The sequence below is a fragment of the Crocuta crocuta genome, unplaced genomic scaffold (genome assembly GCF_008692635.1).
Source record: "Crocuta crocuta isolate KB4526 unplaced genomic scaffold, BGI_CrCroc_1.0 scaffold25, whole genome shotgun sequence".
Classification (NCBI taxonomy): Eukaryota; Metazoa; Chordata; class Mammalia; order Carnivora; family Hyaenidae; genus Crocuta; species Crocuta crocuta.
This window is the reverse complement of record NW_027532015.1, coordinates 9,916,007-9,988,095: the sequence shown is the minus strand read 5'-3', so window position 1 is coordinate 9,988,095 and position 72,089 is coordinate 9,916,007. Positions and strand designations below refer to the sequence as shown.

Genomic DNA, 72,089 nt, shown 5'->3' with positions numbered 1-72,089 from the left:
TTTGTAAACTTTAGTATCATTAGTATCTTACGTAACTAACTTTCTAGTCTTATATTTCACTCTAACCATATGCATCTGCCATTTCAAATATTTTGCAGTTTCATTATTGTGCCATGCTCTGCATCTGGAACATTCTACCTCAATAAATTCACCTGGCGCTTAACTCATCCATAAAGACTTTGTTCAAGGTTACTCCCTTCATTTTTCTCTAACTAGAAAGAACATATAAGTATTTCTGTGATAGTATAAAATAATATGAGGCCAACTGCTATTTACCATGTATGCCCTCTTCAGACAATGGTTGTATGTGTTATTTATCTGTGTGTCCTCAGGACCCTGCATATAGCAAAGTCTCAGTCTAGATATTAATGACTCTAAGTGATGTGATGAGGTTAAACCTATATATCAGGCAAAAACAAACGCACAGGTAAAGGGGTTTAGTTCATGTGAAGAGCACAGGATAAGATGTTACTTGAGAAAATCTAGGCAAGTCATAGCCACAGCCAGATAGGCTAGCATTAGACTCAGAAAAGTCAAAATATATGCTTGGTGTTTAAGTAAATAAGTAATGCTTGATATTGAATAATACCTGGCATAATGTTTAAGTAAATAAAACAGAGTTTAGGAGGACTATTAGCTCCCAGGAGTGTGGCACATAGTTGCAAAGAAGTCTGTCCCACATACTGGAATTTGGACAGGTATTAGCAGATTTCTGGGAAGACTATAAGACCCTGTTCCCTAGTATACATACACCTTCTTTAAGTTATTCAATCAAATATTAATCTAGGTGGTTCTATGAAATGATTTTGTGAATGTAACTAGATCCCAATTAGTTGACTTTAAGAAAGGTAACTAGGTGAGCATATCCTAATCATGTGAGTCTTTAAAAGAAGATGGGTTCTTTTTGACAAAAGAAATTTGAATTGTGAGAGCGATTTGATACAAAAAAAGAGTCACCATCTCCGGCTTTGAGGATGGAGAGGAAGGAACAAGAGATTCAAGAGACTGAGGGTGGCCTCTGCCAGCTAAAATAAGACTTGAATGACAACCAGCAAGGGAACAGGGGCCATAGTCCTACAACTGTGAAGGAGCAGAGTTCTCTAAAACTTGAATGAGTTCAGAATAGGACGCTGAGCTCCAGATGTATACACATCCTGCTGACCCCTGGTCTTGTGAGACCCTGAGTGGAAAGCCAGTTACTCCAGATCCATACTTCAGACCTACAGAACTGTGAGCTAATAAACATTTACTGTCTGCAGCTGGCAAGTTTGTAGTACTACACTGCCGCAATAGAAGAGAAATTCAACAGGTAGCTAATCTTATATTCCAATCCCTTCCAAATGTGCTTAGGGTTGTGTTGAGAGCCGAGATGGGACTCAGGCTTCCAGTTTACAGATCTTTGACATTTACATCTAGACAAGGATTAGAAAGGCAGGATTAACTTTAGCAAGGCTTCTAGAGACTGAGCCTTGCCATTGAGACCTTTCCATGACTGAAATCCAACCTGTCACAGTAGGAAGAGATATCTGCTACCTCTGGTGGCCTGCAACCCATTTCCTACTGAGTTTTGAAGCTTCACAGATTTTTTTTCAAAACTCATTGTATCTTTTAGTTGCTAAATGATCTTGGGCAAGATATTTAACCTAAGGCCATATTTCCTCATCTGTAAAATAGGGATTGGAATAACTATTTCATAAGGTTATTATAAGGATTAAAGGAAATAATACCTTAAAGCTTTAAGTGCATTTCCTAGAATATAGTAAACACCCATAAGCATTAACTAATATTAATTCTCTCTCCTGGACAAATATCTTTCCTTCTCTAATGTTCTTTCTTGGCTTAAAAACACAAATATGTGTTTAACAGCCAGAATAAATACCCATGTGTTCAGGATATAATAAACAAAAATTTTAAATAATGTCTGTCTATAAATGTTAGCATATAAATGCAAATAAACACTTATCTGGCTTCAACAGCAGGTGGCTTTAGGTAAGCAGAACACTGTTAAATGACTGGGATTGTGTCCATTTTATCAATACATTTTGTAATATGCTGTCTATATTTTAATTGCAACACCTGCTTTCTTTCTGAAAAGAAAAATTTTGTTTATTTATGTTTTAGGTTAGGTGGATAAACATTTTCATGTTGCTACTCATCACATATTCTACAGTTATTTATTATTTCTAGAAAAAATATTTTCACTATAAAAAAGTTCAATAGTAAAATGTAACTCAAAAATTCTCTCAAACATCCTACTATTTGCAAGATCAGTCCATGTGTCTATACTAAGATAAGTCATTGCCCTGCCCTAAACTCAGAAGATATTGGGGAATAGAGACAGGCTTTTGCAATAATTACTAGAAGAAGCAGTAAGGGAAGATGGAAGGAAGAATGGGCTGAAAGAGAAAAGGCGATACTGATGATGTGTTGCTAAATCAAACACTTGGAAACTGGCTGGATGTGGAGACTAAGGAAGAACGAGGAATGAGGATGCCTTCCTTCTTTTCTTTATCCGTGGTCAATGAGTTGGCAAGTCCTGACAAGCCCATCGTCACAACTCTGAAATCAGAGGTAAAAAAAAACAATCTTTTTAAATTAGACAGACCTGAGTTTGAGGCTCAGTTCTAACATTTGTGATGAAAAATGACTATGGGCAAACTCAATTTAAGATTTGATTTGATTGATGGTAAAATCGAGATGATATCTGTCTTTGATTATCTCTGTCACTCAACTTGCTCAGAGTTCAAAGTTCAAGCAAGTTGCAAAAGACCCCTTCAAGTTTTTAGGAAGATGGTAATGTCATGGACTGCAGTGGTTATCAGAGATAAGAAAGCAGATTCCTGGCAAGCTTTGAGAAAGGTAGGGCATTCAGATCATGGCATGTTATGTTTAAGAAAGTAGAGGATGTGCAAGTGTGAATATTAAAAAAAAATTGGAGATAGCGCTGAAACTCAGGATATATACGTGGCTACACACACACACACACACACACACACACAAAATACAAAACCAACCAGAAAAGATTTAGAAATCATCTGGAGCCGAAACTATGAGATTATATGAGATGGCAAAAGAAGCTTAAAGAATTTGTCATAGATTTAAAAAGGAGAATAATATAATGACTAGCTCCTTACATTCATTCTTTCATTAATTTATTAATTTAAAAATATTGAACATCTATTATATGTTAAATATAGAGTTAAGTCAGCCTACACAAATATGATTAGGATGCATTCTTTGCCCTCAAAAGCTCTGTTTTAAAGGTAGAATCACACTTGAGCACAAACTTTTTAATTTAAATTTTAGTTAACATACAGTGAAATATTGTTTTCAGGAGTAGAATTCTTTTTTTAATTTATGTTTATTTATTATTGAGACAGAGAAACATAGCATGAGCATGGGAGGGGCAGAGAGAGAGGGAGACACAGAATCAGAAGCAGACTCCAGGCTCTGAGCTGTCAGCACAGAGCCCGATGCGGGGCTCAAACCCACAAACCCCAAGATCATGACCTGAGCCAAAGTCAGACGCTTAACTGACTGAGCCACCCAGGCACCCCAGGAGTAGAATTCTTTAGTTCATCACTTAAGTACTATACCCAGTGCTCATCACAGCATGCACCCTCCTTTAATACCCATCTCCTCCCCCCAACCTCCCTCCATCAACCCTGTTCTCTATCATAAGAGTTTCTTGTGATTTGTTTCCCTCTCTTCTCTTCCCCCCCCAACTTACTGTATATTCAAAACTAAAAGTAGAACTACCCTATGATCTAGCAATTGCACTATTAGGTATTTTACCCAAAGGATACAAAAATAAAGATTCAAAGGGGGAATATGCACCCCAATGTTTAGTTTACAGCAGAACTATCAACAATAGCCAAACTATGAAGAAAGCCCAAAAGTCTATTGACTGATGAATGGATAAAGACGTGGTATATATACGTGTGTGTGTGTGAGGGTGTGTGTGTGTGCGCGTGTGTGTGTACAATGTAATATTACTCAGCCATCAAAAAGAATGAAATCTTGCCATTTCCATGATGTGGATGGAGCTAGAAGATATTATGCTAAACAAACTAAGTCAATCAGAAAAAAACAAATACCATATGATTTCACTCATATGTGGAATTGAAAACACAAAACAGATGAGCACAAATCATCTTAATTCAGTGACTGGTAATATGACATAGAGGTTCTTCTGAAACTTTCTTGGGGACAGAGTAGATCATTAAGGAAGATTCACAAAGTTAAACAGATGCTTGAGGAATTAAAAAAAAATTAAGCAAATAAGACAGCAAAAGGCATTCATAGAAGATGGATTAGTACCTGTACATAAACATTCATCTGCCCACACAGACCAAAAAAGCTCATGAGGTGTCCGTGAAATAGCAATTGTATAACATGGTCGGAGTCCAGGGGTAATGAAGAAGGAAATATGGCGGGGGGTGGGGGAAGAGGGGAGTCATGTATGGCAGATTCTTAAGGAATTTAGTTGCTTTTATTTTTTATATGATGAACAGTCATTAAAGAACAGAAGGCATCTAGAGAATGGTGAAAGCAATTAAATTAAATTCTATATTTTAAAACAAACACTTACTTCACTGGAAATCACCATGCCAACAAATATCCCATGTCACAAAAAAAGAGAAAAACAATAGCTTTATTTTGACAACTGCTGTTCTATATATTTTGTGTAAAAAAAGTTCTACCTTTCTCAGGTAGATGGCAAAAATGGCAACACCCTGGCTACCATCAAAAATAGGTGAAAGAGATTAAAAGGTAATAACTACCAGTTAAAATAAGTGAGTCACAGGAATTAAATATAGGGAATAAAATCCATCAAATTTGTATGGTAATAGATGGTAACCACACTTATCATGGTAAGCATTTGTTAACATACGTAAATGTTGAATCAGTGTTGTACACCTGAAATTAAAACACTATGGTATGTCAACTGTACTTCATTTTAAAAAATCCATGCTAAGAAACTTTCTATTTCAAAAGATAAATCTGCTTGTAATCTTTACAGTGCAGCTTTGAGGATCTTGACCAAACCAGAAGCAGTACCACTTTGTTACTATATTTGTATCATACATCCAATGGTAAAAGCAAACAATAAGTAAATAAAGCCAAGAGGTCATAGACTGAAAAAAGAAAGTGAATGAGGCACCTGGGTGACTCAGTCAGTTAAGTGCCCAGACTCATGATATTGGCTCAGGTCATGACCTCTCAGTTTGTGAGTTTGAGCCCCACACCGGGCTCTGTATTGACAGCACAGAGACTGCTTTGGACTGTCTCTCTCCCTCTTTCTCTGCACCTCCTCCTCTCAAGCTCTTTGTGTTCTTTCTCTCTCTCTATCAAAATAAATAAATAAACTTAAAAAGAGAGAGTGTGAAATCTATTCTGTATCCCTTGAATGTGGAATGACTTTGTTGTTACTTTTGCATTGGCCATTTGAACATGGAGGAAACGATTGCATGTGAATGCCGAGCCTGTACCTTTTGCACATTTCCCACAGTCTCTTAGAATCCTGATGCTACCATGTGAGTAAGCCCAAGCTGGCCTGTTTGGAGGGTAAGAATGAGCTGAAGCTAGCCTAGACCAACCAGCCTCCAGCCCCGCTGGTCAGTGACACAGTCATGAGGGAGCACAGCCAAGAACGCCAGCCCAGCTAACCCGAGCCAAAACTGCTGATCCACAGAATCAGGAGCAAAATAAAGGATGTTATTTGAAGCCACTCGATTTTGGAGTAGTTTGTTACATGGCAAAGAAAACTGAGATACAGTCTACAAATTACATGTTAGCAAATGCAACGTTTTCAGATACGAAATTCCCCATTTATTGGTCTTTCTATAATAAACTTAAACCACACCATTTGGTAATCAATCATTCATGTTCAGTTAGTTATTCACATATACAATGTAGTAAAAGTAAGTTAGATCCCAGTCATTTGAAACGGTATCATTCAAACATGGACTGGGGCTGTTTGACTTAGTCCAAGGAAAAGTTTTTGCTACCACCAATGAATAATATAAATAGGGTTCGAAAGGGAAAATTTATCCTACCTACTAAAATAAACTGTTTTTGAGTACTTAGAACTTTCATTAACATACAAATAACAGAAAAACTAATGGACTAAGTCAATTCATCCTTATATTCACACCAGTTCATTAGCTTAGAATGTTACAATTTGTAAGATAAAGCATTGGAATTGCAGTTGAAAAAGTATTATGTTTCTTTGTTGATTCAAATGGATTTTCCTGTCATCTGGTATTAAATTAGTGAAATGTTCTGATATTTGCAGATCAATAATTCTACTGACGGGCAGTCATGTACGTATTTCACATTTAGTGTGACCTATCTCTCTCTCTCTTCAAAAATCTAAGTCTGTCTCCTGATTTATGTCTTAGCCCCTTGAATTCTTTTTTTAAAATTAAGTACTCTCATGATTGTCTTTCAACATCAAGCTCATCTAAGTTCACCATTCTGTGACCATATCCTTTCATCTAACCTAGAAAGTATTGTGGTGATAATTATGGACTCTGAAATCTAGACAAAGAGAAAAATAAATATGGGAGAAAGATTTTTGAATACTTGACCTTATAATGTGACATCTTATAATATAGAATGGAATTTATTGTTTTTAAATCAGTCATACTTCTATAGTACACATTCCAAGTCTAAGAATTCCTATTCTGCTGTACCTTCTATTATGTCAGAAATTATCATTGTTAAAAATGTTGTCAATTTCTCAAGCAGAATGTGGTACTTTATTGTTTCTTTAAGTTTTATTTATTTTATTATCAGTGAGATTGAATATAGTTTCATAAGTTTATTTGAATTTTTTCTTATCAATTTCCTAGTCAGATCCTTTGATAGTATCTTAAATAATTAAATATTATTTTGCCTCCAATTCTGCCATCTCTTCTCTCTTTTCCTTTCTCCTTTATCTTCTTATTTCTCACTTATATTAGCCTTTAAACATTGGGTTTATATTATTAAATAAAAAGCAGACTAAATAAATAAAAGTGCAGAGTTGGTAGTAGTCAGAAAACTCTACACTAGAAACAAAGAAATTTGAAAATTTTCTTCCCCCATGCTTTCCTTTCAGAAGACACCAATAGTTTTGCCAAACTCCAAGAATGGATCACTCACTTCTCTTTTTAAAATTTTATTTGTTATCTGAATAGAGGAAGAGAAGCCAAGGGAGAGAGAGAATCTTAACCAGCTCTCATGCTCTACACAGAGCCCAACGCAGGACTCGATTCCACAACCCCACGATCATGATCTGAGCCAAAATCAAGAGTCAGTTGCTCAACTGACTGAACTGCCCAGGTGCCCTGGGATCACTCACTCCTCTTAAGGAAGACTTCAAAAATCATGATTCTGGGAGACTTCAGAGAATGAGAAACAACTATAATTCTATACAGGCTGATGATTTACTTAAACTGTTGGATTGTTCTTACTTTCTGAATTCTTATATATAAAAACCTGAGTACTTCAGAATCCCAAACAGCAATATATATAAATATAAATTATATACATATATATAGTTATAAAGATATGTAAATAAATAGAAGTATAAATATCTAAAACTTTGCCAGGAATCAAGATTCTAAATGAAATGGTAGAAGGGAGGCCAGGCAGAAAGGAAGGAAGCATTTATTCAATTTTCCGATTAAAATTCACAGGAAGAGTCATGCAAAGCAATGATTCTCAAAGCATGGGTACCTGAACCAGGAGCAGCAGCACCAGAAAACTTAGAAATGCAAATCCTCTGGCCTCTCCACAGGGCTGCTCAATCAGAAGCTCTGGAGTAGGACCTAAAATCAGTGTCAACAAGGCCTCCAGGTGATTCTGAAGCGCACTTAAGTTTAAAGGCCACTTGTCTTGCTGGCCATGTGCTTACCTGCATAAATAGATAGACAACATCTTATTTCCAGGTTGTTGCAGTTTGTCGTGTCCCGCCTGCTATGTGGTTCCTTGATGTTCACAGCAGTTAACTTCAGGCTTCCCAGAGTGGGAGTAATCTAAAATTACCTTTTAGGACAGACACATTTACACTCCTGCTTGGAAACTCAATTAACTTTTAGGATTCTCATTGGACTTCCTGAGTCAGCCCAGAGATCAGAACTTTAAAAGAAAGAGGGGAGATATGTATTTTATTCTTTTGTTTTCAGATCATTACCTGGGATCCTGCTTAGAATGATTCTCAAAGACTATTCCTTCCTTCCTTCCTTCTTCCCTCCCTTCTTTTCTTCCTCCCTCCCTTCCTTCTTTCCTTCCTTCCTTCCGCCCTCCCTCCCTTCCTTCCTTCCTTCCTTCCTTCCTTCCTTGGTTCATTCATGCTTGTACTGCATACCAGGACACTGGGTTAGGTACAAAAGTTAGCCAACAGATATGTACCATACTCGCACAATAACTACAGACAGAAAAGGTGATAGATGTATATTATAAAATTACAATTTTCTAAACTATAGTAAGTATCATGGTGAGGTAGTACAGGACACTGTGTAAGAGAGGGGATATAATCTCTAAATTCAGGAAAACTCTCTCCAAGTGAGTAGCAAGCATAAGATAATACCAAGACTGTCCTCTAGATGTTTGTCCCTCTCCTCAAAGAATAAAAAGACATGCTTCTGGGAAACCTGAAGGGAGATAAGAAAAAAATATTGGCCTTCTCTTCCTTTGGATAAAGTAAACATACAAGGGGAGGAAAAATGTTGCCTTACTGTGCTACTTTTTATTTCTGTCTATCCTGATCATCTTCAGGATTAGTATTATGTAAAAGATGCCAACCCATCCCTTTAGAATGAAAAAGTATTTTATATCAACCTCCATTTATTATAAAACTGAGTTTTCAACTGAGTGGAGGTGGGGCATTTTTTATCTGCAGATATGATCTGATAAGAAATAGGTCTACCTATCAAAGCTAAGTTCAAATAACTGAGTATATTCCAGTATCAGAGTGGTCAAGATAACACTTTGTCATTAAATCTAAGGAACCAGGAAAAAAAAAGAAAGAAACTTCAGTTAACAGCCATTATAGTCAGTAAAAGTGGTCAGCACTGATAAACTCTAACAAAGTAGGTTGAAAAGAAAAGGAACCCCAAATTATTTCATAACAAGTCAATAGAACAAAATTACATTTTGATATTCAGTTCCTGTAGTCAGGTTAGGTAGAAGAACAAGTCATGGTTAGAGTGGTTAGAAGTAACAAAATATCTACAGGTCAACTTGAGGATGAGACAATGTCTTCTATTTTTCCGGTAAATAAGTTGTGTAGAATTGTTGAATCACTAGATTGCACACCTGAAACCAATATCACACTGTACGTTAACTACACTGGAATCCCTCTAAAAATCAACACACATGCATGTGCGCGCACACACACACACACACACACACACAGAAAATGTATTCTACTAACCAATATATACTAACCAAGATAACAGCATTATGGTTTCGACAAAGGAGAGGTTCTTTGGTGACCAGAGGGGGAAAAGAGCGCCATCACTCTCCCTGGAAAATGTAAGATGTAAAGTTAGGCTAATCTTATGAGTAGGCAAAACAGTGTGTAGCCTCTGCAATGAAATATATTTATCTGTTTTATGGCTACTGTTTTATTACATTTTCTTACATCTTTGTTTTCATTTAATTTTAAGTAGCTACTGCATTTAACATGGTTCCAAAACAAATGTAAAGAAATATATGACTGAGAAAAATCTCTCTCCCTCCACAGTTCTCTGTTTGCCCAGCTCTTCTTCCTCCATTCCCACCACATACCAACATTATCACTTTGTTGTGTATCTTTCTAAAATCCCTTCGAGCACATACATATTTTTCTAAATTTATCTGCTGTTTTTATACCAGGCTAGTATGCTACACACATTGTTCTGCTCCTTGTACTTTTCATTTGACAATGTGTAATCTGACCGTGATATTACAGATAACTACTTATTTTACACTTGCACATCACTGCCTTATACTGAATACATCGCATTATATACTTATGATGAGTGAAGAATCTTCTCTTATGTTAAAGAACCATTTTGCATTACTTTTATAAGGTGCTTATAATATTTGTCCTTTCCTCTGTCAGGTTATTGGAAAGTTTGATGTTCGAAAATTGTAACAATCACTTTGGCACCATCACCAGCCAATAGCAAAGGACGCCATTGTAAACACCTGGAATGCCCGTGGAATCATATTCCAGTGGAAAGTTACCCCTGATTGTTGGTCTTTTTCTAGGTGCTTTCAGCATACAAAGTGTATTGAAAGTAACTTTCTCCAAACGTGTCATTTATCTTCTGAATTTACTTATGTTTTTTTTTTTTTTGGAAGGCAACCCAAACTTTTGAAATTTTAGATCATTAAGTTTTCAGACCCTTTTATGCCATCCACACTTTCAACTCGAAAGAGTTTTCCACTCCAAGAATTCTTTTTTTTTTGAGTACATATATTTCAAAGTTTTCACACTTAAACTTCAAAAGACTGGGATGTTATCCTAGTACACATTTGAGACACAAATATGTCTATCTTTATTTTCCCCAGACAGTATAGTTATCTGACTATACTTATTGATTAACCCATCTATTTCCCCACTAACTTGACAGAAACCTTATCCGTATATTAAATCCCCATATGAATGTGTGTTTATTTCTATCCTTTCTATTTTGTTTCATTAATCTGTATAAATCCTCAGGTACTAGTGCCACAGTGATTTAATTTAGTAAATATTTATATTTTAAAACTTTAAATCTTCTCTACTCTCATCCCTTTTCTTTTTCAAAGTTTTCCAACTTATCCTTATTTTCCCATATTAGGGTTAGGGTCAGTTTGTAAAGTTACCCTCTTCAAAAAAGATGTTGATGCCACTCATATACACTACTGGTGGGAACAAAAAATACGAGAGGGAAGTTGGTCTTATCTAGCAAAGTGCATGTTCATTTGACCTTTGAACAAGCAATCCTAATTCTAACAGTTAGTTAGAGATTCATTAGCAAAAATGTAAAAATACATATGTACAAGAAAACTCACTGAAACATTTTGTTGTAGCAAAAGCACTGAGACATCCTAAAGCATTATCAACAGGTAGCTAGTTGAATAAAATATGTTTATCTACACAACGGAGTAAAGTGAAGCTGTAAAGAAAATTAAGAACCATCTCCATATACTACCATGGAGTGATTTGAGTAAAGTGATATCTAATACGTTTTTTAAAACTTCCTTTGTTTCTCTTTTTATCTCTTTTGATTTCTTTAGGGTGTAATTTCTTTTTCTCCAATAAATTAGATAATGATTTATCTAATTTTTTTCCTCAAAGAACCAGCTGTGGTATTGATTAATTTTATACTTATTTGGTTTCTAACAGATTTTATTGTTCATTTTATAACCTCTAGATTCAGATGCTTGTTTTCTTTTCTCTTTTATTTGTATAAATATTTCAGCCTGTAAATTTTCTTCTATGTTTTCCTGCAGAGAATCTCATCAATTATTATGTATAATGTTCTCCTAATTATTACTATACAGAAATTCTGCAATTCCTGTGTGCATCCTACATTGAGTCTAGAGATGTTTGAAGTGATTACTTTGTTAGGTTGTTTTAATTTCCAAATAGTAATCTCTTTTCTTTTCTGGTTTAATTTTTCTTATATTTTCTATACTATTTCCAGTTTTTGAAATGTTTGAGATTGCTTTGTGACCCCTTATATGATCAAATTCATGAGTATAACAAGGACACTTGAAAAGAATGGACATTCTCTCTATTTTGGGGGTTCAAAGTTTGATATACCAATCAGACACACTTTTTTTTTTTAATGTTTTTTATTTATTTCTAGGAGAGAGAGAGAGAGAGACAGCGTGAGCAGGGGTGGGTCAGAGAGAGAGGGAGTCACAGACTGAAACAGGCTCCAGGCTCTGAGCTGGCAGTCAGCACAGAGCCCGACTCGGGGCTCGAACCCACGAACCGCGAGATCATGACCTAAGCGAAAGTCGGACGCTTAACCGACTAAGCCACCCAGGCGCCCCAGACACACTTTTTAAATTATGTCACTTAGGTCACCTACAATCATACATTTTGTGCAGTTTGATCTATCATAGATTGAGAAAGGCAAAATAAATTTGTCTACCACTAATAAGTAGTACATTTTTCCATTTAATTTCCTGTATGTTCAGCTTCCTATAGTTACTTGTATTTGAGGCATAACTACTCATAATGTTTATCTCTATTATAAATTCCTCACATTAGTATTACAAAGGAAACTTCTCTTTCTCCTTGAATAATTATTGGCCTAACCTGTGTTTTGTTTAAAGTCTTACACGTCAAGAGCCCCACATTATTTTTTGTTTGCACTGCATGAGAATGCATTTGCCTCTTTTTGTCCCAAATTCTCTGAATTATTTTACTCATTGACTTTGACTTCAATGTAAAGTTAGGTTTTCTTTATGCTCCAATCTGAAAACCCTTGTCTTTTAATAGGTATATTATTTATTTACGAGCAGATGTCAACAAATACATCTATCACCTTGCCAGAAATATCATCTGTTGTAATACTTGATGAGCGTGCTTAGAGAATTTTCTTTTTAGGTTTGAGATATTACCTTCCATCCCTCTTTCCTGGGCACCTCTGCCCTGCTTTCTACATGGTTCTCCCTCAAAGATAACAGCATATTCAGTAATCAGCTGTACAGGAATACCTTAAAAGTCTGTGTAAGATGTGCATCAATCAGGTAATTAAATGGACTTTTATATGACTTACAAAGTCATAGTCAGTGCCACCTGTGACCTTTACCTCTCCGATCCTGATCCCAAAGCTACAATCTAAGATTTCTACTTTCCTTGGAAGTAAATTGAACATCCCTGCCTTCTAACCATAGCCAATATAAAAATTCAAAAAATCTCTGCCAAATCACAGTTCTCCAATATGAGCCCCGCATTATCCCCCCAAAAGAATGCAGCAAATTGACAGACCCCTCCCCCTTCACTTACCTCCCTCCCCATGGCAGGCAGCGGACTCTTCCTTTAAGATCTACCTTCAGTTTAAAACTTTCTCTTGCCCTCCAGTCAAGTATGCTCTTGTCCTCTCCAGAACAAAATTCCTCTCGGATATATCACCAAATTTTGTACTTACAAAATTCCTCCCTGGATAGATGATATTGTAAAAAAAAAACACATGAACTTAATTTTTCCCACCTCTAAGTTGAAATTATCTCAGAATAGAATTTTCTTAAAATCTTATAGACACAGAGTTGTCAGCACTAGTCAAAGAGAGAAGATCTCATTAAGAGTTTGCCTATAGTTATTAGTCCCTTAATGTAAATTGCCTTCTCAGTTAACTGGTTTTAGTGCAGGGAGGAAATGAAAACACGTAAGAGTTGGAGAAAGAGTGATTTTGAAAGAAACTTTAACGGGGAGATTTAATGATGAGCAGAAAGCGCATAATCACCTGGAAGCAGACAGGATGCAGCAAGAGAAAGAGGAGTAGACGAAGAATGGGAGGAAAGGGAAAACAATGTACTATGTTTAATTCGCATTTTTACTGGAGCAATCCCCTTCTCCAAGGTCAAAACTGTGAACTATAGCACGCCAGATAAATCTGTGCACTTAAGATTTTTTTCTATCATATATTTTGAAAGTTTTCAAATATACAGCAAGGTTGAAAGAATTTTAATATATAAAAACTGGTATATCCACTAACTAGATTCCACCATTAATATTTCACTTAATTTTTTAACCACATATCTATTCATCTACCCATCCACCAATCTCTCTGATTTTTTGATGCATTTTAAAGGCAATTGTAGAATTTGCATATTATAAACCAGAGTTTCTTTTCTAAATAGATTTTTAAAAATCTTTTGTAACGTTTATTTATTTTGAGAGAAAGAGAGAGAGACAGAGCATGAGCAATGGAGGGACAGAGCAAGAGAGAGACACAGAATCTGAAGCAGGCTCCAGGCTCTGAGCTGTCAGCACAGAGCTTGATGCAGGGCTCAAATCCGTGAGTGAGATCATGACCTGAGCCGAAGTCCGATGCTCACCCGACTGAGCCACCCAGGCGTCCCAATAGTTTCTTTCCTATAAAGGTAAAATTTACAATGTAAAGTACTATTCTCTGTCAGCTAAACTGAGACAGCTCTGTGCTTATCTCTAGAGATGGCTGGAAGTCTGATACCAAGATAAGAACAAGCGGCCTAATTAAAAATTCATAATGTGCTGTTTAGTTTCAAACTTTAAACTTTACACCCGGGGCGGGACCAACTTGTCTATTGTTCACTTATCCCTGGTGTAACTGGTCAAACACCCCGGCTTGCCTATGTGAGGTGTGGGGCATAAAAGACTGGGAGATTTTTCCTCATGGTCTCCTGAGACTGGGATTCTTCACTCACTCCTCAATCAGTGGCTCATCATCCACTGACAGAACATTCTCTGAGACCCACAGAATGAGACCCGATGAACGGAGCCTGGGAGTTTCTTTGGCCTCATGATTACCTACACTTTTGTATGTCATTCTCCTTGCCTTGACTAAAGCCTTAATTAAGTGTGCTGTGTGAAGTATTGTAACACTTTTCCTTTATCTAATCCTATGAGTTTGCTGCATTTATATACAACAAAATACATAAAGTTTAATGATGTTTACTAAGTTTTGAAAAACTCGTATCAAGACAGAATGTTCCCTCGTCTTCCTTCCTAGTCAGACCCATAGCCCACTTCCAGGCATACCTGATGTTGTTTGTCCACCTTCCCCCTCCCCCCCCACCAGTACAGATTAGAGAAGCCTATTGCAGAGCTTCATATATATGGAGCCATATAGTATGTATAGAGTTTTGTGTTTGGCTTCTTCCCTAGCATGTTTTTTTTTAATTTTTTAATGTTTATTTATATTTGAGAGAGAAAGAGCACTAGCAGGGGAGGGGCAGAGAGGGAGGGAGACACAGAATCTTCAAAGCAGGCTCCAGGCTCTGAGCTGTCTGCACAGAGCCTGAACAGGGGGGCTTGAACTCATGAACAGTGAGATCATGACCTGAGCTGAGGTCGGACAACTAACCGACTGAGCCACCCAGGTGCCCCTTCTTAGCATGCTCTTTTGAGACTTGTTCTTGTTTTGTATCAGTGTGTTATATCTTTTTATTGCTGAATTAATATTCCTTTATGTGAATACACCACAGATTGTCACTCCGTTTTCTTATTGATGTACACGAAGGATTTTTTCCCAGTTTGAAGCAATTTGGCACGGAGTAATATGAGTATAATTGTAAAAAACAACCTTTCTATTTTTCTTAATTTTGAATAAATATCAGAGGTAGAAACTTCTGGGTCACAGGTTAAGTGTACATTTTATTTTATGAGAAATTGTCAACATTTTCCCAAAGTGGCTGCTACATTTTACCTCCCCATCAGTAACGTGAAAGTTTTAGATATGCCACATCCTGTTTGACATTTGATGTTAGGAGTCATTTTAATTTTAGCCACTCAAGTGGATGTAGGTTGGTATCTTCTAGTTTTAATTTGTGTTTCCCTGATGACTAATGTTCTTAAGCAATTTTATATATGTTTAAGGGACATTTGCATACATTCTTTTGTGAGGTGTCTATCAAAAATGTCTGTCCATTTTTTAATTGGATTGTTTGTCTTTTCATTATTGAGTTATGGGAGTTCTTTGTATCTTGGGTGTCAGTTTCTTTGCAGCTGTATGTTTTGTAAATATGATCACTGAGACTTTGGCTTGCCTATTTATTTCTCTTATTAATGATGTCTTTTGAGGAACAGAAGTATTCAATTTTAAAGAAGTCTAGCTTTATCATTCCAGCCTGCAGAAAGTTAATAAATCATTGAAAGGCAAAATTTCATTTTATTTTTTAAATGTTTATTTATTTTAAAGGAGAGAGAGAGTGTGAGTGGGGAAGGGGCAGAGAGGGAGGGAGACACAGAATTAGAAGCAGGTTCCAGGCTCTGAGCTGTCAACACAGAACCCAATGCAGGGCTTAAACTTATGAGGTATGAGGTCATCACCTGAGCTGAGGTCAGGCACTTAACCAACAGAGCCACTCAGGTGCCCTTGAAAAATCATTTTAAAATTTAGGGGGTCATTTGATATTCACTAATAGTAACAATACTAGCCTCTGTCCCCAGGCTAAAAGTTAATAATAAAAAAAAAAGATGGTTCAATATGAAGAGCCCTGAACTGTGACACATGCACACCTAAGAAGTACTGGACATGTATGAAATGGAATATTTTTATCATGAATAAATATGAATTATGACCTTCTGTTATAGTCCCCCACCCATGCATGAATAGTAAAGAATTCAAATCCTTCATGCATCATGCAAAAACTGACACAGAAATTCTTAAAACCTCACAAGAATGGAGCTCCACTTTGTAATCCTGATTAGTACTTTTTTAAGTGCTAGCTCTTGATAATTTGTTTGACATAGCCAACAACATCTCTTCAAAGTGAAAAATAGTTGACTAAAATTATATGAACCACAAAAAATTCAGACTAGAGTTCTATAATTATGGTTGTCTCAGTTATAATGTAAAACAATAAATTAAAAAGATTGTAAGAGTGCTTTTTCTCATTCACACCAGGGGATAATACTTAATGATATGATAGGCCCTTACTGAAGGTATTAACTAATGTCAATGAGGATGGTGATTTCTCCCCCCAAGAACACAATTACAAACTATAAAGCTGTGTTTGACTCACTTATATTTTAATACAAAGAGATTAACATAATAAAAAAACATTTTCTAGAGAAATTATTTTGTTTTTCAAAGCCTCATGCCTTTTAGAAAAGAAATTAAAAAAATCTTAAGAACAGAATGGCATTAAAAAAAAAAAAAGAACAGAATGGCATTCTGAATTTCAGGGATTTTTTTTTCAGTAGGAAAAAGTTAAGTAGTTTTCTCTCTTACAATCAGAATCATGAAAATATATAGTCTAATCACAAAATGATTAGATTATGATGAAGATAAGTTTCCAAATAATATTATTTTATTCAGGCTAGACTGGGTCCTTTAAGACTTGATTTTTATCCTGAAATGGTAGGCAAGAATTCATATGCATTCATTCATTCCACATATATTTAGTAGACACCAACTGTATTGCAAGCATTCTGAAAGCTCCAAAAATACAGCATTTAGCAAACTAAAAATTCCCGATTCTCAAAGAGGTCATTTTATAATAACAGGAAATAATGAATAAGTAGATGGCATGTCTAGAGATAATAGGAATCAAGAGTGAAATAAATGATGAAGGAATACTTAAGGAATGTGAAAAAGCAAGTCCCTTAGCTTGCTTAAGGAAAAGCAGACTAAGAAAAGGAAAAAAAAACAAAAAGGCAAAAGCATTGGTCTTCCATGAATCCAGTGAGGTTGGTAGAGTGACATTATAGAAACATAGCTGGGGCTAAGTCAGATGGTGTCTTTCAGGCTTGCATTTTCCCTGACAGACAAAGGCAGCCATTAGATGATTTTGAGCAGAGGATTCACATGAGGTAACTGTTTTATAATTCATTCTATCTGCTTCATGGAAAAGAACTTCAAGGGTGAGAATGGAGTGACACCAATTAGGAGACTACACAATCCGGGTGAGAGATGATTTTGCCTTAGACCAGGAAGGGTAACAGTGGGAATGACCAATAGGTGGTTTGATAAGAAAGTCATGAATTCAAGGGAGAAGACTGGGTTAGAGATATAAATTTGAAGAACCACAAAATGTAAGTGATATTTAAAGCCTCAAAAGTAGACGAAATCACTTCTTTAGTAGGTGTGAATAGAGAATAAAAAGTTGAAGAAGACAACTAGTTAAAAAACTAGTAAGTAAAGCCAGAGAGATTATAGGTAAACTGACCAAATGTGGTGACCCACCAGGTAGGTGAAGAAAGGAGAGAGAGATCAACTGTGTCAAATGCTGCCGATATGTGAAGTAAGGTGAGTGCTGAGAATGGCCATTGGTTTGTCAAGATGAAGTCACTGGTGACAGCAATATGATGGGGCAAACAGAGAATAGGACCAGAGTCAGCAAATACAGGTGACCCTCGTATAATGCAGAGGTTAGGGGTGCCAACCCCCTTGCCGTCAAAAATCTACATGCAACTTTTGACTCTTTTGAGAAAAAGAAAGAAAGAAAGAAAGAAAGAAAGAAAGAAAGAAAGAAAGAAAGAAAGAAAGAAAGAAAGAGAGAAAGAAAGAAAGAGAGGAAGGAAGTAAGAAAGAAGGAAGGAAGGAGGAAGGAAGGAAGGAAGGAAGGAAGGAAGGAAAAAGGAAAGGGAAGGGAAGCCCTAAAACAGGCAAAAAAGTTATCTGAGTGCAAAAGGAATACATCTACACTATGAAAAAGAGATACTTGAGAAATATAGAGGAATAAAAAAGAAAAATTACTCAGATTTTTACTCTTCAACATTTCGGACTCATTTCTCTATTACTATTGCAAACTGCTTAGCAAACAAGATATCACACGTATTTGCAGTTAAAATAATGCAGCCACCATTTTCTAATGATATACAATGTTAAACCTGTTTGTATTATTTCATGGTATAATACACCATAGTAGAGTTTGGAACATTCAGAAGTTTGCTAATTTTTTGTCATTAGAAAATAGGCGTTTTTAATTCTTATTCTTTAAATCTTCACTTGTCCTTAGAAATTTTCCTCAAGGTATGTATTCAGAAGTAGAATTTCTGGGTTAAAGCACAGGAACATAGGTAGGCTCTGGGTCATCATAACAATTTCCAAAAACTTGTTTTCCAAGTTATATCTTCACTAGCACTAAGTAGGCGTGGAATTGTTAATGTTTTGCATAATTCACCATTTGCTGAAAACGGTTTATCATAGCTATGATTCACCTACTCATTATCAGCAAAGGCAATCTCTTTCCAGTGTTAATGAACCATGGGCCTTTATATTTTTGTAGTTCATGCGCCTGGTCCAACAACCTGTGGCTTACTCTAAGGCATTTTTCCCTGTGTGAAGTGGTTTAATGTCTTTGTAAATTAAGAATACTATCTGTCACATTTTATTTCAAATACATTTCCATATTTTTCTCATTTAATTCAGGTTTTGTTTTGCTTTACTTTATTGACTTGAAAGAGTTTACACCTTGAGGTACATTGGTCATTTGTACCTGTTTGGTTTTATTCAGCTTCATAATGCTGTCTCCGTTTACAAATTAAAATGATATTTTCGGGTTTTGTTTTCTTAGTTTCAATCTCTATGTTTAGCCCTTTCATCTTTTTAAAATGCATTTGGATAAAATGGAGTGAAGTATAATCAAAATGGATTTTTTAACTAGCTCCTCAGTACTCCCAGAGATACATTTTGAATGATCCATCTCATTCACCTGATTCATCAGGTCTCATTTATCATGAATTACACGAAAGGATCTGGTTTCATGATAGCTATTCTATTCCATTGATCTGCCAGTCTCTTTTTCACCCAGTAATTACTACAGTTTAATCATTTAAATTACACATTTAATTATCCTAGTCTAAGAAAAAGTTTTATCTTATAGGACTAGTCCCCACATATTATTCTTCCTTTCTTAAAGTTTTGCAATGAGTTTTCACATCTTCTTCTTTAAGATAGGATTGAAGTGGGGCGCCTGGGTGGCTTAGTTGGTTAAGCGTCCGACTTTCGCTTAGGTCATGATCTCACGGTTCGTGGGTTCGAGCCCCGCGTCGGGCTCTGTGCTGACTGCCAGCTCAGAGCCTGGAGCCTGTTTCAGTCTGTGCCTCCCTCTCTCTCTGACCCTCCCCTGCTCACGCTCTCTCTCTCTCTCTCTCCTGGCAATAAATAAAACATAAAAAAAAAAAGATAGGATTGAAGTCCCCATTTTTGTTGTCATTTTGTACAGTGATTAAGAACATTGATTCTAAATCAGTCTGCATAGATTCAAAACCCCAGCTCTATCACATACTAATTCTATAAACTTGGGCAAATTATATGAACTCTACGCATCATTTTCACATCATTTTCACATTCTATGGGTATAATAATAAAACGCACAAAGCTGTTATAATGATAGAGTGAATGATTAAATATGTGCATTTTAGCATTTAGCATTTAAAATAGTACCTGGCAACATAACAGAGAACATTACATAGAAGTGTGTCCTATTATAATTTAGTGGCATCCACTTTGCCAAACTTTATATGCATCCGTAATTCAATCCTTGCTTGGGCCCACTTCTCGGGACTCTCTCCTTCTGACGTAATGATCTTGTGAAAGCAACCAACTTAAAATAATCCCATGTTTGGTCATAAGAATAGTCTCATAGGAGAAAAAAATCCAAGACTTATTTTCCTATTTCCACTGAAATTATTTCATAGGTATTGCCTCACCTGAAGTTACTGATTCTCTTGACTTTCAGCCCATAGGACAGGAAGAAAAAACACAAAGGCTCACAAAAGTGTGAGTATGTATGTTTAAAGTCATTCCCAATTCATTTTTGTTGAAACACTGCATTATCATCTGTCTTCCATTATGATTTAATGCAATCTATAAAACAAGATTTTAAGAATAACTCTTTGCAGCTGATAGTTTGCCCCAAGTATACACTCTTATATATATGGTGTTATCTGACCTGTCCCATTATGATGCACTCCCAATAGTTTGGGTTCTCAAATGCTAAGGGGGAGAGAGAGAGAGAGAGAGAGAGATAAGGAGGCTTACCAGGAGAAGAGAACAGGTTAAAAATGGAGATTCCAGAGATTTTGATTAAATAGGTTTGCACATTCACTAAGCTCTTACCTTGCCTCCCAAGGAACAGAATAGAATAACGATGGGCTCAAGGAACATATTTTGAGAAATACTGCCTAAAGGAGGGGCCTAAAGCGAAGCATCTGGCAATGCGGCATTCACTATCATAGCGATCGCTTCCTTAAGAAAAGAGAAAGACCAATTTCTCAGATTAAGGAATGCTATCAGACTACAATGTGGAACACAGTCAGGGATGGGAAGAAGATAGACACACCTAGATATGCTGCTGGTGTTACAAGAACAGATACTTAAAATCAACAGCTGCCATGTCCAGCTTAGTCTGCAGATGATTTTTCTTTCTCCAAGACGTGGCATCCCCACTGCAGGGACCTTCCCTCCACAGGGCCACCTCTTCTGAACTCCACTTCCTCAACAAAAACAAAACCAACCAAGCACACACACACACACAAAAAAAACACCATAAAAGTGGCCTGTGAGGGAAAGTACAACCTCTACCTTTCAGATAGTGTCTAAGCATGTTCCCCATTTGACTTTTGCAACTGTGGAAGGACCCCAAAGTCCGGGTGTAACAGATGTGTTTTCACCATCCGTGGCTGACACCTTATGGAAGTATGGCCAGTTCAAGAGGAGGATGGGGATATCATTAGGTGTCTCTATACCTAAACATAAAGAGGAGGACATTCTCTTTCAAAATGCTTCCAATGCATATCCAGAATTCTATGTTCAGTGATGTCTACAGAAATTGAAATTTTAGCTCCGTATCATCACCAATATGTCATGTAACATGAGCCAAACTGTCTACTTTTCCAGGCGGCCAGCTTAGATGTCTTCTCTTGCATACATTACCTCCCTCGCTTTGCTCACTTCTCCTACCAACAGCACTTAATTGTAACGAATTCCACATGTCAGTGAGATCCACGGTATTGAGAACTAGTCTAAGGATTAATGTTTCAGCAAGTTCAGAAAAAGTAGAATAAGAATTATGAAAGAAATGGGTTCCTGGAGAAGTATTAATCATGTTTAACTTGCAACAAGTTAATATTCTCGTGCTCTAACATGCTTCAAGTAAATGATAAACTTTTATAGACAGAAAATTATGCCAGTTTTTCCCCCAAAATTGGTTATCACTCACTGAGTTCCTCTCGATGGTCTAACATTTGCTTAGAGTTTTACAGACCATTCATTGGGTTCTGTTAGAAATATTCATCTTTAAAAGATACTTAAGGATGGTAGCTTTTAATACAGTCAGTATCTGGGCAATGATAAAATAGTCATAGGTAATACCATCCATCATCTTCAACTCACTGAAGGCAGGCTACTTTAGTGAAAGAGTTGTACATTTCACTGACCAATTTGCTTCACTTAGGGAACAATCTTAGTTGTAACATAAAGCCTGTGGAACAATACTTCAAAGAAATACAGACTAGGCAAGAAGAATGACATAAAGGACAATGGCCCAATATCTAAGACAAAAAAAAAAAAACCCACAGGATTTAGTGAACATAAAAGTCTGAAGTGTGGAAAATAATTAGCTTCTAATAAGAATGAAACATTCTTTTTTTTTCTTAGGCCATTTTTAAGACACTTTTATGATATTAACTATATCTGAGAAGAATTTCTACCATAGCAAGGAATCAATTAGGAACCAACAACGGACAACATTTTAAAGTTACTGGAGTAACATTTAGGAAGCATAATATGACCTTTTAATATCCTGAAAACTCGGGGCGCCTGGGTGGCTCAGTCAGTTAAGTGTCTGACTTCAGCTCAGGTGACGATCTCACAGTTTGTGGGTTCAAGCCCTGCATCAGGCTCTGTGCTGACAGCTTGCTCAGAGCCTGGAGCCTATTTCAGATTCTTTATCTCCCTCTCTCTCTCTGACCCTCCCCTGCTCACTCTCTCTCTCTCTCAGAAATAAATAAAACATTAATTTTTTTTTTAAATCCTGAAAACTCTTTTTATGAGTAGGAATCTTCCCTCTGAAACTTCCCATAGTCTAGTCAATCATGCGTGCAACAATCTCCTATTCTTGGTGACTATGGCTTTCTCACCCTCATCCTCACCCCACAGACTTGTTTTGATCCAATAGATGCCACAAGACTGTATGATCACTCTCCTAAAATGCCACGGGAATGTTAGAGCTGAAACAGGAAGTAATTAGCCCAGGAGTACCACATCCTGACAAGGTCAACTTTAGCTGGCTAAGATACAGAGAGAATAACCCCAGACCTGGGATCAGAAATCCTGGGTTCAAATTCATGTTCTTCTGTGTTCTATCTATGCCATCTTGAGCAAATCACACCACCCTCCAAGCCTCAGGTTCCTCCCTGACAGCAGTGATGGCAACATCTAAATGTGAAACAGTCTTGTCCAGCACTTGATATATAGCAACTACTCAGAATTGTGGCTGAACCTAAGTCTAAAAGTTGAGAAGATTCCAGAATCCCTCGCTTAATTTCTATTCCCACCCAAGAGTTTATGTTCACATTAACATAAGGGACACTTCTTCTCCAGGGTACACACAGTTTCAGTAATTGTCCTTAGTTATGCATAGGGGTGTGCAGATCCCAGCCACATATTTCATGAGCTGTCCATTTACTGGCAGGAGAAGTATTTAACAAATATTACAGACGTGAATACAAATAAGAGCAAACACTATGTGCCAAGCACTATTCTAAGTGCATTACCTGTATTAATTTATTTAACCCACACAATAAGCTAATAAAAAAAATAGTTAATTTATTTGTGTGTGCTTAAAACACAGGCAACAAAGAGAATAGAATCCCTTGTGTCTTAGAAATGCTTCTAAATAATGAGGAGCCTGATTTTATGTAGCTGTTCTTCTCTGCATCCCCGAAGCTCATTTGTTTTGAGAGTGCGGGGAATCGCTCCAAATCCAGGATGCAGGATTCCATAGAAATGGTCCAGGTGGCTGGTTGTTGAAGAGAGAGGTATATAACAGCTATAGCTATAAGCATTTGCAGCTAAGAAAGAGGAAAGGTCAACCTAATTCTACCACAATACCATTAATCAAAACAACTTTTCCATAAATCACTGAGGATTATTAAGGATAAAGGGAAATTTTCTTCGCTTCACATTTTAGCCTTCCTTGATTTTGTGTATGCTCTAAATCAAGAACTCCTTTTTTTTCTTTTAACTTTGATGGCTGGTATAGCCTTTTCTCAGATCCATCAGATGGTTGGGAGTATTAAAAAGATCTCATTTTAAGTTGTCAAAGAAAGAGACAGAATAAAGATAGGCTCATGTTGAGAGCATTCAATGGCATTTGGTGACACTTTCACCTGTGAAATAGCTGTGCTTCTTATTGTTCTTTTTATTCCATTAAACTTGCAGCTGTTATATAAAGGTTTCCCAGGATGTAAAATCTTTGCTTTAAAGTATAAAATTTTTAAAAAATTATTGAACCATCCACCTAGCATTTATTATTCAAAACAGACGTAAAACACTTAGAGACATTACCAGATTATACAATGCTTTTTCAAAATCAACAAATTTTGACAGCCTTATTTATATTAAAATTTCCAATATAAGAAGACAACGCTTCTTTTGGTGTTATAATAATTCTTGTTTCTTCGTAAAAAATTCTTTTTTTATTTAAGTTTATTTATTTTGAGAGAGAGAGAGCGAGCATGCGCATGAGCAAAGCAGGATCAGGGAAAGGGTCCCAAGCAGGCTCTGAGCTGTCAGCACAGGGCTTCATGTGGGGCTCAAACTCACAAACCCATGAAAAACTAAGAGGTGGACAGGTAACCCACTGAGCAATCCAGGTGTCCCCCCCACCCTTTTTTTCCATACATTATTTCATTATTTAACTATAGTTACTGTGTTATAAGTTACTTCTCTGGACTTATTTACCTTGGAACTGAAAGCTTGTACCTTCTGACCACCTTCAAATACTTCTCACCATACACCAAATTCTTCAGCCTATGATAACTCTATTTTCAAAAGTACAGAGCTCAATTTTTTTTCGTTAATGTTTTCTTTTTCAGTAAAATGCCTTAATATAAATCCAGGAACTATGTTATTATGTTGCCAATGTCTACATTTCCACGTAAATTGGATTCTCTTTCATTATATAATTAATTTTTTAAAAGGTAAATTGCATTCCTGTGTCTCTAAGTTTATTATTGATAAAGATATTAGACAGCCATATAGCTTTAAATAAATTTTTACTGAAATATTATTTAAACATTAGGAATAAAGTGATTTTCAATTGTTTAAGTTGTTTTGTGTCAATATCATGTGATGGGGTTCTTGAGCAAATGGCTAAGAATTCTTGAGACATCTTTGGTGCAAAGGGATAATTATATTAAAGTTAGGGGGACAATAAAGAGCTGCACTGGGGTTGTTAGGAGTGACTGATTCTATACTTTTAAGTTAGTGGGGGTTAGGGAGAGCATAAGTCTCTAAGGAATTTGGAAACAAGGCTTTCAGGACCTTGAGGGACTAGCCACTGTTAAGATAAGGCTACTTTAGTTTTTTGTTTTTTGGGTTTTTTTAAATGTTTTTATTTATTTCTGAGAGAGAGAGAGAGCATGAGCAGGGGAGGGGCAGAGAGAAAGGGAGACACAGAATATGAAGCAGGCTCCAGGCTCTGAGCTAGCTGTCAGCACAGAGCCCGACATGTGACTCCAACCCATAAACCGTGAGATGACCTGAGCCGAAGTTGGACACTTAACTGACTGAATCACCCAGGCGCCCCAAGGCTACTTTAGTTTTTAATAAAACAAATACATCAAGGAAGTAAGACAGCCATGAGTTGCTAGAGGAAGGGTCACTCTCTCTGTGTGCCTCAGGTGACTATCAGTGGGCTGCAAGCTGTAAGGAGATTTAATTTAAGCTACATTTCTCTTGCCTTTGTTTCCCTCATCATTTCCTCCTTGAACAACTTGACCCTTAAACCATTAAGGTTGTTGAAGGTGGAAGGTCTCATCTTCTGTAGCTTCTTCCTGCTGAATAGGGGCACAGAGATGTCCCTACCCATGGGTCAGATTGTTCAGTTGAGAATTTAATAGGAGTTAAGAAAAGCTGAGGGAGCTGTATCTTGAGCTGATAACATTTGAGAGTTTTCTTAAGTAGAAAGGATCATCTGTTAGTTTGAAGTTGTGGCATTGAAGGAGTCTTGGCACCAGATGGAGAGACATGGAAGAGAACAGCAAAACATGGTTAAAATAACAAAAGAAAGAGAAGCCCAAATAAGAATCCTTTGATATCGACAAATATCTTTCTTTAGTCCAGGCATTTAACCCATTACTAAAGGAAACAGAAGGATCATGTAAAGCGCCATTTGAGTGTTTATCAGTTAGAAACTCAGAAATATTTTTGTGGTAATCTGGAATATATACACAGCATTTTGTTTTCATGAGAGCACAAGCTCCACCTTCTGCAGCAGTTAAAACATTGAATGTCATTGTACGTTGTAGAACTATTCAATGCATTTGAGTTATTTTAGTGTTTAATAATATAATGTTATTTTTGAGAGTCATTTAAGGCCTTGATTGTGTAGTAGGTAGTGTTAACCATCATACAGACTTTGTTTTGCTTAGCAAGCAGTCAGGTAATTAATAAGGGGCACTGTAATAGAAACAAGAAAAATATAGGTAGAGCAAAATTATAAATCTAGTGTCTTCCAGTGCTGCCAGTGAGATTTCTCCATGTCAGGCTTGGAGCATCCTCAGAGGGAGTGGGAATAGGCAGCAGGAATCAGATGGGGTTTTTTGTTTGATTGTTTTTGGTTTGCAGTTCGAATGTCTGTGGTGATCCTTTTGAATGGTCCACAGAGCAACAGGCACAAAGATTGTCTATATATGAGTTTTGGGCTCTTTCTCTGAAGTTTACCTCAAGTTGTCTAGTGTAGGGAAGCACTAAACATTTAAAGACAATCACAACTAGAATTTAACATCCATGAAGATGCATTATTGAAATAATTTTTCTCTCTAATAACTCTCATTTCTAGAGAGAGCCAAATCAAGACTAATTCATTTGTAGAACAAGTGTAGTGTCAACACACTTGGCCTGATTATTTACATGAGCTCAGCAAGAGCAGTGATTGGCTAGATAGAGTTTTTAAAAATCTGCTTTGCTGGAACTTTTTATAAAGAATCTAGATTGAACTTTTAGTAGTCTCTCCAGGCCATAAGCCAAACCAAGTACTTGCCATCAGACATAATTGCAAAACCTGTTGATTTGGGCAAATTTCTCTTCATGACATTCCTTAAGTGTCCTGAGTTTCCTGCACCTGCCAGGAAGTGACAGTCTTTACTTGCCTGGTAAGGCAGCTGAGAACTCTGTAAGCAAGGTATCCAGCCAGCATTTCCGAGGGGCAACCTTAATTCCTTAAAACTGCTTGGTCATATCCAAGTCGATCCATGTTGCTCTCAAATATGATATTCCAGTCAAAGCCTTGGTAAAATAACCAGTATTTCCCATAGTGGCCTGTTATAAGGAGAACAGATTCTTATTGAACTTATGCAAATAACTGTAATTGCCATGAAAGAAAGAATACTTACTGAGAGTTTTTGAATTTCAAAAGGTTCAAATAGAGAGAAAAATTAAATGACTCAGCTGGTTTATAAATGAATACCTTATCACAATTTTGTATGTCATAGATGCCTTAAGAGAAAGTTTCCTTAATCTGGTAGAGCGAACATTAAAGAACCAGCAATATTACCAACAAGAGTCAAAGGCTACTAATTCTTGTTCAGTTTGAATGCAGCTTTTTAATTCTGAAAATTTTTATGCATTTGTTTTCTGCTCTTAAAGATGTCCTAAGACATGTATTGGACTTGTATTTGTCCTAAAAGTCCTTTTATAAATCTCCTTGATGATGAAACATGTTTTTTAAGAGCATCAGAACAATAACTATAAATGACAAACACTAAAAAATGGACATGGTTAACAATCTCATATGAGAGTTCATTATGAGGCAATTCACAAGGAAATTCAGTTATTTCTGTGATGATAACACTTTGATAATCAGAATATCAACTGATGCCCTCATCCCAAAACATAATAAAACTTTAGGAATTTTATATATATATTTGAGCAGTTAGAGCATTTACTCAAGCAATGTAACCTAAGGTTATTTTTTGTTTGACAGGGCTTTCCAGGTAACATACCAAATAAAAAGACCCAGTTGGTCAAAAAGATTTTATTTACAATTTAAGTCCTGGGAAGTTTGTTAAAACCTTAGAACGTTATAAAGCTCATCCTAAATAGGATTACAGATCATTATAACTCTTAATTATTTATTTAACCAGCATGGCAATAAGAGATTCTCAAGGCGAATAAATATATAGGTTTATATAGTTGTTAGCAAAACCTGGCTCCTTTAACATTGAGAGTTTTAACTAAGTAATCAAAGACCTGATAAAGCTTTGGTTTTCCTGGTAGACAAAAGAGAAAAGACCTTTGTTTACTTTTTTTAAATCAAGAGCAGAGCAGATTCACAGTCCAAGAAAACTTTGCATTTTGAACAGAGAGAAAAGCAGCATTTTAATCTTATATTGGTGTATTGTTAAAATCTACCCATTTCAACCTTTGTCTGTCTTAACCACACATAAAATTCCTTTCCGAACTTTCCCTTCATAAAACTTTTACAATTTTCCTTTGCATTCAGATTTTTACCTTAACCATTTTTCTCCAAACAACTGGTCTTATTTAGGACAAAATTATTTTCTTTTACCTTCAACAAAATTTACTTCCATTCCTTACATCTTTCTTACATATCCCCTGCTTTTTGATATACAGAGTTGTTTTCCTCATTTCCGTCAGTCTTAATTACATTTAGCAGAGTTGTAACTTTTAGAAACTTTAGTCTCCAGTGAAAACTAGATAGTAACCAATTGTGAACTGTGACACCAGAATTTTAAATGGCAAACTCATGAATTAATTAAGCACAAAGCAGGTTTTCCAACAGATCCCAATAGCCTCAGTTTCACTGAAAAAAGTCAAAAGCACAAACTTATGTTTAATAATCAATGCTTCAGCATCTATCAAAGACCCTGAAATCTATCTTAACAATTGCCCATGAAATCTTTGAGACAGACAAAATTAGCACCATTTTAAGTTGTCTTTTTGTTAACAAATTACAACAAAGGTAACATGAGCTTATTTGATCTTCAGTAAACCCAGGTAGAAAATGTTTCATATATTTAAGGCTGATAACTCTAAAGATATGTCTATCTTAATTAAGCCAACAAACTTAAATTACTTTAAATACCAAATACATTCCACTTGGGTCTACTTAAAAGTCAAGCAATTTGCTCAGCATTGTCAATTTTTGCCTGGGACATTGGTGGGGAGACCTGAAGTGGATGGTGTAAATCCAAAGGGGTGCTCTTCACTCCTTGACAGCAAGGAAAGGAGGAGGAGCTGATGATGCCAGAGGCATGGGAGATGCTGGCTGCACTCAAGATGGTGCAGAAATAGGAGGAGGGGAAGGGGAAGGCAGAAGAGGTGAGGTGCCACGAGGAAGGCTGGAGGTGTATAAAAACCCAGAGGACACAGAAAGAGGTCTACTGGTCTTGAAGCCCATCTGCTAGGACAGATGAGCAGATGCAGATTTTTTTTTACACCAAAAAGTGGAAATGGGCAGTGCATGTTAGGCCAGAGAAGACAGGGAACTTCCCCCAAACAAAGGGAGTTTCTACAGCTGCTTAGGAATATTTCTTAAAGCCACCTTCTGGAGGTAATCTAACCAGAGACAATTGGCTCCAATTAACATAGTCATTAACTCAGGAAATGAATGAAAGAGAGGCCCCCACATACAGCTAGAGTAACCTGAGTCTATTAGGAAGGAGGAACAGTGAGAGAGTGTCAGAGTCCCCTTCATTAGGGACAGACTGTGTTTCCTCCAGAAATTTGGGTTTATTCAGAGGAGGCTTGTTTAGAGAATCATCCAATATATCAGGAGGGAGTTTATCAGCCTGGTCAGTGGCCAAACACACTCTGCAAGAGGGCTTCAGTTCTCTATCCTGATTTAGGATCATGAAAGCCTGGATATAGGATACCTTAGTCCATTTGCCCTGCTTCTTGCAGAAGAAATCTGATAGATTGTATTAAGGCCATGTAGTGTTACAGAAGATCAGTCCTTTCCTAAATTTTGCAATCCAAATTAATTCCAGTATGTTAAAAGGCATTCCAAGGGGGAGTCCTTAGGCACTGAAGAAGAAGATCCCATGTTTTTAGAAAAGTAGATGTCTATTACCAAAACTTCTCCCCACTCCTGGGTGGTATCCCATGCAGGATATGTCAGAATGTTCTTGGTATCAAAGTGACAGGAGGTGTCCCTCAAACACAAATCACTATGATCACCAACCAGCGGCTAACAGTCCCTGGAGAAGGAATGCTAGCATCCCTCCATTTCCCTGTTGCATCCCAGGCTACAAATGGCTGCCTGGCATATGGACCAAAATATTGTGCCATGCCATGCCTTGAAAGCTGTGAGATAAAAGGCCGTGCCTTAGTTTACCTCGTCTTGAGGAGCATACCATAAAGGTCATGCCTTAGTTTCCTTGAAGATTGTGCCGTTTTTAACCCATGGAAAACACTAGAAAAGTTTTCCAACGGGGAATTACCCAATTCTGTAATTTAAGTAGTAGGTGGAGGACATTGACAGAAAACAATAAAGATGGCAATTCATCATGACCTAAGCAACATTCCAACACATACAGTCTTTACAGCCAACTTCCCTAGAAATGGCCCCAGTTGGGTTTTAATTCAATTGCGTACTGGTTTCCACAGGCTCCCAGTGGAGGTCTCACGGCCAGAAGCCACTAAATGGAGGATTTGGAGGGGAGCCAGGGATGTGGAGGGGATCACATTAGACCAATAATGAGGAAACTTCACATGGGAGTCTTAAGATTGACAGCTGTGCTAGTCACTTAGGTGGCTTCCCATGCCCAATACACACAATTTTGTATAAGGACGGGAATAAAGAGAGGGCATCAAGTTCCTGAGTTTTATTATCATTCCGGCCAGGGTACTAACTTCCAGCCAAAAGGCAGGCTTTCTTCTCCCTACAGAGTAGCCACAGGCTAGAGGATTGCAGCCTGAGCAATTGACATGAAAATGTTCTAGTAAGACCATACTCCCTGAAAAATCCCTGAAATTAGCGTAAAGGAAGAAAAGAGAAAATATTCACCAAGTTTGCACCAAGGCTCAGGGTCCAGATGAAAGGACTCAAAGCTTCACGTAAGGGCACCAAAATGGTGGGGTTCTTGAGCAAATGGCAAAGAAAGAATTCTTGAAATGTCTTTGGTGCAAAAGGGTGATTTTATTAAAGCACAGGGACAGGAACCAGGTCCAGAAAGAGCTGCACTGGGGTTATGAGGAATGACTGATTTTACACTTTTAAGTTAGTGGGAGTTAGGAAGAGCATAAGTCTCTAGGAATTTGGAAGCAAGGCTTTTAGGACCTTCAGGGGCTAGCTACTGTTAAGACAAGGTTACTTTAGTTTTTAATAAAACAAAAACATCAAAGAAGTAAGGCAGCCATGATTTTTGCCTTTGTTTCCCTCATCATGATGTATAAGGCTATAGTTAAAATTTGTTTGAAATATGCAATTAAGAATTTGAGGACTAAACTAAATAAGATAAACTGGGTCATATTCTACATTGCTCTATTTGGACATGCAATTGTCATTAAAATCCTGAATTATTAGAATGGTGAAGCATTGCTCTGATGAATAAATGGGGAACATTGAAGATCAAAAGAAAAATACCAAGGCAAGAGAAGATAAAGAGCGAAAGAAACCTAATCATTGGCATATGCAAATGGCCAGTTACCAAAGAGGACTTGGTGAAAGAGAAAAAAACCAAATAAAGGAGCTGAATGCGTTTTTATATTGCAGAAGCAAAGAATTCAAGTTAGCAAGAAAAGGAAGCTTAGAGGAGAGGTAAACCAGAGCAATTTTTAGAGACCCTATAACCATTAAAGGAATTTGAAGTTCATCCTAAATCAGTGGTTCTCAGACTGAAGAGAGGGCTTGTTAATCACATGGAGGGTTTGTTACAACAGATCCCACCTGGCCTCCACCCCAGAGTTTCTCATACAATAGGCCTGGGTGTGGGGAGCTAGGAATTTGCATTGTTTGCAAATTTCTGGGAATTGATGATTCTGTTAATCCACAGATGATCTTTGAGAGCCTCTTCCTTAAGGGAAACCTCTGAAGGACTTCAAGGGAAGTGGGGAAGAGACTTGCTCTTTAGAAAATTCCCCTTTACTCTAGTAGAACATAGATTCAAAAGGTAGAAATGTGGAGGGTATCATGAAGTTGTTGCTGTAGTACAAGCAAAGCATCTGTACGTACCAAAATATCACTAGTCAAGAGCTAAGAGCTTTTTACAGGTAAATGTCAAAGATTGTTTCGTGCTTCTGGCTTGAACACCTAGCTGAATGGTTCCAACTTTTTCTGTAATTACACTGGGTAAGGAAACACTGTTAAGGAGAGGACAGTGCTGGACAATTAAAGGTTGAAGGATAGTGGTATTCTGGTAATTGTTTAATACCCATTGTCCAGAGTGGGAGGTGGAGGAGGAAAGCATGGTTTGTAGGGCTTGCAAATTTACATGGGGTAAAATTCTCATGGTGGCTGATTTCAAGCTATCAACGTGATGTCACAGAATAGGGAAGAGGTGTGCAGCAACATCCATTGTGTAGTAGCATTTGTACCATATACATAAAAAACCGAATTCCAGAACAAGAGTGCTACTTGGGAGTTGTGGGCACAATTTAGGAGCATATTAAGCTGCAAATACAGCTGTAAGTTTCTATCAAACAAAGAAAACACAGGCAAGGATGTATTCATGGTGCCAGATCACAGTCTAGGTGAGTCCCTGGGTGCCAAGGCATTAGGGGCATGGTCTCAAGAGATGTGGGAAGAGAGGTGTGGAAGGGGTCCTGAAAGAATAGACAGAGTCTCAGTGGGTGTAAGCCGGAGTCAACCATCAGATGGCAGGCCCTTAAACAGTGACCTAGATGTGGTTTGAGGCCAGGGTTCTTGTCTCCCCAGGACAGTAGGTAGAATGAATCAGTGACTTAGTGTTAAGGAATAGGGATCTTAGCTCACCTAAACAAGGGTTATGGTGCGAGGCAAGAGTCCAGGTAGGTTTTAAGGAAAGTGAAACCCCAGTTATCCAGGTTGGTATCCAAGGCATGGGGAAAAAGTGCTAAACTCTACAAATCTGGGATAAATGCAAGCCTTGGATCCTGCTAGACCATAGAACCTAAGAGATTCAGCAGAGAGTTATACATCCCAGGTGAGGCTAAAGGAGGGTTTTAGAGGCTGGGAATCAAGCAGGGTGTAATAGTGATTCAGCTTGTTTGCACTAGCCGCTCTTAATTATCCTGCAGAGTACCTCTTCCTCGTGACCACCTCTGCCCATGGCCATGTGATTGTTTACTCCCAGCAGAAAGAAGAAAGGTGCTTTCTAAAAATGTGGTTTTTATGTGTATTGCTTAGCTCACTAGTTAGCAGACTGTATGTAAAATTAGAATGTAATAAAACATGGGCTTCATCAAGTCCTAAATACAAAGAAAGACATTGAGTGCCCTAATGTTAAATGTGCTATTGGAGTAGTCAAAAATGATCATAGTACATTGTAGGTCACATAATAAATTCAACAAAAGCAATTGCAAATTATCTGAATTAACAACAGTTTGAAAAGGAGGCAGAAACAGAACAATTTTGTTCTCAAAATCTAGCAGTGTTTTGGACTATTTCTGCATTGAATTCTTTATACCAAATTAAAAAGCATGAAAGTATCCTGGTCTATTTCTTGTACTGAAACAAATCATTTCAGATTCCTATTTGTATATTTATTGTACTTAAAACAATATAAATTAATTTGTTTTAAAGCAGTAGATAATTTTGAGGTCAACTTGAATATATTTCTGTTTATTAAAAAAAGAAAGAAAAGAAAAGAAACTATCCAAAAGAATTTTAAGGACCTAAGGATTTCACATTGCTGCCATGAGAGGGAAAAAAAATTAAGTGTTTTATTTTCCCTAGAATTTTTCTCATAGTTCTCTGTTTTTACTTGGTTTCTGAGACGGTTTCTTTAAAAAAAAAAAAAGTTAAGTCATTCCATTTGGTTGCTATAGTAACAAAAACTAATTTCTGGCTTCCTTCATGAGCTATGATCATGTTGAAACCAAAGAGGACTCATGGGTCTTGCAAAATTCATAAAGTTCTGAACAAATAGGACTGCCATCTTCTGGTATTCATCTGAAATGACAGATAATTGTATCAACTCTGCATCCTAACCTTAAGATTTTCCCCTTCATATTTCCTTCTGTTATTTCTAACACAGCATAATGACGTGGCACAGTTCAGACAGTTCTTGGGTGACCTCATTAAGTTGCAAATAAGCCTTTTGTCCCAAAGGAAACATGAAGAAGTGAGGATGTCTTAATGCAGATATTTGTACGAGAAAGTTGGAAGACAAATACACTAGGAACTGGAAGAATCAGAATCTTTCCATTTCTTTCAAGAGGTTATTTAATTGTTTTAGATTAAAAACAATTCACAGCATAAGCCATGAGGTTCAGAGGGAAATTGTACCCGTGGTTACTCTGACAGAGCTTTTCTCTCTCAGGAAGGAATGGAAAGAGGACTAATGGAAGAGGGCATATAGGACCAAGGGACGTCCCCCACCCTTTGCAGCTGACAGCCGTGAGTTATGAGGTGTTCCTGAGTGAAACAGAGTTACCGTAAGAGCTGTCCAAATAACTTATGGCACTGAATCACAACACCATCTTCGGGAGATAATTCATGTCACCAGTGAATGTTCAGTAATATGGATTTTCTCCAAAACACCATATTTAACAGGCAGCACCATTAATGGCAGAGTGAATTATTTAATAGAATTGAACTATACTCCGACATGCAACAAGAGCTGATTAAAATGTATGCATAGTTGATAAAGCCATTTAAACTAAATACTGGTGGTGGGTAGCAAATAATAATAGGTCCAAAACGGTAAAAGATGCCAGCCAAATCAAAGATTAAAGAGGGTAAAGAGTAATCTAATTAGAACTTGTCTATATTTCAACACTGGCCTTTTATTATTACAGACATAATGGTAAGTTAAACTTTAAATGCATAAGGCAGATCCTATTCTATCAGAATACTTCATAGATACAAAATCTGTTCTTTCTGATATTAAACACAATAAATAATTACTTAAATAAATGATTCATTTATTCTAATATTGGTAAAATATTACTATTCCTAAAAGAAAATACTCCTCCATGATTAAGTCCAGTGCAGTTGGGAGGTTCAGACTCACAAAGTAAAAATGGTTCTATGAAATCTTTAATTTACGAATTAAAGATTATGTGTAGTCTGACCCAAATGAGCTAGAGGCTTCTCATCAATAATAGATTAATTGAGATAACTATGGAACATTCTAATATGCAATAATAGCAGTAAAATATTATTGATTCTATTTGAACAATATTACTACCATTTGCCTCAAGCAAAGCTGGCTCAAAACGACCAAAATGGGACTTTAAAGTACTTGCCCCTAGATGATGCCTCTATAAAAATAGTCAAAGTATCATAATTAGCCATTGTTTTTGGCTCCATGATCAAAGTGACATTCTGTCCCAGTCTGACTCCCCACCTCCGACCCATTTTTAATTGCATCTGATCAATTTGCTTTGTATGACTATGAACACTTCTCAATATAAACATGGAGTTTCTTTCTCTGAAATTTGAGTCTCAGAGCACCTTGCTCTCTTTCCAGAACAAGTGATTTTCCATTTCGTAATTTCCCTAGAACTAATTGTACTATTTGAGAGTCTTGTATGCAGGCAATTACTAAAGTAAAGAGTAAATGCCTAGTAGAACTCCGTTCACCCCATTACATAGCCTGTGTACTGGGTTTATCTTCAAATTATCTTTTGCATTCACCATCTTCTTTCTAGCCCCACTTCCAGTACTCTAGTTCAGGTCTCCACAGAAGTTCTTCTTCACTATTCCAGGCAATAATCTCTGGTTTGTTCCCTAACAATCTCTCCTCTCTACAAACCAGCCTCCATGCTACTTTCCTATCAGTCACATGAAGGAACAAGTCTGATTGCCTTTACCTAGCAACACAGAATCCAATCATGGTATGCTTCTCAAACCATGCACAGTCTGACACCAGCCTACCTTCCTAACTCTTGCTTCTACAATTCCATCTGGGGAGTTTATACTAGAGCCAAAATACACCCCTTACCATTTCCAAGACTTGTCTATGATGCATTATTCTTTCCACCTGACATTGCCTCATTCCAGGTCTTACTTACTACATTGCAAGTCTTCAAGACCCTGCTTAAATGCTCTCAAAATATTATAATTATTAGTGCTTATTGTTAGCTCCACTCAAGAGAATATGAATCTCTCCAGTCAGCTACAAAATCAATTCTCATTCATTCTTTTTATTCATAGTCAATAAACACTTGTGGAGGATCTACTGAACACCAATGCCCCTGACAGGCACTAGGGATAGAGTCATGTATGTGCCAAAAAGATACCTGCCTCATGGAACTCAGTCTAGTGGGCAGGCAGACTGTACATATGGTAATAACTAAATAAAAAGCCTAGATATTGGTACAAATTCTATAAAGGAAATAAATATGGTGCTGTAAATATGAGAGGTAATTTTACCTAGGGTAACAGAAAAGACTGCCCTGAAAGAAAGACAGTTAAGCTGAGACTTGAAGAGTAAGAAAAAACTGGCTTATGAATTGTTCAGAATGGTCATCTCTGCTGAAGAAACTACAAGAACAAAGTCCTAGATATTAATGTTTTGGTACATTTTTAAAAGTCCAGGTGGACTGTTTAATAGGGAATGAGGTCAACTTGGAGTATCTGTTCTATCATGCCAAACTGTGCAGTTCATGGGTTTTGTTTTAGGAGAAATGGGAAAACAGTGAAGTTTATTTATAATAATATCCTTTCATTCAGTCAACAAAATGTATTAAGCACCCACTTTATATAAGGAATAATGCTAGCTAGTTAGTAAGAACTTACAGTTGAATAAGTGAATATTCCCTCTAAGAGACAGACAGACATTCAAAAAATTGTGCAATCCATATACAATTCAGTCATAGCTGGTTGCTAAAGAACACAGAAGCAGCAGCAATTTCACTAAATACCATCCTGAAATTGTTCACCCCATTTTCAGGTTGCAAAAAAATACCTTGCCCGAAGCTTCAACCTGCCTAATGGCCATGAAATAGACATAAGCAAAGATGCTTTCTTTTTTCGAGACTATGGCCAATCTGAGGCTGGTACAATTCTCAAGAAAAATCTGGAGAAAACTGTGAATGATTAAAATTAGAGAAAGCCTCAGGGAGTCTGATGGTATTGTGTTATCAGATTGATCTAAAGTGAAGCACCATGGCTTCCTCATTCATCAAAGAATTGGGACAGGCTTTATGTCACAGTGGAGCCAGTTAGTGTATATAGAACATGAGGAGTGACACAGTATCTCGTACGGGATCAAGTGCATCACCATGATAGTAATGAGAGGGTGATTACTTGTCTCTAGGCTCCTCATTATTGCTGGCTTTTGTATTACTCTCCAAAGTGAAAGGATGAGGAGAGAAAGAATTCCAGACAAGGCTGCATGAAATTTACTGGTTGCTATTTGGTCTTTCCTCTTAGACTTAAGTAAAGTTTTTGTTGTTGATGTTATTGTTGCTTGTTTTGTATTTATCAATGATAAAAATACTGATGCCGATGCTCTCTAGCTGAAGACTACCAGGAATAAAGCTATAGTTGAATGAGTTGAGTTTCCTCTTGTTGCTATGAGGATAAATACATACTATCAGGACCCATGCAGTATCTCAGTAGAAGGTATTCAGGAGGACTTATTACAGGATTTGGGTTTGTATTAGGTGACTTGGGGAAATGATCTAAGAAAGTGGGACTGGGCTCTGGATTAGATGCTATTGGAAAGCAAGGGTAATTCTATGATTTACCCAGGCTAACACTGTAAATGGCAAAGAAGCAGTAGTCACTCATAGTTAGTCAGGATAGCTTTCGGGCAATTTGTGTGGCTTGGACAACCCACATATTTTATTTGTGTTCAGCCATGACTACATGGTGGTATTATTTTTTCTTTGATCCATCATGGTCACAGCATAGCCTTATCAGATGTTAATGTTATACAAAATTGCTTATATTCAACAGGAGAACATTAAGGATCTTGCTTGAGTCTGGGCCAGCTTTTGCGTGTCAGTCTGTTTTTGTCTTTCCACAGGTTGTTCTATATAGTTGCAGTGGATTGTCATGGCTTCGTTTGTTTGTTTTGGTATCCAGAGTATGTTTTTCCCTCACACCTCCACGGGGTGATAACTCTGGACCCCTAAGAAGTAAGCATATGCATCAGACCTTAGACATGAATCTTGGTCACTGCTGCTGCTCAGGACACCCAAGAAGGGCTTATCAGAATCCTTCTCAGATATTCTTGTTTCTCTTCAGATCAAATAAATCTTTGTCTTTTACTAAGAGAGAGAGCGATAATTCTTCTCAGAGACTCAAAACACAGATTGTGGATGAGGAAATTTCTCTGATTCCTCTGATTTTTAACCTACTTCTGCCTGAGATCATGTGCCCTAAATCTTAAAGAAAGGAGAGTAACATATTTTTTGATTATTAAATTTAAAAAAATATTCTATTCTATTTTAGATTTTAGAGAGAGAGTGTGTGTAAGGTGGGGGAGAAGGGTAGGGGGAGATACTGAGAGAATCTTAAGCAGGCTCCATGCTCAGTGCAGAGCCCAATGCAGGGCTCCATCCCAGGATCCTTGGATCACGACCTGAACCAAAATCAAGAGTCGAACACTCAAACAACTGAGCCACCCAAGCATCCTGAGAGTAACCTATTTTTTAAATACAGAAACAGCAGTGCTTGGGTGACTCAGTCAGGTAAGCAATGGGCTCTTGATTCCTACTCAGGTCATAATCTCACGGTTTGTGGGTTTGAGCCCCACATTGGACTCTTTGCTGACAGTGTGGAGTCTACTTGGGATTCACTGTCTCCCTCTTTCTGCCCCTCCCCTGCTTGCTCTCTCTCTCTCTCTCTCTCTCCGTCTCTGTCTCTGTCTCTCTCTCTCTCTCAAAAATAAATAAATAAAATTAAAAATTTTTTAAATAAAATACAGAAACAGAGATAAGAGGTTGATGACAACATTCAAAAATAATCTATGGGCTTGGGCACAGTTTTGCCTAAAGCCTTAATCCACCCTTCGATTTGTCCCAATCAGACCAGCCAATAAATTCTTTTTTTTTTTCCTTAATCTAATTTTAATTAGATTTGGGTCATTTTTCAGTCAAAAGAGCCAGGAATAATGCAGGTATATTGTGCACATAAGTGAAAGTTCCCCATTCAAGAACTAAAGGGCACCCTACTAAAATTAGTATATAATTCATCAATAATTCCATGCATGCATATTCTCATATATCTTGAATTTGACCACTTCTCCCCAATATACTTTGCCACCATGTTGACGCAGGACATCAGTGACAACATCTTTCACTGACATGTGACACATGGCTCATCTCCCAACTGCTTTCTATTCTGTCTTCCACACAGCAGACAAAGTCATCTTTAATAAATAGAAATCATGGATATATACTAGTTTGGTTAAAACACTTTAAAATTTCCATTTCCCCTCTAATAGATTCAAAAGTCTGGAGTCAGGACCACTGCCTAACTCCCAAACCTCATCTCAGTTTATCCTCTCCCTCCCCCTGTCAGCCTCAGCCACATTGGTCGCCTTTAGGCCCATCAAAGAAATCCTGGTTTTCTTTCTGCCATGACAACTTTATAAGCACTATTTCCTCTACTTGGAACCCTTTCCTAATCACCACTGCCCACCTAACCCACCCAAGCCCCTAGGTATCAGCCATGTCTCCTTCAGGTATAATGATGCAATAAAACAATATTAATAATAAATATTTTTTAAACCAAGCATTTTGGGAGTCTTCTTTTCATCCTTCTTCTCAGCTTAAACAGAGTTTTTTTTTTCTTATTCTCTCACAAACATTGTTATTCTCTATCTCAGTCCTCTATTTCTTTAAGGGCACCAGCATCACATTATAATTACATGTTGATGGTTTTGTTTTCTTGGTTATTGTATTTATCCTGCACTTTTCTATAAGGTTCATGAGAACTGACACTTTAGCCATTTGACTATTCAGTATAAATGATTTGTTCTTGCCTGGTTTTACACTTTCCATTAATTTGGAGGAATTCTTAATACTCTACCCCAAGATTTCCCTTCTGCTTAAGTAAACCACATTGAGTAAACATTGTTCCTGATAATTAAGATTATTCTGATCTGTTTTATTTACACTGTAAAACCAGGACCTAATAGAGCACCTGTACATACTTGTTGCTACATAAATATTTGCTGAAATGAAATTCTTATGCTATTTCAAATAGAACACAAATCTAAGAACAGTTGCCATAATCATCCCCCCCCACACACACACACACAAAGTAATCAAATCAATATGGTTGAAGGTTTTCTCTACACAAGTTCAGGCAGAGACCTTGATCTCAGGCACAGAGAGATTTCAAAAACCTGGAGACCAATGATTTTCCATCTGGTAAGGGCTTGAATCACCTGGGGACTGTGAGGTTAAAATCAACATCATCAAATATTATTAGTCATAGTGGACCACTGTGTAGAGTAATAATTGGTTTACAGGAGTTTCATAGGTTTATATTCTATGGATTGTACATGACTTTCTTACTCTTTGGGTCTGTTGAGTAGTTATCATAAGATGTTGTCTTGACGGGGGGCTTAACCTTGAGGTTACCAAAAAAGTTTTTACATCTCTAGTTGAATCATAAAAAAAAAAGAAAGGGAAGGGTAAACTATTAAGAGAAATATTCTGACATTGAAGCTATACACTGTTAGACATTACTAAGAGAGATGTACCATTCTTTCTTATGCAGACATTAAAGATAAGATACCACAATTCTCTTACCAGTGGTTTAACTGTCATCTTACACCCAGATAAAGCTTTGCCACAGATTATGATTCTAGTGATTTATGGTTGTTTAGAAGCTAATACAATGAATCAATAAAAATAAAAACCACCATACTCAAACTTGGTCATCAAATCTACAGTTTAAATGTCATTTTACTATGCAAAATTTAGAGATATTAATGGGATCAGAATATACATTAGATCAGCAAAGGACAGCACCTTGTCATCCTGATGTGCTAGACTTCACATTTATCCCAAGGCTGATTATTTCTCCACTTACTAATGTTTTACCAATGTCTATTCTGGACAACTTTATTTTTGTTGTTATTACTAAACATAAGAAGATAAAAAAGAAGAAAAACCAACCATGTTTGTCTATATTTTCTTTAAGTCAATGAAATAGTCTCTCTCAATCAACAAAACATCTGGCACCCAGCTAGAGAAAGACAACAACAACAACAAAACAAGAATTATAATTCTAGACTTTCTCAGTGCTGCTACTCAATTATCCCCAACCTTTTTAGGCAACATGCATCCCAATGGATAAAAGAACTGAATGTGGATGGCTAAAAGATTGGTAAGTCATACACAATATGGAATTTATAGCATTCAGAAGTTCAAAATTTTCAATTCAAGAACTTAATTAGAGAAGCAGACATTCAAAGAGTGAATTCACATAGTTGACCCAAAGTCTCTTTCCTTTATATTCTGACCAGTTGACTATATCCAACTGTAAGCATTTAAACTGGAAAATATTTGACAGGCATTTCATAGATTTTATACATTATCTTTAAAAAATTAATGTATCTGCACCATGGATAGTATTAAGAATACAATCTAAAATTATATTACACAGTGACTCTTTTTACAATTTTTCTCACTTAGCTGAACCATCAAACAAAATAGAATGCAGCCAGGTTTCAGTTTTAAGTCCCTAAAAAGGGAAGAAAATTTTCAGGAAGATATAACGTCAGTAGATTTCTATTCAGCTATAGTAGAGTTATGGTCCCACATCACAAAGTGGCTGCTTTTACCTGCAAGAAGTGTTCTTGAGTTACACAAAGAGTTGTTTCCTGATGAGCAGCTGTGAGCTTTCTTCTCACTTCAAACCACAGAGCATTTAAGAGTATGGCAAATTTTGGGGCACCTAGGTGGCCCAGTCGGTTAAGTGTCTGACTTCGGCTCAGGTCATGATCCCAGGACTTGTGGGTTCAAGCCCCACATCGGGCTCTGGGCTGACAGCTCAGAGCCTGGAGCATGCTTCAGATTCTGTGTCTCCCTCTCTCTCTGACTCTCCCCTGCTCATGTTTTGTTTCTCTCTGTCTCAATAATAAATAAAACATAAAAAAAAATTAAGGCAAATTTTAAAGGCGTCAGAATCCCATGTGGTTTCAGGAAAAACATTCCAGTTTTGCTTTACGCCCTTGGCATTTTTCCTAAAAGATATAATCCAAATGATTGATACTTTATTTAAAAAACTCCAGCTTTGAAAGGCCAAAATACAAAATACAAAAAATTCTATCAGTGCCTGTCATGGGGAAATCCATGTTTATTGTTGTATAGTGGTGCTGAAGATTATAGGCAGAGCAAAAGGTAATGATGAACCCAATACTTCATAGACTTGGGTCAAATATCTTCTAAATCTTATTTCAAATGAAGTATTTCCATTTAGTTTAGTAAGATGAAAGGGGTAGAGGATGATCCCTTAAGACTTCACAAAATACTTCCATTCCTTATTTCCAAGTACCCTCTTTATCTTGCAGCCTAGCACCATTCAACTTTTCCTTTATTCAATCTTGAGTTGGTGAGTACCAACTACATTAAACTACATTCCAAGAACTGTTTTTAAACCTTGGAGATATAGTATACATTAACACAGATAAGTGGCTGCTCTTATCAGACTTGTATTTGAGACCGTACAAGTTCATAAAGAAAAGAAGACACATGCTATAGGAGAAGAAATAAAGACAAGAAAATGTGATAGAATGGTTTGAATTGGCTACTATAAATTTTTGATCAAAGACAACCTCCCTGACAAGAGTTGGCCAGAAAATAGAGTTCTAGACACGAAGCAGAAATGTGAAGGCATTGAAAAGAGAAGCTGTCTGTGTGCTGGAGGAACAAAAATCAAGGCCAACAAGACTGCAATTCAGTGAGCTAACTAGGAAATGAATTTTAAAAGATAGTCAGGAGCCAGATTATGTAGCCGAAGAAAGTAGTTTTTTTAGAAAATTAAGGTGTAACATAATCTAAGTGCATCACGCTTTCTGTTTGTAATGCAGAGAATGGATTTAATTGGAAACTAAAGTAAACAGGGAGATCCATTAAGAACTTAATGCATTAATCTAGGGGAAAAAAAGTGGAGTATGTGGTAACAGTTGAAGGGAAGAGAGAGTGAAAGACTCAAGATACATCAGCAGAACTTGCTGATGGATTGAACATGGAGAAGAAGAGAGAGAAGAATTAAGAATGACACCTCTGGGGGCACCTGGGTGGTTCAGAAAGAAGGACCAAGTTAAAAAAAAAGAAGGATGCAGTTTGGGAATAATGGGTTAGCTTCAAATACACCAACTTTAGAGTGATGTTGAAATATCCAGAGCAGGGGGCACCTGGGTGGCTCAGTGGATTAAGCATCCAACTTCAGCTCAGTTCATGATCACATGTTTGGTGGGTTCAAGCCCTGCACTGGGCTCTGTGCTGAAGGCTCAGAGGCTGCAGCCTGCTTAGGATTCTGTGTCTCCCTCTCTCTCTGCCCCTCCTCTACTTACACTTTGTCTCTGTCTCTCTCTCTAAAATAAATAAACATTAAAACAAAAAAAAAGTAAATGAAATATCCAGAGCAGATGTCCAGCTAGACTGAAATTTACAGATCTGGCCCATAACTGTTGCCCTCTTCAACCCACCCAGCACCCAACCCATGTTCCTTGCTTTTGAGAAAATCAGCCTTCAGTGACTCAACAATCCTTCCCCTTTTCTTCTCTTTAATTTCCTCATCCTCAATGGAAATCTTCCTTTCCTTACTCCAAAAAAGTTAAACTGTTCAGCCTAGGATCCTATAATATATTTCAACATGCTTTGCAAGTTTAAATGACTGTATTTGATCCTAAACATACCTACTCTACCAAAAAGAGCTTCTTCTTACTTCTGTTATCTTAGTAATGACAGCTGATGAATCCCCTTCCCTCAACCTAACCTTAATGCACCAACTTGAGAGGCCACTTCCAAATCACACCCATACCCACCCTTTCTCCAGTTTAATTGGCTGCTTCTACTTAAATCCTAGGATCCTCTTCAACGTCTTCACCACAAGTTAAAACAGTAAACAATGTCCTCTTGAATTTTCTCACAGATGTGGTCATTTTATGAAATATTTATTGACTACAACTATAAAAGGCAGTTTTTAAAGTTTTCTGGAACCTTCATAAAGAATGCATTAAAGATGCTTGAGAGTCCATCCTAATACAAGAGAATGCTCTTTGAAATATATAAAAGTAATCATAAAACATTTTGACTATGTTTCCCTGATAAAGAAAAATATCTAGTAGAGTAAGCACCATTAATTATATTTCTGATTTTGGCATTACTCTATATTTTCAGCTAAAACAAAAACAAGAACAAACAAAAAATTCTATTTTCTGATTTATTGCACAAGAAGTTAAATATAAGAAGGCAATATCTTTGTTAAACTTGTCATTGTTATTGTCCTACCTTCTATATCTAATAAGCAGAATAACAAAGGCTTTCGCTGAATATTACTCACAATGGCTATTATTATTATACCTAAGAGATCAGGACAGAATTCTCAGTTATATAGTTAGATAAATTATATATATATATATGTATATGTATAATATATATATATTATTTTTCTTTCACCATGAATGAAAAGTAGGCATAAATGTTAAAAATATCAATTTCATATACACTAAGGTAACTGACTCAATCTAAGAAAAGCATTAAGAAATGTAAACTAGTCAAATAATTGATTGGTAGTTAACTTAGTCACTGGGATCTAATATGAGACTTTAAGCTGTATCAACACTAAAATACTGAGATAAGATGGAAATAATCATACAGGTATTTCATGGGTGTTTTATTTTCAATCCAGATGTTTCACACTGTCAAAATACTATTGGTTTGTAAGTTTCAAGTGAAAAAAATGCTATGTAACCATAAAGTATGTGTTAAAAAGGGAATGAAAAATAGCCTTTAGAGACTGATTGAGTACAATAACTTTTGCTTCAAGATTCCAGACCCATTCTCTCATTTGATGATGAATTACATCATGAAAATTTGAGTGAAGACATTTTTTCATTTGTCACTTTTCTAGTCTTTCTAATAGGAGAGATTGAGATACAAATACACTTCAAATCTTACAATAAAGTTACGAAGAATATGTGTCAATATACTTTCCCTAAGGGTAGTTTTAATCATTACAGAAGACAGTCACAACAACAATGAAACATGCAGGTAATTCACATATTTACCAAGCATCATGATGCATCAGGCAATTAAACTGTTAAGCACGAGAGACTTCTCACATAATGAACTTTGAAGTAAAAACTCAAGTATACTGAGAGGGCAAGAGTGTCTGTTTTCTTAGAATATGTAGTTGAAATCAAATCCAAGTTTTCTTTAATGAAAATATTTGTGTCTAGAAAGAAAAACCAGGTTCCTGGGTGGCTCAGTCAGTTAAGCATCTGACTTCGGCTCAGGTCATGAGTCCTGCGTCGGGCTCTGTGCTGACAGCTCAGAGCCTGGAGCCTGCTTCAGATTCTGGGTCTCCCTCTCTCTCTCTGCCCCTTCCTTATTCACACTGCTTTGTCTGTCTCTCAAAAATAAATGATCATTAAATATTAAAAAAAAAAAGAAAAACCAACTTTAGTTTATTTCTCTGTAATCCTTACAGATTTCAAGTTTCTGACATATGGCTTTCTCCTTTTTGAGAGGAAGTATAAATTTTATACATTCTTTTTATGTGTTTCATCTTAGATAATACTCCTTAAATTTGAGTTCCATGAGCTGTTATCACAAGAAAAAAAAATTAATTCATGATTTACTAACACTGATTTTACTTATTAAATCAAGATATAAAGAAAAGTAATCACACATACTTTAAAAGGGCCGAATGACTATATTCAGTCAATGGCCTCTGACTCATCTATTAGTGACCATTCTGCTACTTTTTAAAGGATGTTTTCAAACATTTATTTATGTCTTGAGAGACAGAGAGAAAGATGTGAGCAGGGGAAGGGTAGAAGGGAGACACAGAATCTGAAGCAGGCACCAGACTCCCAGCTGTCACCACAGAGCCTGACGGCAGGGCTCGATCCCACAAACTGTGAGATTATGACCTGAGCCAAAGTCAGATGCGTAACCAACGGAGCCACCCAAGTGCCCCTATTCGGTTACTTTTAACTAAAATATTATATAACTACCTCAACAGGAAATAATGTTTACAGTCATATTTAAATTTTGAATGGTTGCAGGACATGTTAGTAAAGGAAAAGTTATGATTATTAGAAAATTTAAATAGAAAGGTCCCCAGTTGACACCAAAATAGTTTTTCAAGGAAATTGTAGAACTTGACCCTAGAACATTGTCATTTTGTCTTAATATGTGTCACTTTCCACCCTAAATTTTATTAAGTACTATTTTATTAATTAAAAAGAAGCCAATATGGGATTCTAAAACTGAGAACAATATAAAGAACTAAAAAGTATTAACAGCATTCTAACATTTATTTTTTCTATTTCTTGATTTCATTCACTAATAAGTTCTCCTAAAAAATGCATCTTCCCAAGTAGAAGTGAAACAACAGAATAAGAGAGGGAAAAAAGGAAGGAAAGAAAAAAAAGAGAGAAAGAGAGAGGAAGGAAGGAAGGAAGGAAGGAAGGAAGGAAGGAAGGAAGGAAGGAAGGAAGAAGGAAGAAGGAAGAAAATGTATCCCCCTGTCCTGTGCAGTGATATGCCAAATCATTTTACTTAAAAAATGATGCCTTCATTGATATGTTTCTTGGCAAACCACCTGGAGAAGGAAATAAATTCTAACTTATAAATACTCTAGACAGCTTATTATAGCTGAAATACAAAACTAACGCAGATCAAGCGCACCTCACATCCACCATACACAGTTACATGGTCCTTGTTAATGCCAAGAGATTTATTTGGTTAAGCATTTTAAGCAGAAATAACACTGCTTTTGGTAATCTGCTATTTGGATAAATTTATGTTTTTAAAGTAAGTTAAAGGGGCACACTAAATGTAATTTCTTACTGAATTTTATTAAGTATCTTCCAGATACCACATAGTTGTTTAACTAAACTTTTCTTGCTGTTCCATGGAGAAAATTTACCCATTGAAAACCATGAACTTAAGTGAATTGAGTGAGTCTAATGGAGCCAACAGAGTCATATTAAAATTATTAATTTTAATTAACAGAGTCATATTAAAACTTTGGGGGGCGCCTGGGTGTCTCAGTTGGTTAAGTGTCTGACTTCAGGTCAGGTCATGATCTCACCTGTTTACAAGTTTGGGCCCCACAACGGGCTATGTGTGGACAGCTCAGAGCCTATAACCTGCCTCGGATTCTGTGTCTCCCTCTCCCTCTGTTCTTCCCCCACTCACTTCTCTCTCAAAAATAAACATAAAAATTTTTTAATGATTTTTTGGGTTTTTCCTCCTATTTTTTATGTTCTCGTAGGACCATGTTTACTTATTCTCTTTTATACAGGCACATAAATAAATGTGCAAAATGATAAAAGATGGGTCCTACTGCTGAAGACTGAACACTTTTTGGTTTGAAGAAAGTAGCAAAATACAACACACTCAAATTAAATAGGTACATTTCTAACATTCAGCAGAAATTTTAAAGTTTTAAGCATACTCATATTTCCAATTAAATTTTGCAGTGTATGAAAACAACAGTTTGAACCTTCCAGTACTCGATTTTCAGATTTGATTATGTACAATTGCCAAAATACCTCAAGTGATTACAGGTTTCCCATTTCAAATAGTTCTAAGTACCATTAAATATTTTGTAAAATACTTTTTAGGCTCCTAAGTGGATTCAACTTATATTATTCTTCTACTCTGAGAAATAATGAGTAACTATTATCTGTTTATTGCTCAAGAGGAGAATTAGTTCCCAGAAATATGATCCTGGTTAAATTTTGCTGTACACTACTTCAAACACAAATTACCCACCACAGATTAAGACTTGGCTCTGAATATAAGAAAATTTCCTGTTTGAAATTTTGGTAAGGCCCAACATATGGAAAAAAAATAGAGCTCTTGGAATAGCTTGGTAAAATAATTTAGAAAATGAAATGGTGTAAAATGCTATAACCACAGCATGTAAGTAATGTTTCCTCCAATAATCATTAAAGACCCACTTATAACCTGACTTTCTTTAGCACTCTTGTTATTCTTTTATAACTTTACAAAAAAAAAAGTTTTTTGCACTAAAGCTGACCATATTTTCTTACACCTTGCCCCTGGCTTTGAAAATGTCTAAGGAAAATTTGCACAAACATTAATTTATTTAAAGTTGAAATACTCATGCTTATTCTATTTTAAGAGAAGCTTAATGGTTGGAACATTTCATTTCTCAGAAACTTAGTGGAAATATTTCCTGTGTGTGCAATGAAGCCAGTAATAAAATATTAGTAAGTGGAAAAATTATACTTGTTCAAAATCCATTAACTGTTTTACAGCTCTACACAATCATATAAACATTTAAGACATGTTCTAACAAGCAAATAGTCAAATAAAATATGTGTTTTGGTATAAATAAAGTTCCATTAATTTTTATATATCTCTTCTTTCTTTTTTTATAGGGCATGCACAAAATGTAGAAAGAAATTTGGGGCAGAAATTATGAACCCACACTTTTTGGATGAAATTATTTTATAAAGTATTCATATGGATGACCCAGAATGTAAGCTATTATTCTTAGCCTAGAATGATAAAGGTAAACTCACATATCCATTTGTTTCTGTCCTCCATCATTGGGTAACCTCCACATTCCAGGGAAGAAAACGATGTCATGCTTATTTCTATCATCCAACGAATTAATTGAATTCCAGATTCTTAGCAGTATTGATTATAGATAGAACATATGAATTTAAAGTCTGATAGACAAGAGTTCAATAAGCTCTTCTATTTTGTCTTTCTGCTTATTAACTCCCAGCTTCCTCATGCACAGAATGGGAATTAGAATAATGTTTGCCTTGTAAACTGATATGAGGAATTCTTGTAAAATAGAGGATCTGGCACATAGTAAATTTTTAGTAAATTTTGTTACTTTACCACATGAGGAAAGAAAACTTTTAAATACAATAAGAGATATTATTATTATTGAACACATTATTATGCAAGGAATCATGTGAGTACTTTACAGGCATTACCCAATTCAACCCTTATAATATTGTTAACCCATTTTATAGACAAGTAAAGGGCAGCATCCTCTGGTCCCAAGCATTGCAAAGATCCTATCATTTTGTAGTTCTATTGAACCACACCTTGTTTAAAGAAGCTATTAACATAAAAGGGCATTTATCTACAATAAAATTAATAATTTGGTGGAATTTTCCTCCAATAAGGCAGGTATTTCCACACTAGACATAACTTTTTTCCTAATATTGCCTTGAATTAAAATCTTACTAGATAGAATTATATAAATCAGAAAACTTAATTACCTTTTATAAGGTCTGTTTCACTCTGTTTATTTTAACAGATTTAGGGCTTTGCATTTTTGTTCTATTTTTGACTAATAATGCATAATTTGTTTGATTTTCCTCTGTAGTTTGATTTCATAGAGGAACGTGGGGATTACTGTTTTAAATTTCACTCTCTGGAAATAAAAACAGTCTTGAAACGCCCAGAAATAAATATAAATGCCTTAAAAATAAATATGTGAAGCACATATAAATAAACTAAACATATAAAATCCAACCACTGCCAAAGTTTGAGGTCTATTTTAAAATGAACTCAATCTCATATTTGTGTGAGTGTATGTTTGTTTGCATAGGCATGAAGTTTGGTTTGACTTGAAAAGTGCATGATAAAAGTAAATATTAAATATTTGCCCTCATCACACTGTATATAAAATATCTTAATTCGCAGGCATCTATTCCAAAGAAAAGAAATAGTTGATAAAATGGTGCAATTCACAGGACTTCCTGAAAATGAGAAATCATTACAGTTAGTGAGTAAATTAGGATTATAAACCAACAGTAGAGTACAACAGCCAGATTCAAATTAAAGTTTGCCCTGGAGCACCTGGGTGGCTCATTTGGTTGTCTGACTTTGGCTCAGGTCATATCTCACTGTTCACGAGTTCGGGCCCTGAGTATGGCTCTGTGCTGACAGCTCAGAGCCTGAAGCCTGCTTCAAATTTTGTGTCCCCCTCTCTCTGCGCCTCCCCTGCTCTTGCATTATCTCTCTTTCTCAAAAGTAAATAAACATTAAAAAAAAAAGTTTGCACAGATAATCCTCAACCTGCTTAATTTATGAGCAGAGTTCTGAGTTTTGATAGATTCTCCAAACTTCAGGGCTCAACATTCATTAAGAGAAAGTCTGACTTTCAGTATTAATAGCAACCAGAAAGAAAAATTTTAAATGCAGCCAATAAAATAAAAACTCAATAAATAAAATAAAGTAAAATAAAATAAAATGCACTTAAGAGTTTGATAATATTGATTATATTATATATATAATCAGGCATGTAGCTATTGTTAACTTTCTTTAAAAGAGGAAAACTGAAATTTAATGCTATTATTACTTCTTTAGTGTCATCACAGAACATTTTTAACACATTATATATAAATAAGAAAAGTTCTAAAATACCTCATGAAAAAATGTTCTTCATTCTTGAACAACAAATCAGATAACAGATTATATTAAAAGATTATTCTCTTAAACTTTAAATTCTTAGGACTTTATAATTAAGATGTATATATCCCTTTATCTTCATACACATATATATAGTCTCATACATATATATAGCATATGTATCTTGTAATATATATGTATATATGTGAAACTAGAAGGATCTTACAAGATATATTTGCATATACCTTGCAATTGTCCCTCTATAAACTTCTACTATCATCTTAATACTAGTAAGGAGAAAGATTCTGCATGGACCAAATTACCCTTGGTTCTTTAGATTTTAATGGATAAGCCTTAAAAGATTTAAAGAGACTCAGCGTTCATGTAAAATTTGTGTGTAATATTTTGCACCTTTCTGATGAGTGGATTGACAACCTTTGCAAAGGTTAAGGACAAGTCATTGAGACAGAAGGGAGTTAGGACTGAGTTGTGAAGGAATAGTGGGTGCGCACACCATGATAAGGCATCTGGGTTTAGATCTCACCTTCCCCCACAAGGCTGTGTAACTCCTCTTTAACTCTCTTAATATTTCTGAGCCTCAATTTTCTAATCTATTAAAGATAATGACAACACATATTTCAGAGATGAATTTACCATGAAGTGAATAAAGTCTAAGTTTTGGGGCCCTGGCAATGTGTTTATGTGATCGGGTATAATCTGTAAAATTTGCAAAATAGTGTATTTTTTAATAGACATATTCCTCAAATGTGTAACTTCATACCCTACCAAAATTGACCTTTCTCTGTTCACCTCAGGGTTTATACTGAGTATTGAATTAGATATATAAAATAGATAAAGCTTTAGGATTATGCCTAGAACAGGGAAAACACTTGATTAATGTTCATTATCATTCTTATTATTATCAACCATCATAGGTAATTTGCTTGTGCTTATTTTTCCCATTGCTGCATACAATTATTTCATATCCTAAAAAGTATTGTTCAGGGGTGTTTAAGAAAGAGCTCAGCTAATTTGTAAGGAGAAAAAGTATATTAATAATTTATATTAGTATATGTACTAATAATATACTTTATAATAATTAATAATTATAAAGTATATATAGTAATTCAAATGTCAGATTTACTGATACAAATCTAAGAAATGGTAGCTTTTAGAATTTAATCAAGACCATGCTTTCATTTTGGAGAAAAATCTAAAACAGTAAGTCAGAGAAAACTGTGGTACTATGCCGGGTAAATGCGCCTAAATGAGATTTCATACACTTGTTAGGTAGCTGTTGCAAGAAAGGATAAATAAATGGCTGAACTCACCAGAATTACACTAATCTTATCATATGTATAACAGAAACATTGAAATACTCAGGGACTTAGTAATGTATACAAAAATGGCCATGCTGTTTTCTGAGTCATCGTTTTGGGACACATGATACCTATTTTACATTCATAATGTGAAATCATATTCATATGATATCTATTTTACTATATATAACCAAATGGCATCATAACTTTTAATCACATACCTAAAAGTTACAGACACAAGCTTCTCTGTAAATTGTGATTAATCACACAAAGAATCACAATAAATATTATTGACTTATAATTAAGCTCTACCTTTTGAATTTTCTATTTTATTTAAACAAAGGAGATATACACATGCACTGGTTATGAATAAAATTCACCAGGAAAACATGACTCTTTTTTCAAATAATAGGAATTTGAATCTTACCCTCACTGAATTATCAAGTCAATATAGAAATACATTTCAAGATAAAACACATTTAAGATAAATACAGTAGAGTTGGCTCTAACAACAGCTTAAATCCTGAAGCGATATTGATTTATACACATATAAAATTGCATTTGAATGACTTTTAGTGTGAGATGTATATTTTTCCAGGCAAAGTCCTGTTCAGAGAAGAATGCTAGCTGTGTTTGTCTTGCCTTCTCTGAGTCAATCATGAAATCGCCTGATGAACCAGCTGAGCAATAGTAAGAATGGGAAAACTGTTCCTTCCTGCTCTGCTCCAGAGACAGCAAGGTAAGTTCTTTCCAGGTTGTGAGTTGAATGGCTAACATCACAGTGCCATTTCCTGCTTCATGCTGTGCCCATTTAGTAAAACAGAATTGGTTACCACATTCTTAGCATTGCTTTTCAGAGATGTCATACGCACTGCAGAAGAGCTGAGAAGGTAGCTAGGTGATCTCTCTTGATGGGACTTCCTCCCACAACACAGCTGGCTATTGAAATGCCTCCTGAAGCTTTCACTGAGTAGATAGAGAGCAAATGGATTGACACAAGAATTGCAAAAGCTCAGAACTCGGGCAACTAAGGTGACAATCATGTGGCCTAGAGATGAGTCAATCTCGTTATAGTTGAAAGACCTATACATGTAGAGAACATGATTTGGAAACCAACAGAAGACAAAGCAGCCCACAAAGACCAGCACAATTTTAGCCAGGCGTTTCCGTGTTTCCATCTGCAAAATACAAGGAAACAGTCCCTTTGGTTAAAATGAAAATGGAACCATCAACATGCAGAACATTGTGCAAAAGAAGTAAAACTTACCATGGCATGCAAATGCATCCAAAAATACAAAAGCTATTTTCTTCAACAAAGTGACGATTTTAACAGTTTGACTATTTTGGTCACCGTACTGTTTCATTAAATATAGTTAACAATATGATTTTAATCGTACATGGAATTTAAGAAACAAAAGAGACGAACATACAGATAGGGGAAAAAAGAGAAGGAGACAAACCCTAAGAGACTCTTAATGACTGAAAACAAACTGAGGGTTGATGGACAGAGGTGGGGAGGATGGGCTAAATGAGTGATGGGTAACAAAGAGAGCACTTGCTGGGATGAGCGCTGGGTGATGCATGTAAGTGATGAACCATTAAATTCTACTCCTAAATCCAATACTATACCATATGCTACCTAGAATTTAAATAAAAACTTGAAACTAACCAAATAAGTAAATAAAATAAATTATCTGACAGCCTCTATAAGACTAGATGATAAATTACGAATAAATGGCTATGTCTTCAAGCTAAACTGTGACCTATAAAAATTCTCTTATTTTATTTTTTTTAAGTTCTCTTATTTTAAACTATTTTCCTGTTGTCAAAGTGTTATGGTGTTCCCTTTAAATGTAAATCATTTCTGTTTGTATTAAATCAACTGAATTAATGAACCACAAAATATATTCAGTATTAGATTTTGTTTAAATCAGGGTAATTGAAATAAAGCATGACTTTTTAAATCCTTATTATACACACACACACACACACACACCAAAACTTGAGATTTCAACTTCTGACTCAGATAAATTAAAACCACCTGACATAACTGTAAATCCTATAAGTATTACTATGCTAGATTACTTTAAAAATAAAAGTACACTTTCTTTTCATAAACTTTACATACTGTGTTTGCTGTTTTATAGGAAACTCTTCAGGAATGTGATAAAGAAAGAAAATTCAAATATTGGGCATACGTACATCTTTTTAAACCTAAAAACCATTCTCTAATATATAGAGTTCAAGGTTTAGCTTGTATTTGTCATGTTCAAATACTTAAATATGGCAACATGAATGTGAAAACTTAGTTTATCAAAAGATATTGATAGGAGGCAAAATGATATATTCTGGGCTAAAATTATTGGTAGTCAACTGGAACATGCCCAAACTGGAAAGGTTTTCCGTTCAAACAGATCTGGTGTTGGGGGTACTAGGGAGTGGTGATGGGGGAAGCAAATGAAGGTGCGGTGAGGACGAGGAACGGCAAGTGTGGAAGTGCAGGTGTATCCCGTGGCATGAGTTAAGCAACTTGACTGTAAGATAAATGTGAAATTTATGTTACAAAGCAGTGTCCACCCTAGCAGGTGTAGCACGGGTGCACGAAGTTCATGCCAATCTGTACCTGGAGACTCCGATGCACAGGCAGGCTGTCGGCACTGAGAGACTTCTCAGCAGATATCAAACCCTGTTACTCAGCCAGAGTTTATAAGTCCCAGTAGAAAAATTCACAAAAAGGGGCGCCTGGGTGGCTCAGTCGGCTAGGCATCTGACTTCAGCTCAGGTCATGATCTCACGGTTCGTGGGTTCGAGCCCCAGGTAGGGCTCTGTGCTGTCAGCCAGCTCGGAGCCTGGAGCCTGCTTCAGATTCTGTGTCTCCCTCTCTCTCTGACCCTCCCCTGTTCACGCTGTCTCTCTACCTCTCTCTCACAGAAATAAAATTTTTAAAAATTCACAAAAACAGCAACAACAAGGCAGAACTAAGGCCACTTAAAAAAAAGTGGGGTGGGAGGGAAAGAGGAACTCAATTTTAGAAACCAAAGCAAAAACTCAAATACCCAAATTGATCACAGGGCAAAGGAAAAAGTGCAGTGAGTCTATGAACTGGATTTTTTTTTGCTACAATGAGGTTAGATATTTATTTTTTTTTAAATTTTATGTCTTTATTTTATTTTGAGAGACAGAGACAGAGAGCTAGCAGGGGAGGGGCAGAGAGAGAGGGAGACAGAATCTGAAGCAGGCTCCAGGATCTGAGCTGTTAGCACAGAGCCCGATGTGGGACTCGAACCTATGGACTATGAGATCATGACCTGAGCCGAAGTCGGACACTTAACTGACTGAGCTACTCAGGCGCCCCTGTTTACTTATTATTTATTTTAAAGTTTATTTATTTATTTATTTATTTTGAGAGAGACAGAGCCAGTGGGGGTGGGTCAGAGAGAGAGGGGGCCAGAGGATCTAGCAGCGAGCTCTGTGAGGCTCACACTCACAAACAGTGAGATCAGGACCTAAGCTGAAGTCAGACCTTTAAGCGACTGAGCCACCCAGGTACCCCACAAAGCTTAATATTTAGATAATTAATCTATTAATTTATCTAACAACTACTTCAGTGACTCGTTGATTTTTTAGCTTTTAAAGAAGATGTGGATCTCTGATGCCGATGGTCATCAATAAATAGAAATTACCTTCCGTGCAGGAAACCTTTCCAGAGTCTGTTGTAGCTGAAGTGTGCAAAGCCCCTGCCCATGCTTCCAACTACAGCCCAGCAAATTTTAATGATCCGCCATTCAACTTGCCTTTAAATTGGTGAAGTGACACCCATAACCTCGCTGTACCTATAGAACCCTTTGGAAGAGGGTCCTCACTAAAAATGCACAAACACACAACTTGAAACTCTCCCACTAGAACAATATTTCCATCTCTTTGGGGATTAACACAATTGGTTTTACCTTAAGTTAGCATCTCTGTATATTTTTTAGGGAAGAAAGACTACATAAGGTACATACTGTAATTTTTAAATTAGTACATAATATATATAGGTAAAGCTATAATGTTGAGTTAGAGAAAGTACAACTTCAACATCAACCACCTCCTGACCACTCTCACCTTTGTTCTCTACCTTCTCTCCCCAGAGCCACATTCTGGCATCCTACCCTAACCTCATCCCCAGATCCTAGGTCCTTTCCTGATGAATCCTTGTCCCAGACATTCTGTCATCCTTAATGGGCTAATGGGGGAAGAGACAATAATTAAATAAACTTATAATTAATTTTCTGGTTTATTATGTTGTTTTCTTTGCATGAACATTTGCTGGTAAGGAAAAGCCTTCAAAGACATTGAATTTTAATAGCTGTAGGCCTCGCTGGCAGATACACTGTACCTCAGTGGACCTTTACAAAGCTCTGGCATGGCCACATATTGGAGATGCCCTCACCTCCTCCTCTCGCACCAACATCTCTTCTAGTTCAGGCTAATGCATGTGCCAGTGCCTTGTGATTCTGTTCTAACCGTTCACAGTATTGAGAACTCACACCATAGAACAGCAAATAGCGATTACTGCATCTGACCCACACACTCCCACCCACACACCTACCAAGCTTACCTGTTTTTTGGTATGTTCGTTGTATTCTCCAGGAAGATTATGTGCACTTTTAATTAAGGTCTTTGCAATATGATAATAATAAACGCTAATAATAGCAAGTGGTATAAGGAAGTAGACCAAGAAGATGAGCACTGAATGAATCTTTGGGTGTAATTCATCCGTCTGAGGGTAGGGTACACACGCCGTGAAGCTGCTATTTTCAACGCTCTCAATGCGTGTCACTTCCGAAAACACGGCTTCTGGAAGCGCCAGCAGCACAGAGACCACCCAGATCCCCACAGCCTTCACGCAGGTCCACAGCAACGCCCCAGACGTCTGGATGTCCATGGGGTTGACGATGGCTCTGTACCTGGGAAGCCAATGTGACTCACATTACTCTCTTAGAAAGAGAAATGTAAGAGAGAAAGAGGAAGGAAGGGAGGGAGGAAGGAAGGAAGGAAGGAAGGAAAGAGAGATCCTACTGGCTGAGAGAGAGGTGGTAACACTTTTTGTTATTCCCTGGCTGTTTTGTAGTGTATGGAATACTTAATATCTCCGATGTCTGTCTGCCTATAAGACATTCCACTGTTTATTAGCACAGAAGACAGAAAGATAAGAGATTTTAAATTGTCATTCCCCAAATTCCATTAATTTCCTTACCTCTTTTGTAAGTATTTTTCTAAATCACACATACTGCGAGTATCATCTCTATTGAATATTTTCACTTAAATCACTGAATTTTCAAAAAAACTATCACTGCTATAATTGCAATAACAGGCAGAAACCCTGCAATATAAAATGTCTACAAAATAATGTTACCAAGTTCTATTTTGATGCTCTTCTTCACCTTCTGAGACTCAGTCTCCCACTTCTTTCCCTAAAGGCATTAGTAAACCTTAAGACTGGAATTTTCTCCATAATTCAATCATAAGAACCGAAAGAACTGAAGATGAAGTAACACTCTGTCTTTGTAGCTGAAATTTATTTCACATTGGCACCTCATGAGTCCTCTCTCTTCCCACCATCATAGTGGTAAAGTAGCCAATCTCCAGGACACAAGGGCTTAAAGAATCCAAACAGCTAACTCAGCCACACACTTTAGGGTAATCATAAGGCAAACAAGCCAAAATTATATGTGAACATCAAATTATTTATATTTTTCTGAAAGTATTTCAGGTTGTAGTACACCTAGGAGGTTAACACGATGTAGTAGAAAAAAATTATTTTAGTCAAACAAATCTGAGCCATTTTCTCATCTCTAATATCCTTTGGAAAATCACTTAAGGTCTTTTTCATCATCTGTAAGGTGGGGATAAAAGCATTTCTCTCAAAGTTTTGTGATAAAACTTAGAGAGACCACCTACTACTGTGCCTGCCAATTAGCAGATACTAACCATGCCATGATTCTATACTTTCTCCTTATTTACAGTTGATTTTTTAAAAAATATATAACATATTTATTTCTGAGAGAGAGAGAGACAGTGTGTGCAGGGGAGGGACAGAGACAGAGGTAGACACAGAATCCAAAGCAGGCTCCAGGCTCTAAGCTATGAGCACAGAGCCGACGTGGGGCTCGAACCCACAAACCGTGAGATCATGACCCAAGCCAAAATCAGATACTTAACCAACTGAGCCACCCAGGCACCACTGCAGTTGACTTAGTATGGTGTTCTAAAATTCCAGAATGTTTCAAGCAACATAACAAGCAGACAAGATCTTCTGTAAGAAGATCTTCTGTAGGGGTGCCTGGGTGGCTCAGTCGGTTAGGCGTCTGACTTGGGCTCATGTCATGATCTTGCAGTTCATGAGTTTGAGCCCTGCATCTGGCTCTGTGCTGGACAGCTTGGATTCCGTGTCTCCCTCTCTCTCTCTCTGCTCCTCTCCTGCTCACACTCTTTCTCTGTCTCTCAAAAATGAATAAACATTAAAAAAAATTTCTTTTTAAAAGTCTTCTGCAAGAGGTTCTGTAAAGATGTTTCCCATTGCCCACCAGAAAGAAACAACTTCTAGACGCAACACCACTCTGAGAGGAGCCTCTCTTCTTCCTAATTTGCATCAAGCATCATTACCAGACCCTCAGTCAGAGAAAGACAGTTTGCATTTTGATCTAGAGGGTCTTCCCCTGTATAACAGGAAACATAAAAATTAAAGTACAGCAACAGCAAAGAGCCTCAACACCAAATTAAAGTCACATACATACTGCGTTTATTTCGCCCGGACTTTGCACATGGCAGAAAAAGCATGTGTTCCTCCTCATTCACTTAATTACATGTTCTGAAGAAAGTAAAAGAATTACAATTGGTAACTAGAATGAGCTGTCTTTTTCTGTCTCTTTTTAATGTTTTATTAGATTAATATATTCAAAGAGTTTTTTGTTTTGTTTTAAGGTGTTTTTTTTTCTGAGAGAGAGAGAGACAGCGTGAGCAGGGGAGGGTCAGAGAGAGAGGGAGACACAGAATCTGAAACAGGCTCCAGGCTCTGAGCTGGCTGTCAGCACAGAGCCCGATGCGGGGCTCGAACCCACAGACCGTGAGATCATGACCTGAGCCGAAGTCGGATGCTTAACCGACTGAGCCACCCAGGCGCCCCTCTTTTGTTTTTATCAGAGAACACTAACAGCCTAAAAGGAAAAACTGATTTCATTTCAGGTCCAACTCCTGGGTTGAACCAAATTTCATATCTTTACCTCCATTTGACTAAGAAATGTCCTTCTGCTGCTGTCTCTTGAATGAAATACTGAAGACATTTGCTCTTGACATCCTGTTATGGAAGTTGAGGATTTTCTCTCTTCTACACTTTTATCTCTCTTATTACCAACCTCCTAATTCTGTAAATTATATTAAATGTTTATACAATAGCCACTAGAGTGTTATTGTGACCAACCAAATATCTCTTACTACAGAATTAAGTAATATATTGTCTTCTTTCTCAAACATGTCTCTGGTTTACCTGCAGTTGCTACTTGATCTTTTATTGTTTGCATAATTTTTCATGTACCTGAATTTGATTTTTTTAACTGTTCTTTTCCACCTTGCTGAGTAATTGGAGCCCTAGTATTTGAATCTCAATTCCTCCTTCTTAGACTTTCACTTTGTCAAGCTCCTCTCCACCTTCTTTTTGGTTTTGCTTTCTAAGATGCTTTATTAGCCTTAGTTCCCATTCCTTCATATAATTTTTTTAATTCCTGACAACACATTTTTAAATGTTTTTAATTTTTATTTTGAGAGAGAGAGACTGACACAGAGAGAGAGAGACAGAGACAGAGAGAGAGAGAAAATTCCAAGTTGTGAGGTGGGCTCACAACCCTGGATCATGACCTGAGCTGAAATCAAGAGTCAGATGCTCAACTGACTGAGCCATCCAGGTGTCCCTCTGCTATCATATTTTTAATTTCTAAAAGTTCTTGCTTCGCAAGTGAATAGATAATTAGAAGAAACTGTTCCCTTCATGAAGTCAAGTAACTATATTTTAGTACCAATATACATTATTTTCTCTGTGGATCCATTTTTTTTCCTTTTTGCATGTTCAAATATCTCTCTTTGCTTTTTTTAGCATTAATTACGATGATGTTATTGTAATTCACGGAAGTATAAGTAAAGCAAACTTTTAAACAAACCAAAACCGAACAAATACTTTTAGAGATATTTGTTTGGTGATATGTTTGCTTGGTTTCTTTGCTAGAATTTCTCCTCAGAAGGTAGATGTCTACAACCTCCCAACTCATATTTAAGGTCAAAGTACCAAAAAGCTGATACAAATTTTTTGTACATAGCAGAGATGGGGAAAGAGCAGAGAAGTTTTTGGGTTGATGGTTACCAAAAATTACTCAATTAACCAGCCTACCTTGTTGGATTGTCAGAAAACTCAAAGAATATTCTGAACTTTCCTTTGTGGATTTAAAAAGGAGGAAAACACCACTCCCTACTCTCATTCCCACCTCATCTTTAAGCACATAAACATAAAGGTATTGGGGAAACTGCAAAGAAGAATGGAAGTTTTAACTCTTTCATTGTAATAACATTGCCAATAACATTGTAATAACAGAGCTGTAGCAACAGCTCTTGGATTCTTGGTTTAGGGGAAGTAAGAAACCCAGTGGGAATATAAGGCATGGGTAGAGAAGGCCTTTTCAACAAGGACAGTTCTTGGCCACATCCTGCAGGAAAGAGAAATAGACTTCGGATCTTCCACTAAATGGTATACATTTGCTAGAAAGGGAGTATTGACAATTCTATAAAGCTGGATTTATAGTTTAAAACAACAGATTATTGAAGCATCATTATTAGTACTTAAGCATCATTATTAGTACTTAACCATGGCTTAGAATTGTCAGAGAATAAGGTTTACACCGATGTTTCATGTACATCTTTGAAAGGATAAAAAGTAAAACAGTACAGTGCAAATTAATATGGACATATTTAATCATCCTTTATTTAAATATTTATAAAAGTATAGGAATGAGGGGCACCTGGGTGGCTCAGTTGGTTAAACATCTGACTCTTGGTTTTGGCTCAGGTCATGGTCTCACATTTCGTGGATCTGAGTCCCACATTGGGTTCTGCACTGACAGTGTGGAGCCTGCTTGGGATTCTCTCTTTCTTCCTCTCTCTCTACCCTTCCCCCCACCAAAATAAATAAATAAATAAGTAAACATTTAAAAATATATAGGAATGAAGCAGTCCCTCAGTACAAAAACTACCTCATTAAATGTAGTAGTATAATACATATGTGTGAAAATTTACATTTCTTTCTTCCAGATAGTCTCAGAAAGGTATCCTTAATTGAAAACTAAAAACAAAAATAATGGATCAAAAGGGATTAAAGAAAACATAATCACCATTCATGTATTAAATATCAATAAATACATATGCTTCTTCATTAATTTCTGTTTTGGATTTTGCACTTACCATATCTGTATATAGTCTAAAGTTAAAGAAAGGGATAATGAAATGTCATTGTATTAAAATACATACAATGAAAATTAGATCATTTTGTAGCTCATATAAAGTCATCTCAGTTTTTCAAAATCTCCGTCTACACATTTCTGCACACATACTAGTTACACTATCCATAATTTCTCTTTTTTTCTTTCATTTTCCTTTTTTTGCTTTTCATACTTTCTTTTTTCTAAATTTTTTTTAGTTTATTTATTTGTTTTGAGAGAGAGAGAGCACAGCAGGGGAGGGGCAGAGAGAAGGAGAGACAGAATCCCAAGCAGATGCCATGCTGTCAGCATAGAGCCGGATGCTGAGATCATGACCTGAGCTGAGATCAAGAGTCATACGCTTAGACAACTGAGCCACCCAGGCACCCTGTCGTACTTTCATTCATAAGACACCAATAAAGAGTTTAAATGTGGACAACCTGACAAAGGAGAGGAAAGTATCGTGGAAGCAAGAGAAAGATAGAGAAAATTTCAAAAAGAAGTGTAGACCTCAGTCTCAAATGCTCCTTTTTTTTTTTGTTAAATATTTTTATTTCTAGGAGAGAGAGAGAGAGAGAGACAGTGTGAGCAGGGGAGGGTCAGAGAGAGAGGGAGATAAAGACTCTGAAATAGGCTCCAGGCTCTGAGCTGGCAGTCAGCACAGAGCCCGATGCAGGGCTCAAACCCACGAACCGCAAGATCGTGACCTAAGTGAAAGTCGGACGCTTAACCGACTAAGCCACCCAGATGCCCCTCAAATGCTCCTTAAACATAAAAACAAAAACAAAAACCTCCTTTGAAACCAGAGCCTGTGTCTTACTCGTTGTATCTAAAGTGCATAACAGAATGCATGACCCGTAGTCATTTCTCAACGAACATTTGTTGAACTAATAAGGAAATGTGGTCCAAGCAGCAAGGAGAACACTTATTAAGACAGTTTTGGTAGAGTGTGATGGTCATCTTTGGGTACTAATTGAGGTGAAAAATGACATCAAAGATGGGGACAAAATTTAGTGATACCCAAGCTGGATCAATATTCAGAATCACCTAGAGAGCTGAAAAGAGATTGAGTATTAGGTTTCTCCTGAGACTTACGATGTAGAATGTGAGGTTCTACATTTTACTAAGATTTTCAAATGATTCTGAATATAAACCAGGTTCAGAAACCACCTTTCAAGAAGATTAACTGTGGCAGTGAGCATCTTTTTGCAAGACCCCTGTGAGCTTGTCTGGTGCAAAGGACACACATTCAGCAGTGGAGAGTATCTGGAATCCAGCAAAAGTTCAGTGTTTAGAACTAGATGTCTGCCCTTTACAATATGTCACATCATGTTTCAAAAAGTATTTACAGCTTACAGCAATAAAATTTATTCTGAATAAGATTACTAAATTTATTATTTAAAAATATATATTCATGATCATAGAACCGAATGTCTAAAATGATAATCTTTTAAAAATAATGTAGTAATTGGGATGTCACCTTGGAAAGGATGAGACATAGTGGATTCAATTACAGAGGGCTCAGCAGTTCCATTTGTCCTTTACCCTCCTGCCAAATCACTTTGTTCTTAACTGACTAAAGTGTATGACTTAAATAGCACATGAAAGTCTTGTGAGAAGGGCAATGACAATGACAAGTCACGCTGATGAAGGCAACAGACTAGAACTAGCCAGTCGATGATTAAAGGAATTGGGGAAGGGCTATAGAAGGTAGAGAGATCATCTTCATTAATTTTACAATAGGTTCACTTTGTTTTCTACTTCAGTGCCTATTACCTGATATTTAACTACATATATGAATATATAATGGCTTGAATTAACTGGTCACTTGCCATCCTGACACATAGGTGACATAGCAGAAGCAGTTACACATCAACCTACTGTTTGTGTGAATTGTGTCAATTGTGTCATTTGATAAAATAATCCTATGCTGTAAAATTGATTAGTTTATCCATTTTATGGAAAAGTTCATTGAAACTATGGGATTAAATGATGTTGAAATAATCACAGAGCCAGTAGGCAGATGACTTAGAATTCACACAAGACTATCTTGTGACTTCGGACACAATTTTTTCAGCTTATGGCACATTGCAGAGAAGGCAACTGAAGAATTAAATGCTTGACCTATTCTATCCATTTTGGGACCTTTGTCTCCTTTTTTTTTTTTTTAAGTCAGTGATATTTTTAACTAGAAAGACTGAACTTATGTCCATAATTATGCCTTCTAAATTTAATGGCCATTTTTTATGGTAAAATAACTAAGCCTCAACAGGTAATATTTCATATTTTTAAGTCATCTCTAGAAACCGCATTTTCATCAAATCATTTTAAGTATCTGTAATCACCTCCAGGCCAAGCTCTCATAATCTAAAACTGGCTCCTCATGAGATATTTAATGCTGGTTGTCTCTTAAGATGTGATTCTTTTCCAAAAATCAATGTAAGTTAAATCACAATTATTACAATTTTATTTTCAAAATATCCTCCCCAAATTTCCACAAATAATAAAATCAAAGAAGGTCTACATTTAAAGTTGAAAAAATATTGTTTGTTTGAGAGACAGAGAGTGAGCAAGCACACTCTCATTCTCAAGCAAATGGAAGGGAGAGGGGCCAAAGGAAAAGGAGAGAATCTTAAGCTTGGGTCCATCTGATGGAGATGTGGGGCTCCATCTCACAACTGTGAGATGACCTGAGCCAAAATAAGAGTGGGACACTCAGTCGACTGAGCCACCCAGGCATCCCTTGAAAAAATATTCCTGATGAAAATCTGCAGAAGAAAAAAATCAAAACTTAATGGCAAATAGATGAATCAAGAGAAGGGCTGGGGACAAATAAATGTTTAGTGTTTATTCTTGTTCCCCATGAAGATCCATAAATAACTGGAAATATAAAATACTGAGCAGCACATCAATAAATCAGTGGTGTTCACCAAGATGGGCTATTAGCCTAATAGCATTGAATATTTTATATCAATAATCAGAACAATAAGTTAAGAGACAGTTCATTAAGCTTGAACCTCCCAATATTAAGTTAGGTCATCACTCTAAAGCTTGTATTGAAACTCAAAATAACTTTGGTCATACAGAAACTAGTAAAAATACAGGAATAAAAATAACAAACAATTAAAAAAGGATATGTAATGAAGATATACCTTTTTGTATAGAAAAATAAACAAATGGACTTTCCAAATACCAAGGTTGCCAGTATATTTGGGATGTGGGTGGAGTTCTCGATAGAGCTGAAAATAATATAATGGTTACATTAAGATTATCTAAAACTTCCATACAATTTCAAAAGTAAAAGTAATAATGGAAAGTAAATACACAAATATAGCCTATAACTATCTTGTACTGAATATTGGATCAATACCTTCTAAAAGAGAATCATCTACATCCCCATACCATTATCAACTTTTCCAGAAATGCAATAAGTAAACAAGTAAGGACTAAATAAAAAACTTTAAGAAAGAGCTTATTGAATGGAATATTCCATAGCCATAATATAGAATGAGATCATGCCACTTGTGACAACATGGATGGACATAGAGGGTATTATACTAAGTGAAATGAGACACATTGAGAAAGACAAATACCATATAATTTCATGCATGTGTGGATTCTAAAAAACTAAACAAATGAATTTTTTAAAAGGCCAAAAAGCAGAATCAGATCTACAAATACAAAGAATGAGCTGATGGTTGCCAGAGGGAAGAGAGGTGGGGAGATGAGCAAAATGGATAAGGAGAGTGGCAGATATAGGCTTCCAGTTATGCCATGAATGTTATGGGAATAAAAAGAACAGCATAGGGAATATAGTCAACGGCATTGGAATAGGATTGCACACTGACAGACGGTAGCTATACTTGTGTTGAGGATAACATAATTATGGAGAAGCTGACTCACTATGTTGTACACCTGAAACTAATATAACATTGATTGCCAACCATATGCAAATTTTAATTTTTTTTTTTAAAAAAGAACTTGTTGAGAGTGAGAAAATAAAAATGCAATTAAGATTATTAAAGACCTTAGAGATTGGTCAACTCTCCTGAGGAATCAGCAACTGGAAGAACCAAAGTCAGTTGTTATTTTTGTTCTTTAAACACACAAACAGGAAGTACTGGTGAGACATCTAACAATAAGGAAAGTGTTGAACTTCACTCACTTCCTGGCTCAGCCAGAGCAGATGGCGCCCTATTTAAATGCACCACCACAGGCAAAAGACTGACAAGTGCACCTTAGAAAGTGTTTCCACTGAGAAGTGGACCAAATAGAATCAGCAAAAGTGATTAACCGAAAGACTTGTTGCAGCACAGAGGGCAGTGATAGAGCCCCAGTGACAACACACCATTCAGCTGCCCCACCAATACTAGTGTCCCTTCTCCCCTGTGGGTCCTTCTCCACTCAATACTCGGAGAGGGAGATAATAGGATCCTATCTACAGTCCCTCAGCTCTACAGTTGAAGACATTATTCTTATTTTGCAAATGAGGAAAATACTCATTTGAGCATGTGTTTTACACTATTTTATCATCTTCTCCAACTAGAACATTTGAACCTAACAGATACAGGATTCGCACCCACATGTCCAGGGCATCCTTCCTTAGTTACAGTGTGTCCCAAAACTTTCAGACCTAGGTGGATGAATAATCTTCAAAAACTATAAAGTAGTCCACAAATTATGGCAATAGTATGAATATTATGAGAATTATATAGCCCGTCCAACCTCTCAGATCCCTTCTAAAGAGAAGGAGAAAGGACATAAGTGAGAAACATTTGAGATTAATGAATAAAAGATATCTGACTTATTGGAGTCAAATATAGCAACTTTTATTTAACAAAAAAAAACAGATAAATTCAAATTAAAAACTGATAAATTAGTGCTGGCTACAATTTGTCCTGTTTTATGACTACATAAAACTAAAAACTGAGCACTTCTTATATAAAAATTTTCTTTTTTACACTGGCAGATAGAAAGTTCACAAACACGTGACTCACATTTGTGACAGTATAGATTACCTTATACTCTTCAACTTTTATTTTTCCTCTACCTGGGTTTCTTCCCTTTTTTATATCTGTTGTATGTTGTATGTATCTTTATTTTTAAGTTCCCTTACTTTCTTTCAGAACAAATTGAAAATAAAAAAAGTCCTTGCTCTGGTAAAATGCGTTACCTGTAGGGTGAGTGTGGCGGATTCTCTTAGGTAGGTATGGCTGGTCTGAACTCCCCCCTAAAGAGTTTAGAAACACACTCTAAGTGCTAATCTAAGCACTGAGAAGTAAGGGCTTCTGAATATACTATCCAGGGCTCCAGACCAAAGAAGAAAGCATCTCCAGTGGGGCCAGCTGGTTACTCAGTACCTGAGCTTCAATCAGGAGTTTTGGTAAAAACCCAGAAAACAAATTATGGCTTTCCCTCCCATCACTGGACTAAGGCTCATAAAAAATGCTTCTGAAGGCCTAGGGAGTGTTAGATCCAGGGCCTACATTTGATCTGCTTCAATATTTTAACAAATAATTATATTGAAGAGCATAGCTGTTTGCATTGGTATAATATCCAAATAATGTTGATGATTCAAGGTTCATACCTAACAGAACCAGCTCAGTTATGGAATTAAATCTGATTATCCTAACTAGCTAAGAAAAGCTTGAAATCATTAACATATTAGCACTTTAGTTAGATTTGGTGAAAAATTATGTTTGCATTCAATCCAACATCGGCTATTCAATATCAGAAAAACAACATTAAATTAAGGATACATTAAATTAATATTAATTGCATTTTTATTATTTTATAGGTTGTTAATATTTAATTTATAAATGTATTTTAGTTCACAGTTATATTTTAAAAAGAAAGAATTAATATCTAGTTTTATATTTATAAATGCATAAAATTATAAAGTTTATAGTTCAGCACTAGGAATTGGGGAAATTTTTCCTATGAAAGAAAGAGAACTCATTCTTAAAAGTTATTTGCGTTTTAATTAAGGGCTTTTAGAGGCCAAAAGTTCTTCATGAATCAAAGAAATTATATCCTAAGTTTGGAAATGAAGCCACTGTAATAGATATTGAAGGAGATCTCTGTAAGCCAACCATAAACAAAATATGTTTATGGGACTCCGCTTGCTCAGTATCCCAGCACGTGTGTGTGTGTGTGTGTGTGTGTGTGTGTGTGTGTGTGTGTGTGTGAAACTGTTGAAAACATGATACCACAGAGAATATGCACATACCTTTAATCAGCTATTTCCTATGAGCAAGCAAGCAAGTACATTTTCAAAATATAAAAAAATCATCAAGATAAAAGTAGAAAGTAAACTAAAATCCACACACTCACCATCTCCGATCGGGCCCTGTGTCTCCATCCCACCTTGAGGTATGAAATGCCTCTGAGGCACAGCTACAGAGGACACAAATGACCTTTCCTAAGGATGTTATCTGTTGAAAGTTCTCAAGAAAGCTCGGAAAGTCAAGGAATAATGATCTCAAAAACCAAAAGTGTCACCCACACAACCTTTGGTCATATCAAACAAGGTGATTTAAGCCCCAAGGTAGATTCATAAATATTATATTTCTTATTTCAGTCTCTGCTCTCTACGGATGCTGTCACCAGTGCTTTATAACACTGAAGTCCACCTCGCACTGGAATGTGCTTTCTGAAAAAAAATAATCTTCCTGTTTCTTTTTCTATATTACTGTGATCTCTACTTCTATACTCTCTATCTTTATTTTCTTCAGCAAAGGCATTTAAGCCACCTAGTGAAGATAGGATATTTGGTTTAATGAACAATTGAATTTGTTGCTTAAAAAGTTTTCCTATTGCTATCACTACTACTTAATTTTGAATTTTTGTGATGTTCTTTTCTTTTGTTGAATCTGATGAATCAACTTTTGAAATAATTTTTCCTTTTGTACTCTTGGGTGTTTTGCTTTAAATTGAATTTTTCAGTCCACCATTAAATAGGAAAAATCATTAATAATTTCTTAGACCTGTAAAAGTAATAATGTGGCTTAATGGTAAAGAATATGGGCTTTGAACTGAGCTCAAATGCCAGCTCTATCACTGTGAGTTCATGAAAACATTGCTTAATTTCAAGACTTACATTTCTTCACTTTAAAATAGTAATGATAATAGTGTGTACTTCATAGTATTGTGAAGGTAATAAACTCACACACAGAAAAAAGCACAGTGTTAAGGACAATTAGTCTTCTACCTGTTTCCAGATTCACAGTATATCCAAACATTTGGTGAGATAAAATGTGGGGAAATCAAATACTTAGCAACACTTGATCACTATGTTCTGGAAGAAAAAGAGAAATGAAGACAATATATAGCAAAACATTTCCAAACTGCTTAATTGACTATTAGAATGTATTGGGTAATTTCATCAACAATGATTCCAGATCCTTAATTTATAGTTCCAAAATACACACTGATAGGCACAAGTAGAATCTAGACCAAGTAGAAGAGGCAACCCACCTTCCTTTATCCTTATTATTAAAGTATCCATGTTGCATTTACAAAGTACATGATATATATAACCAGCCAAAAAAGCCAGTAAATACATGAGTAATAGCATGTTCTCTAACCTTGGTGAGAACCAATTTACCTGTGGGTCTCCATGACAATAGATTGAGAAAAAGCTCGTAAAATAAATTCAAGCCCTGGATCTTGCTACTTACTAGTAGAAATATAAGCACAATGATAGTAATTTTAACTATTGTAGTCATAGATATTCATTACATTTTACTCTAATCATTAAGTAGAGTTCTTTTAACTTTCTAATTAAAATGGTTCCTATAAAGGGGGCAGCTAAACTAAAAAGTTGTATTTTAATTACAGGGTTCAAAAATATTTATGAAAGGTAATAGAAATAGTGTCATATTAACAAAAATCAAGTTTACCTTTACCCAAAGGCACTCATTTTTATAGGAATGTGGTTTTAGAAAGAATATGACACAAACTAAAAACTCAATAATATTTGGTTTAAAAAGACAGAAGCTCTCAACTCTCCAGTGAGTATTGTCTTTCCTTCAATGAAGATTAACTCTTCAATGCCAAAGTGATGGAAGGGCATTGTCGCAAATACCAGGACATTTAGATGGAGTCATTTTCCACTAATGACATGTAAATTGAAGAAGAGGAGCATAAACACTACCTTAATCATCCAAGTTCAATTGTTTATTTAAATAGCTTAAGTCAACACCCCATCCCGAAGGAAATTAAACCATGGCTCCATTCACAATTGCCTAAGATGACAATTGTCCCCACCCCCATCCAGACATTTCCCCTGCTTAAATGCGAGCATGATGACTGAGACAGTGAGGTAGAGGCACGGACCAGCAGTCAGCAGACCTGGGTTCTCCTCCCTGCTCTGCCAGACTTACTTTCCCTGGGCCTCAATATCTTACCTCAATACCTAGAAAATGACATAGTTGAACTTAGTTGATCTGCAAGGTAAAATAATAGACACGTCTGACCTTTAAAATATGTGAAAGCAGATTTGATATCAAATGTGTATTTTTACAGCATCATTTTAAGATACTAAAATTCAGTACCTACCTGTTTGCGGGGGAGGGGATCCCTTAACTTGAGGTATTAAAGCAAGAATGTGTAGTCATCTGTCTGAAGAGCATTTACTATTGTAGTTGTTTGACTTAAATAAATAACAATTTAGTTAATGAGTATAAATGATGTTCCCCCATATTTGAAAGAAACTCAAAATCAAACACTTCCCTAATATTAAGTCAGACATTCTTACCTTCAGGTTATTAAAAGACTAAGGAAAAGTGCAATTCTAAGATTTTAGCCCACTTGAAAAGCTTCTACATGCTTCGTGCGCTGCTGCCCAATTATCCTACAGCTTTTCTATGAAATAGACAATAAAGATTTTCAGAGTGTGTGCGGGGCAGGAAGGAGACTAGGCTCTGAAATTTTAAAACTACTTTCAAACTAACACAATGTTAATTATTTTTAAAGTAATAATTTTCTTATATATTTTTTCAAGCTTCCAAGCTCACAGTCCTTTTTAACTCCTTTTACTCCAATTCCCGGATACCTTCTCTCTTCCTCTGTCCTTGCTCATGCTCGGGCTTTCCTTTCTCCCTTGACCCCCCACCCCCACCCCCACCGCTCCTCTCCACCGCTTTTCCAGGCCGCCCCACCTCTACCTGAGCCCTTACCTGTCGGCGCTGAGGGCGGTGAGTGTGAACACGGAAACCCCCACCGAGGTGAGCTGGAAGACCGGGATCAGTTTGCACCCCACCTTCCCGAACATCCACTCGTCAAAGAAGTAGCGGGAGGCGTCCACCGGGACGCAGGTGAGCAGCAGCAGCAAGTCCCCGGCGGCCAGGTTAGAGATGAAGATGTTGGGGGCGCTCCTCATGGCGCTGTTGGTGATGAAGATCTTCACCAGCATGATGTTGCCTAGCAAGCCCACCGTGATGATGAGCAGGTAGAGGGACGGGATCGCGCAGCGGATCGCGAACTTGGCGCTCGTCCCGTCGGCGGCGGCCAGCAAGTCCCTCTCGGACACCCCGGGAACGAAGCCGCTCTGATTCGCGCCCGCGGGCTGGGAGAGGTTGCACAGAGACTTGGGGGGCATGTTCTCCTTTCCAGGAAGGTGCGCTGGGGTTTTCATGCGCCCAGGTGCCCTGAAAAGTGCAACACTCACTTGGACGTAATCCGTTTCCCTCTCACGGGGACAAGTTTACTGTCTGGGGACAGCGAGTCACACTGCAGCGTCTTAAGAGGATCCGGCCTTGGTGAGAAGTCTGTCCACGCGCTGGGGCTTCACNGTCTTCGTTCCAGTCTTCAATGGTTTGTTCTCGTCTATAGCTAGCGGAAATAGTTCTTTTGTGAACAAAGACGTTTCCCTCTGAAATTAATAAAAATGCCTGCCAGACAGCTCGCGGGGGGAAGAAGTCATTTTGTCCTTGCCCAGCGATCCGCAGGTGAACCCCCGGGTGCTGGGGGTGGGGAGGAGGGGGGGCGCTTTGCTCTTTCCACAGCTTTGCTCTTGTTTCTGCAGTTCCTGCTGTAAGGTGTGGAATTGGAGGGGATCTGAGTCCTCTCTCTCATTCTGCGCCCCTACATAGTTACATCCTTGCCTGCCTCCAAGCGGGAGGAGCCCCAGTTTGCGACCCTCGGAATTCAGGGGCTGAGCTGGCAAGGCCCTGGCACTGTAACACTGAAGTTAGGAGATGGAAGGAAAAGGAGAGAGTAAATGAATGGAATTCCCTCCCCGCTCTTCTTCCTTCATCCATTTTTCTCACCCTAAAAATGGAAACTCTCTCCAACAGCTGGCATATTAGTTTTAAACATCTTTATTGAAATGTAGCATGCACAAAGTACACAGTTCTTCAATGTACAGCTTAATCTAACCACCATTCAGAGTCGACAATCTAGCTGCTATCCCTTGAAATAACCACTATTTATTCTGCTTTTTATCATCGAAGATTAGTTTGCTGCTTTTGAGTATCCTATAAGTGGAACCAGTAAGTATTTAATCTTGTGTCCAGTTTCTTTCAGTCAACATTATATCTGTGAGACCCACTCATGATTTTGTGTGTAGCATTTTTTCATTCTTGCATAGTACTCCAGCATAAATATACCCACTGTATGTATCCCTTCTAATGATGACATTTGGATTCTTTATAGTTTTAGCTAATCCATTGGACAATGCTTCCATAAATATTCTTTGC

General features: G+C 36.7%; 1 protein-coding gene across 1 annotated transcript; it reads right to left on the bottom strand.

Moving 5' to 3' along the window:
• Nucleotides 1-52,662: 52,662 nt before the first annotated feature.
• On the bottom strand, nucleotides 52,663-70,990 carry NMBR (neuromedin B receptor). Its single transcript, XM_077776132.1, has 3 exons — nucleotides 70,569-70,990; nucleotides 56,487-56,835; nucleotides 52,663-53,064 (listed from the first exon to the last, which is right to left on the bottom strand). Exons 1-3 carry the CDS (start codon nucleotides 70,988-70,990, stop codon nucleotides 52,663-52,665), a joined length of 1,173 nt encoding a protein of 390 aa, XP_077632258.1.
• Nucleotides 70,991-72,089: the final 1,099 nt, after the last annotated feature.

Bases quoted from the DNA above. Each gene is read 5' to 3' on its own strand.
- NMBR (XM_077776132.1), bottom strand. From the start codon at position 70,990: ATGCCCCCCAAGTCTCTGTGCAACCTCTCCCAGCCCGCGGGCGCGAAT. The intron at 56,836-70,568 runs GTAAGGGCTCAG...TTGGCTTCCCAG, and splicing joins ACCGCCCTCAGCGCCGACAG to GTACAGAGCCATCGTCAACC. The intron at 53,065-56,486 runs GTAAGCTTGGTA...TGTATTTTGCAG, and splicing joins ACGAACATACCAAAAAACAG to ATGGAAACACGGAAACGCCT.